Consider the following 72089-nt stretch of genomic DNA (forward strand, 5'->3'; position numbering starts at 1 on the left):
TTGTCAAAATGTTTGAGTAAGATTAAAAATGTTTGTCAGTTTCAAAACGCGAACCAGTACTGTGGCCGTTTAGTATTTGATCTGGCAAGAAGAAATGGTACAATACGCAACAAAGGGTTTGTACGTTTACTCTCTCCAATCTGTCTGCACTGCAATGGTAACAACGCTCTTGCGTTGGCATTATTTTGCCACACTACCTAAGAAAAAAACAATGCATCACTCATCATAAACGATTTCATTGGCTATACTTATTTTCTTACCGCTTTCGCTCCGAATTGACTTCAGTACCGTTTCGCACAGTGACAAGGTCGGACGTGTTTTTTTTTTTATTCTGCGGCTGGCCGTTACTCTACTTGCCCGGAATTTACAACCAAACAATGTGTTACACATTGTAAGTGACTTCATTGGTCAGTCGATATTTTCCACCGCCTTAGCTTCAAATTGGTTTCACTTGTTATTCGCACCGCGAGATGATCAGACGCGTTTTTCTGTACCTGACCATTAGTCACTTCACAAACAATAAAACTAACACACAAATGATCACGCCATGGGCGACTCATGGAAATTATGTTAGTCATGTTACGAAATATATCACGACTTGTTTGGATGTACTTTTCTGTGGTCACTCTTTAATCACATGCGTCTTCAGTTCACTCTTGTGATATTTTTTAAAGGGTGTATTTTTTCAATGGATGTGATTCTTATGTTCTATATGTTCTTTTATGTTTTCAGTGATTTTACTTTATATCTGTATTTTAATTTAGATGTATAGACTATGTAGTCTGAAATAAAGAATTCTTATCTTATCTTATGTAAGTGGAATGAGTGTTTCTTTGAAACTTTCATAAGGAAAATATACCGTAAAAAAACAAACGTACGTGTCGTGATATTTTTAAAGTAGGAATACATGCTTTCTCTCTCTCTCTCTCTCTCTCTCTCTGGTTTTGATTTATACCCTAATGAAATATGTTCCCGTTTGAAGATACCTCTCCAAAATTGTGATCAGTGGTCACCATAATTGCGCGAACTGTTCCGTTTGTCATCTTATTTTTTTTCAAAAGTTTACACTCTAAAAAATTGTAGAACGATTTTTTTTCTTCCATCAGTAAATCTTTGGATAAAATAAAAGCTTGAGTTTGCACAATTCTGGTATCTTAACTTTATCCTATTTTGGAACTGCAACATGTCACGGAATGTTTTTTCTTCTAACATTAGATTTACAGTTTTTCAGAAAAAAAGACAATCACACGGCTTTTTCAAGAATGAAGCAAGCGACATTGCACTATATAACCCTGCCTATGGTTAACTCTGAATTCTAAAGTCAAAACATGGGTTCAGGAGAAAATGCAACAATGTTCGTCTTAGGAGGATAGGACGAACATTGTTACACAATGTTTGGTTGTAAATTCAGAACAAGTAGTGTAGCGACCAGCCGCAGAATAAAAAAAAAAGCAAAAAACACGTCCGATCTTGTCACTGTGCGAAAAGGTACTGAAGTCAATTCGAAGCGAAAGCGGTAAGAAAGTATGTATAGCCAATGAAATCGTTTATGATGAGTGATGAATTGTTTTTTCTTAGGTACAGTACCAGGTGTCAGTTTTTTGTTATTTTTTTCCCTTCAAGCTAGTGATTTTGGGGTTTGTATGAAGTAAAGAAACTAAAAGTACAGTGAACCTCAAGGATGATAACCCAAGCTGTCTATCCATTGATGTATGTATTTACATCAGAAGAAATATGATCCTAAAACAAAAAGATATAAGGCAAGCATGATTAGAACGAACACAAAGACAGCAAATTGTAGTAACAAAGGTATGTTTTCCTTCACGTCCGCGTAACTTAAAGTTTCAATCCCCTTGCAAGACAAACTTGGTACCTTTTGTAGAGCTTGAAATAAGAAACTGAACAAACTTAAACACTTTGCTATAGATACATGCATTTTCTTTTTTGCAGCAACAGACTAAACAACATAAATAAATTAAATCTTCTAGCAAAAAAGAAATACATCATAAAAATAGAATTAAAGAGTAACGATGACTAACCAACAAAACCGAATTTAACAAAGGCAATGACATGTGTAGAAATGCCCCTCAGTTTGAGAAAGTATTTGGATGTCATATGCCATGTACCAACAACTTGAAAAAAAAATGTATAAACAGAGAGAAACCTTAATTCAAAATTTAATTTTGTTCCAAATTGTTTGTGTTTTTTAGGGAATATACCTAAGCACTAATAAAGGGTGGAACAGGGAAGATACACATAAAAGCTTTGATATTTCTGAAAAAAATGAGGTGATATTCCTACAAACATTGTGGATCGAAATGCCGAGGATGTTTGGCCTCTCCACCCTGTCTGAGCGAAGGGCAAAAACCATTGCATTGTCCTGCTTGTCTGCGCACGTTTGTCAGCCCTGCCTGTTACCAACAACATCTGAAGACGCAAGGTTCACAGCAGAAATGTGCTTGTCAACTCCTGAGATTGTGCCCTACGTGTGGACAAGGCATACATACCAATAGTACCAAGGCACACGTATGTTCAGGAAAAAAAAATGTCACATTTGTCATCACATCGTGGACTTGAAACACCAATGCTACGTGCAAAAATACCAACCCCAACCAGAGAAAGAGGATGGTCACAAGAAGAAAAGCAATTTCATCTTTTTCGATTTCGAATGCATGCAAGAGACTGGCATTCACATTCCTAATTTCTGCGTGGCTCATCGAGCGTGCGAGAAGTGCATTCAAGAACCTATCTTCAGTCATTGCCCTCACTGCAGCAAGATTCCTGGAGGACGTGAAAAAATCTTTCGGGGACCGAATACGCTAGCCGATTTCGCTCGATGGGTCTTAGACCCCATCGACAAGACGTGGAGCCAAGAGGACATCGAACGTTACGGAGATTGTCATCGTCATGCCACGGTGATGGCTCACAATTTCTCCGGATACGATGGACAGTTTCTTCTCAGATACTATACGGAACATGGCACCGAGCGTCCTAAAGTGACTTTGAACGGAGCCAAAATCATTTTCATGCAAGTGGGAAAAGTACAGTTTAAAGATTCGATGAGCTATTTGGCCATGCCTTTGAGTCGAATGCCTAAAACGTTTGGAATGACATAAATGGCTAAAGGGTACTTTCCACACTTTTTCAGTACGGAAGCCAATCAACATGCCGTTCTACCCCATTTACCTGAGGCTCACTATCACGACCCCGACAACATGCGTACCGAACAACGAGAAGCTTTCTACGCTTGGTACCAGGCTCATGCCACGGACCCTTTCGACTTTCAAGAAGAAATGCTAAAGTATTGTCGTTCCGACGTGGACATTTTACGGCGTTGCTGTGGAAAATTTCGAGAACTGTTCATGGAACACGGAGGGGTCGATCCTTTGAAAGAAGCTTGCACCATTGCCAAAGCGTGTTCCTTAGTGTATCGACAACGATTCATGCCTGAAAACACCGTGGCTGTCATCAGTCCTCAAACGACCCACTTTGTCAAACGTCAATATTGTGTTTTGAAAAAAAAAATGCCTTTGTGGTTTGTTTAGCTATAAGAATGTTGGATTGATGCTCTTTCATTTCTTACTACCCCTCTCATGACACTCACTGAACGTTGCGACTCGAAATCCGTGTGGGGGATGTTTTCCTTCACGTCCGCGCTTTGACTTTAAGAACCTGGGGTTGTTTCCAGTCTAACCATCCATTGTCGACTCATCCTCCTAGGAAGATGTGCTCCAAACTAGCTAAGCTCAACGAAGCCTACGTGAATTTGCATAGGGTCAGACACAGTCTGATACCGAAGCCAGAAGAAATAGAGAATGTGAGAATGTTAAAAGTCACTGAAGACCTCATAGAAGAGCTCTTCAGAGAAGAAGTGAACAGGGAGAAAGAAGAATGGACAGAGAAGTACAGACTTCAGAGACAGCAGCAGCAACAACAACAGCAACAGCAACCTGAAGCTGACAGAGGCTTTGTCGATTGTCGTATCGACACCAAAGAGTTCTTCTTCTCTTTCCGAAGAAGCAGACCTATCGCCAGAAAGTCTATCCTCAGAGGACATCGCATTCTTAGAAACTAAAAAAAGATTGCCATAGCAAACAAAAAACAAAAAACAGCCCTTTTCAGGGCTACCCCAATACTCTAGAAAAGAAATAACGATCCATTTGCCAATGTGTGTAAGTAGAGTAGTGTGAATATAAACACTAACTCTTTTTTAAAAATGTGAGGGTATGTGTTTGTGTGTTTGTGTGTTTGTGTTTGTAACTGCTCAACTAGGTTGGTGAGGATAGTAGATTAAAATAATGTCTTTTTTTTTTGGTGTTTGAGGTGTATATTTTGGGTTAGATTGGATTGCTTTGCGTATGTGAATAGTCTATTGAAGTGATTTATAAAAAATTTTAAAATAGTGATGGGTAGCATAAAAAAGTGAGTGAGTGTTTCTTTTAGGTCCGTGCGTTGTTTCTTTGGTCATGATCTAGGTAAGATCAATTTTATGTTTTTAGGGGGATGTTTTCCTTCACGTCCGCGCTTTCAGTATACAATAAAAACTAATCGTCAGTTGGGCTACCCATCGTCGACCTGTTAACAGCAAGACAATGAATACAAGGATTGTGAAGCTGCTAGAACTCCAGATGCACCTGGAATATGCCAGGCGCATAGTAAATGAACTATCAGCGGAGGCTATCGTAGAAGAAGCAAGAATAAAGAAGGAAGAGGGGGAGAGAAGAGAAAGGGAAGAAGGGGAAAAGAAAATAGGAGAGAGGATGTCGTACAATATTCCCGAGACAGAGGATTGGGGTGCTGAAGCGAATCATCCCGCCTCTGCACTCTCAAGACAAAAAGTAAAAAGAGACTGGAGTCAAAGATGTGTGTGTGGCGCCAGGCCTGGAAGGTGCAACCATTAGATAGGTGCATCTGGAGTTCAAAAAAAACCAACAGCCCTTTTCAGGGCTACCCAATACTCTAGAAAAGAAATAACGATCCATTTGCCATTGTGTGTAGGTAGAGTAGTGTGAATATAAACACTAACTCTTTATTAATAGTGTGAGTGTATGTGTTAGTAACGGCTAGCGTACGTTTGTGTGAATAGTAGATTATGGGTTTCTTTATTGTTTCTTAGCGTATGTGGAGAGTATAGTTTGGGTTTTATTATATGAAATGAGAAAGTAGGGGGGGATGTTTTCCTTCAAGTCCGCGCGTTGTTCGGTCATGATCTAGGTAAGATCAATTTTACGTTTTTAGGGGATGTTTTCCATCACGTCCGCGCTTTCACTATAAGAACCCACCACGTTCGTCATTCGAACCATTCTACGGAATAATACAAAACGAAGATGGTGGTTGCAAGTGACTTGTTCAACAATTTGGTACATATATACAACTGGATAATAGATGGTATCTATGTAGTGGAGAGACTAGAAAAAGAATGGAAGATAGCAGAGTACCTGGACTACGCTAAATGTCTAAACATAGCAAAAGAAGTGATAGCAGGAATGATTGAAGAGGAGGAAAAAAGATTGAGAGGTATGATAAATCCCACCTATGTGTCAGAGTGGGAAGCCTAAAGGAAGCACTTGACAATGCAAGCAAAGTCAGGTGCTTTCTTGAAAAAATGTCACATGGGACAGAGTGCTCTTATGTGGAGAGAGGTCAGGAAAGACTGAGGAAAGGAGAGGAGTTGATGAGAAAAGTGATGGAGGTAGAGGTAAAGAAGATTAAAGAGAGATGGTATAAAGAAAGAAAAGATCAGGAAAACAAAAAGAAACAGGCTGATTTTGAAAGGCTAAATCAAAATTGGATCAAAGTCCAGGAAAAGTTTAGAGCCTTGGGCCATCCAGACTGGTTGCCCGAAAAGGAGAAAAAGAAGACAGGAATAGTGACAAAAGTGAGAAGAAGGTTGTTTAAGAAGTGGAAGTGTTAGAAGAAAAAACCCAAAGGCCCTTTTCAGGGCCCCCCATATTTCTCGAAAAGAGAATGACTTTTCAATTGCCTACCTCTTTTTTTTAAAAAAGAAATTTAAAAAAAAAAAATCCCCTTGTCCCAAAACAAGCCCAAACTCTATTCCCCATGTTAAATTCCCCTTGTACGTATATTGACCCACAATTTTTCGCCATGTTAATTCCCCTTGTACGTAAAGTGCTATACGATTTTTCTCCATGTTAAATTTCCATTGTACGTAAATTAACCCAGGGTGTATTTTAATGCTAATTCCCATTGTACGTAAGGTGCCCCCCCCCCTTACTACTAATGGATAAGGAAAATTCCATAATCTAAATAACTTAATCACTCAGCAGAAAGCGAGAGAGAGAGAGAGAAAGAGAGAGAGAAGTTAGTTTCTTCACAGAATAATAGAAACCACTAGCCAATTCCTGACTGCAGTTGTACGATATTTGAGCAGAAAGTAACAGCTAGTTTATAATCATGCAAGAGATTTTAATGCGAGTTATAGACCCCTACGAACTATTCCTCACAGAAGACATAAGACTGGGTTTCAGAAATTGAAACCACACAAGTACCAGTTTGTTACTATGTGAAAAATGGGGTCATTATGAGAAAAAGGAGACCACCCGATGTACCCGCTAGTGACGAGTGGTCATTCAGCAAGCAAATTGTTGTTCCTAAGACGTATAGACAGGAAATTCATAGTCTAGACACTAAAACTCCATAAGCTTATAAGCTGGTCATGTTAGTGTCAGTAAGATTTATCATACTATCCTGAATCATTTGTATTTGCTGAAAATTAAAAGTTATGTTTGTAAGTATCATAGATCTTGTCACACTTGTCAAGTGGTAGGAAATCCAAACAGAAGATAACACCTGCAACCTATTCCTGCATTTGACCATTTGACAAGCCATTTAACAGAAAAATGGTAGACCATTGGTTCTTTACCAAATACCAAGCCAAGCAACCAACCAATACTTGTTGACCACAATTTATGCGTCCTCGAGATTTCTATATGCTATTCCGTTGAATCATATTAAAGCAACACCTGTTCAAAACGTTTAGGCAATGTTTTTTAACACTTGTTTGCCAGCTCAAATCTGTCCAGAAACTTTATGTTTGATTATTTCCAACAACGTAGGCATGAATTAAACACCCAACAGTTTAAATTTTCTGCCTATCACCCTGAAATGCATGGGGCTAGCACATGACTGTCCGAAAATACTCTCACCTACCCAGGATACATGTAGGCAATTAAACAAAATCAAACCAAATAAAAAGACAGTGATCAGTAACAGTCTACCCTGTAATAATTATAGAGTAAGATCGGTAGAGTTTTTTCTCTTGTTGATACTTGCTGAAGGAAAGACCTTAATACTGTTCCAAAACAAGCTCATCGACCCAGGATACATGTATACAATTATAAAAACTTAATGAGTTATGCATTTTTGGTGTTTCGGTGCTCTCTCTCTCTCTCTCTCTCTCTCTCGTTGATCATAAATAATTCACTAAACTACTTTTATATTGCAAAGAGCAGCACACTTAATAAGTCGGAATCATACGTCACTACATTCATATTTACAAAATTCTTTTCAAAGTTTTTATGTAATCTTTAATGTGACAAAGAGCAGCTGAATAATTATAACCTAAGGTGTTATATTTATATTGGTTAGATAATGGTAAGAATTAAAATAAATAAAATTAAAATCTCCAATAACATTATGTCTTTTGTCTCTGATTATTTCCACCTTTAGAGACAAATGTCTTAAAGGATGCCGACCAGTTTTAAGGCTGTTTGTTTGTTTTGTATTTTTGTATATAAAAATGCATTTAAAGGTTGGGGTTCTGTACATTAACAATGCAAATTAAGTATTGGAAAACAATCGTACACTCAAGATAATACTTCTAATCGCAAGCAAACATTCTTATCATGATATGAACATGATTTTCCACAGTTTGATTATTTCGGTTTTTGGGGCAAAATTTGTTCCCAAATGAAAATTGTGATAAGAATAAGAAAACCTTTAGGAATGTTTAATTTTTTGAATGTCATTTTACCTGTAAACGCTATTTTAAATGTGCTATTGATGTTGCTCTGAAATAGATTATTTTCGTCGTATGTACAGTAGTTTCACAGAAAAAGTTAGACGTCTGTGAGGTACGTCAAAATGGATGACGTCCAATACGAGCCTTACAACCAGGGCTCGTCTGGTGAAAGATTGTTAAGAAGAGTACGAGGGAATATATCACTGTCATTTCTGATTCTTACTTTGCTAAAATAACTAATGTTTACAAAGTAATGAGATATATCACTAAGAAGCAGATTTCTTAAACGATGAAAGTAAATACTTAAGTGCGTCAAAACTTGGGTTGAAGAAGAGGGACCACCCTGCTGCAGTGTGTTCGTTTTTGTTTTCGTATGATGCTATAAATCACCAGATCTTCGAGAAAGCATGTGGTTTTAGAGAACGATTAAAACTTCGTTGATAACGTACACCTTAAAAAGGGGTACTGAAAGAGTTACAATGTTTATCGACACAAAATGAATGTCGTAAAGCTTCCGTGGGGAGCATTAATTATTTCTGGTAAAGGAAAAACTTTAGAAATTTAGAACGCCGTCTGTGTCATAATGCCATGCCAATCTCTAGTATGACATTATGACAACAGATGGCGACACGAGTTGGACAACAAAGACAATACTGATAAAGCTTAGTATTTACATTGTTGAAAGGCCAAATCTGTATGAAAACAGCAGTTGGAATGATGTAATTGTAATATGGCAAGTTTATAAACAGAATATACAAAACTTGTAACAACTGACACAGCGTTTGCCACACGACAAACAACAAAATCGATTCAGTAGGTGGGATACTGTAAGATACAATAAAGCAGAAGGAAAGTAGATCTAAATACTCGCAAGCAGCCATTTACCGCTTACACTAATGAAGAACAGAAAATTCTTGACTAGAATTATGAATGTAGCACTTGCGAGCAGCCATTTACAATAATGCAGGCGGAAAGTAGCACTTGCAAACTGCCAAGTACAATTTGCATCAATGAGAATGCAAAATACATGGATAGAATTATGAAAGTAGCACTTGCAAGCAGCCATTTTCAATAATGCATCAAGGAAGATTATTAAATACACCCACAGAATTATGGCGGTAATCCCCCTCTGTATAACACAGCATCATTGGACAAAGTCTTTCTCCATGAAGTCAACGTTCAGGGCAGAATTGCTCCAAGAAGAGCTCAGCGACCATGTGCTCTGGGCCAGGGCGTGTCACACTATATGAGCGGATTTCGGCTGTGATCATTCAGTCTGGAGAGGGATGGGCTCCGGCAGGCTGTATCTTGTCCTTGACACACCACATGAAGACAACTAACAATTCTGCCATACCGGATCGGTCGCAGCCCGAGTTCACAATGACCGCGTCTTCCGCGGCACACCAGGACGGAGGAGACAAGTATACTACTGGTGCCCCCACTACCAAGATCCGTGAGAGAGACAACATCATCATCGATACATGGAACGTTAGAGCACTGAGGGCTGTGGGAAAGTTGAAAGAACTTACACGTGCGTTGGAGGTGTACAACTGGAACATTATTGGTCTCTGCGAAGTGCGCAGGAAAAATTTGGCGAAATAATAACAGTGAAGGGCATAAGCTCTACTTCATCGGAAGAGAAGACAACACAATCATGGCTTTGGATTTCTTGTCCGCAAGGGCATTGTGATCAGCATTATGGGTTGCTGCCCAATCTCAAGCAGGCTCACTACCATCCGCCGGAGAGCGACTCCCTTCAACATCACAATCACACAGGCTATGCACCCATATATAACTACAGTGACAACAAACTGGAGAATTTCTACAACTAACTGCAATATGTCATTGACAACTCACCCAAGAAGGACATTCTGTTTGTACAAGGAGACTGGAATGCAAGGGTGGGAGTTGATTCACACACAAACTGGCAAAGCACATTTGGACCCTTCTGCAATGCAGAAACAAATGAAAGAGGACTCAGACTCTTGGAGTTTTGAATTGAAGAATACATATGGGGTGGGAATAAATGAGTCCATATATCTTGATGTCTTCCATTGCTATTTATTATTATTATTATTATTATTATTATTATTATTATTATTATCATTAGTAGTAGTAGTAGTAGTAGTAGTAGAGTAGTAGTAGTATTAAACGAGTATTTTCAGTACTGTATCCCTAGATGTTAAACGTTACTTAATAAAAAGAGTCGCTTAGTGTAGTTTTTTTTTAGACATTTGTAAAACATAATGAAAAGGTTACGAAAAAAACAAGATAGAGAGGAAAAATTACGTAACATATGGATAGACAGTATTGTCCTTTACACACACACACACACACACACACACACACACACCATAATGGATTTTAACGGTTATTATAAATAGAATATCAAGTTAAAGAATTATAATTGAAAAATTAGCCCTGCATTATTTTGTATCACTAGAGCGTCTTTTACAAGTCACTATTAGTCACATACATAATACTCACGCATTGCAATGTGAAAGCATTTCTTTTCTTCAGGACTGTACTGTACATTTACTGTTCGCTTTTTTCTCAGTGAATTAGATAATATTATAACAAACCAAGGGTATATGTTCTTTACCTTTCCGTTCATAACTTCGTTAGATTTTAGTGACTGTTTATTTGGTAAAGGGGAGTCAGTGTGTGTGTGTGTGTGTGTGTGTGTGTGTGAATTGGATTTTTAACGTAGTTTTAACACTTGTTCAGTCATATCGCTACGATGTCTACAGTGTGGCAATTTAAAATGATGTCTAGCACTGGGGCATCATGCCGCGGACATGTATCATGATGCCCCACCCAGTCACATTATCCTGACACCAGGCCGACCAATCCTAACACTAACCTCTTAATGCTGAGCGCTTAGCGAGGCAGCTGTTAGTACCATTTTTAGAAGTCTTTGGTATGACTCGGCCGGGGTTCGAACCCACGACCTCCCGCATCTGGGGCGGATGCTCTAACCACTAGGCCACCGGAGCGGTCTGGGAGTTGGAGTTAGGAGGATATTACAAGGATCAGACGACATATAAAATGGACCATCCTTAATTTATTATCATAAAGAATTCTAGGGATATTTTCAGGAAGATGTGTTTAGTAATTTGAAATAGATATAACTGTTTCTGTTTAAGTGTTTAGGTCGCTGATTATAAATAATTAAAAATTGGTGCCATATCAATGAGTTTACTTACTTAATTGAAATGTTTATCAAACATGAGATCTTATTTTTATACGTGCTGATTAAAGTAAAAATCTTACTCTTGACAGATAGTATTCTTGCCAGACGTTAACAATGAAGATCATGGCATAAGCTCAGAAAGTAACAGGTTTCTTTAGTTTCGAACTTAAAGAATGTTTAAGCACACTCTTAAGACATTTAATTCATCTTTTCTCTTCTTTTACCTCTTCCTTTATTCGTCATTTTATCAATCAACCAATCCTTCGAGCAAAATCCCTCTCAATCTTTTATACATACATACATACATACATACATACATACATACATACATACATGCATGCATGCATACAGACAGACAGACATGCATGCATGCATACGCACGCACTCACGCACGCACGCACACACACACACAGACACATACATACATACATACATACATACATACATACATACATACATACATACATACATACATGACCGCTCCGGGAGGTCGCGGGTTCGAACCCCGGCCGAGTCATACCAAAGACTTCTAAAAATGGCACTGACAGCTGCCTCGCTAGGCGCTCAGCGTTAAGAGGTTAGTGTTATAACTGGTTAGCCTGGTGTTACGATAATGTGACTAGACGGGACATCATGCTACATGTCTGCGGGATGATGCCCCAGTGCTAGACATCACTATAAACTGACACAGTGCAGACATAGTAGCGATATGACAGAGAAATTGTTAAAACTACACAAAAATTCAAATCCAGAAACATACATACATACATACATACATACATACATACATACATACATACATACATAGATGGCGCTCGACAGTTCGTATTTTGCACAGGTTAGAATTTTAAAGAAAAAGAATTTCCCCGAGTTTCCTCACTGGTTATACTGGCTATTTAAAAGGACCTTGTATATCTTAGGTATTGTTCAAAGAGCCTTTAATTCCCTTTATTTAGGTGTATGATTGATGGGTGTAATATGGGTTTATAGAGCATACAGTTTGGCCTTACTCCAGATGTGCATCTTTCAAAAAACTGCTAGCTGCACTTGGTCATTTTCATTTCCTGGACTTCAGACGTAAATTGTAAAAAAAAAAAAGAGGCGATAACTTTTTATTATGTATATTTCTGATAATTCATCCACTTCACTTTCAGAAGCTGGTATTTAGTTGGGTAAAATTCATTTGTTGTATAAGTGTTCAAGATAGTGTACTTTAGACTAATTGAGGCCGATTTGTTTTAGCATACGGGACCAGTCATTTTAGTTAGCAGTGTGCTTATATCGTGTATAATTTCCGTAAGTACAATATCTAAAAAAATCTCAGCCACATTACATCGAAGTAGCATAGAGGAATGCCAACATTCTCTCCACTGTGCATGTTTAAAATGCAAGCAACTTCACTTACATACATCAGTCTCTCAAAAGTACATACTAACTGGCGAGCGCCACCATATTTCGTAGACAAAATATCGAATTTCAATTTAAATTAGTGAAGTTGTTTCGGAGAATATGTCCCCATCTCCGGATGCGTGGAAATGTCACATTATCAGCCCGCTACCAACGCCGAGACAGTTAAGATGCCTGAAGAGATAAACGTAATTGCCTTTAAGTTGGTAAAGTCATAAACTGAAAGATTCATACGCATCTAGCTTGGTACACAATTGTGTTTAGGCAAACAAGATCGCTGATAGAGCGTCAACCTGAATAACGTAGCACATCTATTGATGAAAACATCCCCCACCCCCGATGTTAATCAAACATGTTCTAGTTTCTAAATAGATGTAAATGACGAATCTGATTTTTGGTGTAAGTGTTGCTGGGATAGGGTCGGGATGATCCGTCATCGGTCTATTCCCACCTACGAATTGTTTATTGCATATATGTGTCCATCTTGTGATTTTGTCAATAGTAAAAGTTCCCTTTCCACAAGCACGCAACTAACGCCCGCACTTCTCGAGATTTTTTCGGTTTTGGAAATGGAATCCAAAATACACACGTCATATGTTCACGATCTGAATATCTACTATCGCTGTTACAAAGTCCAAAGTAACAATGCCTTGAAGCACCGCGATTTTTTTCGCTTTTCAGAGATAGATGCAATCTCTTCAGTGTGTTCCGCCATTTAGATTGTAGTACAAAAGCCGGTTTATTTGTCCCACATTCTGCAGCTGAGTCTGCGAGCTATAAATAGGCGTGCTATTTTTAGCAATTAACAGTGTCGGTCGATCTCTGCTATACGAGCGTTTAGCGACCTTTCCAGGAAAAGCTTGCGGGCAAAAGGGATAAATTTAGTCGTGAAAGATATTTATAGAAATACAAATGGTTGTTCATATTTGGTAATATAGTGAAATACAAGCTTGAGGAAAGTGATCAAATAAGATAACAGTAATTTTATTCACCTGGAGCTTTGTTTAATTCACTGGAATGTATGATTATGATAGTCGCCATCATATAATCAATAGGACAGAAATAACTTCAAACACTATCAGCAAGAAGATATTATATTTATATAAAAATATGTTTATATGTTCAAATATTTCTTTTTTAAAGTTGTTACATCAAGGATAGGCCCATAATGATATACTTCCTACTATTTATGGTGGCAATTGATACAATATATCAGTACAGTAACTTGTTTTGGGGGCCTGCATCGTGACGAGTTGTATGTACATCGGATCTTGCAAGACTCTAGCACCCATATGAAGTTATTGTATTTATTATGTTTTAATCATATACTCTAGTCAATTATTTCATGAAAATATACAATGTTTATGTTACTGTTTTACTTTGATTCTATCAGTTTATTCACATTGTACATTGCGTCTAAATATAGTGTCACAGTAATAGTTCATTCACGTCACTGTTGTCATTTGTCGTCATCCATTACATCAAAGGATCTAAATCTGGATCAGATGCCCATCTAATACAAGTTTCAGATCGGCATTGGACATGGTAGCCATTGCCGTGAATTGTGTAATGGTTAACACACACACACACACACACACACACACACACACACAGAGGGAGAGAGGGAGAAAGATTGAGAACGATAGAGAGAAAGAAAGATAATTCTAAAATTAAACAGCTTATCAAAATTTGTTCAGTTATTTATAAATGATTGTCTTCATTATGTCTTGCTTTCCTCTACCGTAACAAAATTAAGACGAGTTTGCTGTTGATTTGTTCTATTATTTTTTTTATTGATGTCCTCGTATACCCTTCTAGTGACAGGAGACCAGTCACAATCATGGTGTAGAAATTTTAATAGATTGCGACGATGCAAAACAAAAAAATAATAATAATAAACTTGACAAATTTTCGCTTGAGTCCACATTACTGACAATAGAATTCACATATTAAGAATTTTAAGATATAACACCCTTTGCCGAATCCTATTAAAAGCGATCGCTGACTGATAATATAACAGGAATAAAGGAAGTAAAGTGATGAATTCATAAAACGGCTCAGAAATAGAAAGAAAAAAAAAATACAATATTTTTGTTAGGGTCGGAAGTGCTAACCACATAACTTTTTCAAAAATGTAAGAAATGACTAAGCTCATACTGGAATCCTTAAACACTAATATGTCTTACGGGGGGGGGGGAGGCTAATGGCAAAATCTATGCGGGAACGACTAATTACAATTCTATATAAAGTGAAAGGAGACACGGATGACTTCGAAATATGGGAGACCGGTTTCATTATTAAATGTGGACTACCTATTACTAAGTAGGACTCTATCAAAATGAGTTAAAAATATCTGTCTAGAATAATACAATTCGCTCAGAGTTATGTCTAGAATAATAAAAGTCATTCAGATTTGCGGGGAAAAATAGAGGATATATAAAACAACATTCCACTGGCAAAAATGCAGCAGTAGAAAAAAAATTAAGGTAATGAAGAAGAATAAAATACGTGAGAATATAGCCTTCTAGGTATTCACACCACTCAGCGTAATGACGCGAGCCCAAGTGGTGAACACACACACACTATATATATATATATATATATATATATATATATATATATATATATATATATATATATATATATATATATATATATATATATATATATATATATATATGTATGTATAATCGTAAGCGGATTCTTTAGTTTGAAAGTTTAAACAAATGTAGAGAACTCACTAATGTTAATTAATGTTAATACCTCGCTGAGAATTGACGTACTGACCGAATATCGGCCAAAGTTTTCGAGCGACCGGTGATTTATAGCGATGCATGTTATTCGAACGATTAACAGTTATTGAAGTTAACGAATAAGAAGACATTGGAGATTTTAATTCGGACCAAGTATATAGTTCACAAAATAGGTATCTAAGTGATTGATGTTCGAGTTATAGAAGGTTGTTATTTTTTCGTAGGCACGTAATGGAAATCTCATATTTCTTGAAAATGAATTGACAATTGAGAGTGCATAGCTTTCTCCGAAGTCTAGAAATCTAAAGGAATATGATACTTTGGTAGGATTCGAACCCACAACCTTTCGGTTGCGAGTCCGGCACGCTGCCAGCTGAGCCACTGAAGCTCCTTTGTAACTTGCCTTTTACAACTTGCAGGATTATTAGACGCAGTTGAATGTTTAGGATACATCATTAAAACTTAATACTATTTTTTTTTAAAGTTCACAGATACGTCGACAGCAACAAAAACGTTCACAATTATAGTACTCGCTTTGACAATAATCTCCAAACTGCAAGCAAAATGTCCTCTTCAGTATTCAAAAATATTGCCAGGACAAGTGTTATTTTAATTTGCCTTATTTCGGATCAACTGGACTATGACATCTTTGAGCATACAGGCACTAGAAGGAATGTAGTAATTATACGCCAATTAACCTGACCTTGAATACTTCTGAAAGTTGAAAGTGTGGATACTTTGTCTTGTCTGTATCGTACTAACAACGGCTTTATTCTCATAACCCAAATACGTGCATCAAAAATTGCATATGATGTCTTATCATCCAATTTCCTTTTTTTCTTTCTTAAACGTTTTATGTAGTGTACAACGTATTATATTTGTGATCAAGCAAAGGCATGACACATTAACAAAGATATGTTCAATGTGTTTAAGTCTCACTTACAATCAGAAACAGTATATATCTAAATCCTAATATCACCAAGTGCACAATGGCCTTAATCACTCAAGTATAAGTTTATCTCAAGGATCTTCTACGACGTAAACAACTCCTTATTGCTGTGTACCAGCTGTCCTTTGTCAACTAATGAATAATAATAATAATAATAATAATAATAATAATAATCTCTCTCTCTCTCTCTCTCTCTCTCTCTCTCTCTCTCGTCAAAATATATTTTCTGTACGGGAATCATTTGATTATCACTGCAGATTTGAGACATAAAACCTTGTAAAAGTGCAAGCAGTTTAAAGCCGGTGTTCTCGAGTATTGGGGTCGGATTTCCGATAAAACTAAAACCTTTACTGATTTAGAAGGTACTACTATGCACTTGGCCACCTTTATGTACTTTCGGAATCATGCCGGATGTTATGCTTTTTGTTGTTGTTTTCGCAAATATTACTTTATTAAAGATCTATTTCATCTAGTCCGGTATTTTTAGATATAAACTATATTAATGGATATCGATTAGGCAGTATGTTTTTGAGAGGATATATACAACTACTATTCACTCTCTCTCTCTCTCTCTCTCTCCTATCAATAATGTGATGTAACTGTGATCTTTTTCATATTCAGTTTTGTTTTGTATTTTGCATGCTACGATATGCGTATTTCCGCTACAATGAGTCATTTGAAACGAATCGTACCAACAAAGAATCTACAAATCCCAGATTCCTTACATAAATTCACGAATTTCATTATTGTTCCCAGCAGGAGCGCTCAGTTTGAATTCCAGAGATGTCGAACATAGCTAAAAAGAAGAAGAAGAAAAAAGGGACGAACATCTGATTTGATACACTGGTACATATCACTATGGCACTTCCTCGATCCACATTTTCTAATGCATCTTGTTAACGGACGTTTAATAGGTGCCGATTATCCTTAAACCTGTATATTCATGTTAGAAGACGACTGTATTATACTCGTGTTAGTAGACGACTGCAGATTCATGTTGGAAGACGAATGTATTATACTCGTGTTAGTAGACGACTGTAGATTCATGTTTGAAGACGACTGTGTAATACTCGTGTTAGTAGACGATTGTATATTCATGAGGCATATGCTAGAATAATCACATAGGCAGACGACTGTATAATCATGTTAGCAGACGACTATTTAATCATGTTAGCAGACGACTTGTGATCGACCGATTTGCTGTTTTAGAAGCATCATTATAAAAAGGACCAGGTCGACCCTTTAAAAGCGCTATTATTAAAGGAACCTAACTGCCCCTTTAGATGCGTCATTATAAAAGGGAATTGGTTGCCCCTTCTTTTGAACCAGAATACGGTTGTCGACGTGAGACCTACCATTGATATCGGTTTGATCGTGATATGGTGTCGTACACTCAAAACTCACTTACTGACCACATAGCCATGTTAATTGACTATGGGGGCGCTCACCAGTTATTGTGTACTTTTCAGAGAGTGATGTATGTAAGGTGAAGTTGTTTGCATTTTAAACATGTACTGTGGAGATAATGTTGGCATACCTCTATGCTACTTTGATGTAATGTGGCTGAGATTTCTTTGGATGTTGTACTTACGGAAATAGTACATGATCTAAGCACATGGTAGCTGAAATGACCGCTCCCTTGTGCCAAAAAATCACCCTCAATTAGTCTAAAGTACACTATCTTTAGCACCTATTAAACTTGGGAAAATGAAATTTGCCCAACTAGATAATACCAGCTTCTGAAAGTATGATGGATGAATTACCAAATATATAAAATGTAAAACAAGTTATCGGCTCATTTATATAAAAAAATTACATATTAAGTCAAGGAAGTGAAAATGACCAAGTGGAGCTAGCAATCATACACCAAAATAAAGGGAATTAAAAGTTCTTTGAACAATACTTAAGCTATACAAAGTCTTTTTTAAACAGCCAGTCCCAATCGATTACGTATGTATAAATATCGATTCATAATTGTAAAATCATGTCTTTTCTTTCCATTCTTTAAATTCTGGCAGAGTGCGCGTATGGCCAAGTGAATAAGGTGGTTGGTTCCCGTAAAACTTGGCAATATGTGCTGAAATTCGCAGCAAGGGTTCGAATTACGTTTGGAACTATTTGAAATCTAGCCGTGCACAGGGAGAGAGAGAGAGAGAGAGAGAGAGAGAGAGAGAGAGAGAGAGAGAGTTTATTTAATTTGTCTCCTACTGAGAATGTAACACTGGTCCACGGGTTATAGTAATCACCGCCTTGCCTCACGGCACCAACGTCCGTGCCCTCTCGACAAAGCGCACATTTCCCCCGAAATATGGAATGGACCATAGTCGTAAATCTCGACATGTTACCTAGCAAACACCCACGTGGCGACCCAGTAATTAACTCGCATCAAATTTGAATCGTCAATATATTCGTTGAAAGATTATCGACAATTTTTAAAAAGTAACAGTTTCATCGTAAATTAATTCTTAATTTTGTTGAGCATAGATCGTAAACGTATGCAGATAATACAATACAACACAAAATGGGAGTTTATTAAATTAACTTTTTCACATATTTGAATAACTTGATTTACATATGTATAGTAAAGGCTCTATTTAGCTATGCTATAGCTGAAGCTCCTATTTTTCACAACTTCCGCACTCTACACAACCCATTCCGCCTGGAGTCTATCAAAGTACCAAGATCTGTTTTGCACAGATAAATACCATCTCGTGAAGTGATATTGTGTTTTGGGGCACTTACAAACAGGTGTCCAAAATCACGTACGCACGAGCAGGCAGGAGGTATCAAATCTCCATATTTTTATTCTCCAAAAGCGAAATTTCATCCAAAGCGGATCTGATCTGATCTGTGTATAACGATAATACATTGGTATCGCATGAAGTTCACGTACCGTATATAGTCGCCTATATATCCTGTTCAACTGCAGACAATAGAGATCCTGATATGCTATAGCATAATGCACCGACAAATCAGGGTTTATATTGTCTGTTCTACTATTTCCTCTTAAGAAACCGCACATACACAGATAGCCGGCGCATTATGGGCTCGACTTCCATGCAAGTACACGATAAACAATTATTTGGTTTTGTAAACATGATGAGTTCATGAAGGACACCAATCGATTGAACTCTATGGTTTATCTTTATTTTGTTTATACCATTCGTTTATTGAATCACCGTCAAATCCTGCAAATCAATAGGATGTAGCTTCGTACTGTAAGATTTAATCTGAGACTTTGGACTCAAAGTAGAATGTAAAGTAACAGTCATTACACTATGTTCCTGTCATAAATGAAAATAACCTGCCAGTTTAAAATGCTTTCATTTTCGTCTTTTGTCTGGTTTGTTGATAACGAACTACTAAAAGCTGAGCTTAGTACAGTGGTTGGGTTCATGAAAACAATGTCTGCTGACTTCAAATGAACACGATAATTAGTACATCATGCAGAGCCCGACCGATGTTGATCTGGTAAGAACACATTTGATTGATTTATTGATCGAAGTAGTAACGCCATGTCGGCCAATTCTGCGCGTCGGGTAATTCTGCGCAATGATACATCATTTCTGTAAACATTGGATCACGTATTATTTTGGTACAAAAAACCATTTTGTATCAAGAAAGAACGATCGTACTTTAATTAAGGAAAGTGATATTCATAAAGTGTACAAAAATATCCCAGGATCACGTATTATTTTGGTACAAAAAACCATTTTGTATCAAGAAAGAACGATCGTACTTTAATTAAGGAAAGTGATATTCATAAAGTGTACAAAAATATCCCAGGATCACGTATTATTTTGGTACAAAAAACCATTTTGTATCAAGAAAGAACGATCGTACTTTAATTAAGGAAAGTGATATTCATAAAGTGTACAAAAATATCCCACATTCAGAATCGAAATTCACATAAAAATGTCATTTCTAAATGGCAACGTGAAGACCCACTCCATGACCTTCTTGAACCTGTAACCCAGAAAATTCGATTTAGTATGCATCTTTTAGAATCATACAAATAAATATGTTATATAAAAGATGGAAATGTATACCTTAAAACAAAGCTGTAATTTAATCCAAGTTTCCAATTTTGCAAGAAGTTGTCCCACACGTAAAAAATCGTCTGCTACCCAACGTGTCTACTTGCCGCTAGAACATAAATTCTCAACAAATTAACCGGCGTATAGTCTGTTTCTAAATTCTGTAGTAATTTTTCTGTTTCTCTTCCACGTAATAGCTTATTTTTCATAAAATGTTGAACTTTCCTAACATTTTTACAAGATAGGTTTAGTTACCTTAATATCTATTGCCATTTATTGGTATTTGTACGTTGAATTTTGAAAAACTAGCTATAAACCTGACCTAATTACTCGACTGAACTGCTGACAAAGACAGGCCAAAGTAATACATTTCATTTCTATAGCACGATATATAAATATTACATATTTTCATAGCTGTGCGCAGAATAGGCCGACATATCGCGAGTCAGGAAAACAGGCGGGTGGTATCCTCTGTGTCCAAAATTAATATCATTTTGAACAGAATATTCTGGTGACAACTGCATCTTTTCAAATGGTAAGCATTGCTGTATTTTATTTTTGTCAATCGCTCGAATTCGGTATGCGCTTTGCTTCAATATTGGAAACGGAAACCTTAGGTGCGCAGAAATGCCCGACGTCAGTGTAGTAGTTGTTATTACTGTTGCGGTAACAGCAGCAGTATTATCAGCAGCAAAAGTAGCGTCAGTAGATGTAATAGTAGTAGTAGTAGTAGCTGTTGTTGTAGTTCCACGTTATTCGCCGTGTCTGCTCCCGATATGCTATACATGGTGGCCAGTATAACTAGCGGAGGAAGAACACGGGAAACTCCCGGTACCAATCACCAAACCATGGGAAGAAATGAGGTCTGAATATGGAATCACAGTTATTAGTTCTGGTTCAGTACTCAGAATGTAGTCCCAGTCTATTTTTAGAGCATTTTCTTCCCTGTCTCCTCTTGGTAGTGATACAAGAGTTAGATTTGGGCATTCTTAGTATTGACATTAAAGGTAATTGTTTATTCTTTAGAACGTAAACTTATGGTGTAGTTGTTCTGTGTGTGTTTCGGCGACAGTGCACAGTGAGTAATAAGGCCTTGGTGATGACCCGGAAGTGAAATCTCTGTTCCATTGCACACTGCTTTGTTTTCCAGTCCAGCGTCTCAAAGAAATGCAGGTGAACCTTTGACAAGAACTTCACCGTGAAGTCATATTTGAAGGTAATGCTACGCCGCTACTTCATGTATCTCCGAATCAGCTGATTTTAGCCACAACACGTTGTTGTAGTCGAGAGTGGCCATTTTGAGATGTCCCCTCGCACATCGCAATGCTCGTTACCCGTTCGCGTATTTTGTACAACAATACAAGATTTTAAAACTATTACCTGCACAAACATTCGAAGATGAGAATAATATATTTGGGTAGGTTTGTCACGACTTATCATATTGTCTAATACTATGTTAAATTAGAAGAATTGAAACACATCGTTGTGTGTATTACTATCGTGAGGTTATGTTCCGTCAGCATGGTTGATTTGGATTGGCCGATCGATTGCAATACCCACCAATCCATGGTTTGTTTACCAGAATGCTTACACGTGCCAAACTTGTATATAAAGAGCGTCGTTGTCTCAAGTCGGAGACAGATGGGAAGATAAGGCAGCAGACGGATAGAGGAAAGGGCTGGCGAAGATTAAGATCTAGAACAAAGATTGATTAAGTCAAGAAAAATGAGAGAGGTAATTTTTGGAGAAGGAAAATTTAATGTATGAAATTTTGAAGAATAATTTGGAACTTAGACTTTAAACTACAAGTTCCCATAAGCAGACGAATTTTCTACACACGAATTTCGGAACCCAAATTATGATTCCGAAATTCAAAACTTATTGCCCACATTATATATGTTTAACACTCAGGCTTAGTTTGTAGTAAATTAGGTTGGTTTTTAGCTAATCGAAATATATCCATTACAGTTGTATCTACTGGTATAATTCTATAAGTAAAAGTTGAATCTGTAAACTGGTCAAAAGGGTGTAGTTCTGTTTTACAGATGAGAAATGTTTGAATAAATCTGCCCTGGATTTTTAATCTGTCTTTATTGTTGTTTTTATCTCCATTGCTAAAGTCAGACGAACCCTTGTAGCTTCAAGGTCTGAAAAAGAAAGCTAAAATCCTGAGTAATTTTCCAGACCCTTGAGGTTACAGATTTGGTAGTCAGACGTGGGATCATAATGAGCTAATCAAAGAAAAGAGAATAACACCATAACACAGTTCTTAAATATTATTAATAAAATCTTATCTTCTCTCTTAAAAATCTGGTAGAGATGATCATCCTGAAAAAAGAAAAGAAACAATGAAATAAAAACTCCAGCAATAGTAGATAAAATTTATAAAAGTGACTGATCAGGTTTGGAAGTGGAGCAAAATGCACATTTATTACGTTTAGAAGACATGTATATGAAATCTGAAGCAGGAAATGAAATTGAAAGTGTGACAACTGAAATTGATGATAACAATGATGGAATAAGATCATGGGGTTCAAGTCCCTATGGTAAACTGGAGAGTAATCTAGAAAAACAAATGACACGTTTAGCAACAGAAGTTAAAGATACAGTACTCACCCAGGCAGATCACATGAAATCTACATTTAAGGATTTTTAGTCAAAATTGCATCATCTACATAAAAAGTTACATTTGATTGAAAATAGAAATGAAAATTCCAGAGCTAGAGAAATAGAAAACCCCAGCCTTCAAAGAAACTGTGGAATCAGAAGTAGCAGAGAGAACACACGCATACTCATGAGATAATGGAAACAATAAACAGTCTAGAATTAAATCTCAGCTATATGACGGTCAGACTGACATAGATGAATATCTAACTCAGTTCAGTATGATTGCATAACTTAATGACTGGGATTATCATTCAAAATCATTGTATTTATCTAGCAGTCTCACTAGTACTGCTCGCTCTTTGCTTAATGAAATTGAACCAGAACAAAGGAAAGATTACTACAATCTGGTAAAAGTGTTAAAATCCAGATTTGGAATTCTAAAAAAAAGCTGAAATATACAGGACTGAACTTAAATCTAGAGTTAGAAAAAAGGGAGAATGAAATTCTGAATTTGCATGAAACATCAAGAAACTGACCAGACAGGCATATCCTGATGCAACTGGTGAAATCATTGAAATTTTAGCCCTGGACTACTTTATTGATGCCTTGCTGGACTCTGAAACCAGACTAAGACTAAGAGAAGGTGGTCCTAAAACACTAAACGAGGCTGAAACAATAGCTGTTAAAATGGAAGCTCACAAACTAGCTGATAAACAGGTACAGAAAAATGTGAACTCCCTGTCTGAAAGAGAAACTGTACCTAATGAGGACAAGCTAGATAAAATTGTACAAAGGCTAGAACATTTGTCTGAAACAGTAGAAAAATTGCAGTCAGAAACAGAAAAAAAAGAATACAAAAACTGGAACAGAAAACAAGTAGATAGTAGATAGGAATGACAATGTCAGAAGAAATGTTTGCCAAAGAGATTACAGTGGAAAATGGTTTCAAAACTTTTCAAACAGTACTAACAGAAAACAAATTCTTGAACAAAGAGATAGAAATCAAAATCAAAAGTACAAGCTAAACCATAGTTTTAGAAACAAATGGGATAATACTGACAGACAGACCAGAGGTCAGGGAAACCGAAATGGGTCAAACTTGGGGATCAGAGCGCGACTGTAAAGAAAGGTCCAAATTGATAAAACTAAACAATCTAGGGACTGATACAGGATATTTTGTAAATGTTAAAGTAAATGGAAATTGCATTTCGTTGTTGTGTGACACTGGAGCAAATGTTACAATTCTAAGTAGTAAAGTAGTAATGCCCTGCTCAAATCTCACTGAGTCATATTTGCAAGTTTTTCAAGTTTTAACACAGACATGGGGAAGAGGAGAAGAAAGGTCGAAGTGACATTACATAGCTAGTATTTGTCTGTCATTGACGGTTACGTATTATGTTAATTATCAATTGTAAACATGTTTACTCAAGCTGGAATCCTATATATAGCCTTGATTATGAGCTTAGAACTTCCCAGAAACGAATTTTGCTTGCAATTTGCAGTAATGGTCCATTAAGATGACAGTATTTTTGACGTAAGTCAAATGGGGAAGAATATAAAGTTTGTTACGCCGGATATTACTCATTCCTATCTTGACATCGAATTTCGAGTCAGTCTTATTGATGTGTTCAGTTTTAATTTGAAGATTTATTTATTTACAGTATTCACTTCAGTTACAAAGTTTTCATTGATTTATAACTAAACCACTATTTTTAAATTATTGTGAAGCCATTAAAGGACATTTTAGATTATATCATTGTGATACATCAAGACTGTTGGCACCTTAGTACATATCACAATGAATAGGAATAGGAATGAACAACTGTTTACTTTGTCTTCCTTACATACAGGCTGTCACCTGTCTTATGACACAACATAATGCCCTGGACCTAAATCATTTCCAATGAAAATTCCATCAAATTCATAAGTAATGTGAAGTCCATTTACTTAACGCTTAGTAAATAACCTGACAAAAATCAGGCAGCCATGTCTTTTTCCGATGGAAAAACAATCTCCTGAACTCAAATCCAAGTAAACATTTTGTTTAAAATAATCATTATCTTAAAGTATACCCAACAATAATGAACAAAAATTTAGCTACCTAATATGATGCTTACAAATCACTTTTGCAATCTACAATCTGGACAAAAGTTAAAAACACAAAGATATACATAACATGATATATCATTAGTCTTGGTATATCAAAATCATTTTATCCAGAATGTCTTTGAATAAATTCACAATACTCCTAATGTAGTGGTTTAGTACAAAAATTATATGAGCACTTTGTAATTCCAATGATATAATTTAAATAAATAATTCCCCTCAAATGATATGAGCACTTTATAATTCCAATGATATATTCAAATAAATGATTCCCCTCAAATTATATGAGCACTTTGTAATTCCAATGATATAATTTAAATAAATGATTCCCCTCAAATAATATCAAACTCTGATCACAGATTCCCAAAACGACTGAAATTAAAACGGGATTGAATATTTGTTTACAAAAACCTCTTCATATAAAGTCCCCTGACCAATGACGCAATATAACGCCATGGATGTCGGTCATTTGAAATGAAAAATTCCATAACAATCGAAAACAATGTCAGGTCTTTAGCTTAAAGTCAAGTAAAGAACACGACAAAAATCAGGTAGACACGGGATTTGGCTATAACAATAGTCAGGTAGATCAAAACTGCACTCTCAATCACCGACAATGGTCAAGTACATATATAATGTAATGTAATGTAATGTAATGTAATGTAATATAATATAATGTAATCAGAAAAATGTCATAATTATTTATTTGTTTTTCTGAATTTTCACTTCATATAGTTTACATTTATAATAATGAATTTTTATATTTATTTGCAATGAGCCCATGGATAAAATGCAATGAAAATTGATTTATTCTTTCAGAATAATTATTACAATTCTTATGAACTTGAATGAAGAATTACTGTGGATACAATTCGTTTGTAATTCTTAAATTTCTCAGATATATTACTCAAGATTCATAGCGACTGGCATTTGGGCAATCCATCTGACTGCTCACAAAAAAGTTGAGCCTCTCCGAGGACAGACATCCTCAAGGTTTGTGTATCCATTTTGATCATTAATCTATCAACTAGTATTTGGGTCATTACTTCATCTGCTAGTATGTGGGTCATACGACTTGAATTGAGCATAACATAAACAATAAATTGTAAGCAATTCTAACAAACTGGAGGAACTAGATTACATTATGATGATAAGTAGGAATTAATTACTGTACCCATCTGACGTTACATTGCCCAGATGCATTGTGTAATGACCACAATGGATACATCCAGGAGCACTGAGATCGATTACGGGGCCTTTGGGTAAGAAACACCCGGGCCTCTCCTATTTCTAGTTCAGACTATATTTTCTTGTATAAAATTAAAGAGTGTTGTTCGGTCCAGATCCCCGATATATCTCTGGTTGCCCCCCCCCCCCCTCTTGCCGGCCCTGGATACATTAACCTCAATGTAAGAAAATAAACATCATTGACAAGTGATGAAGTGATGAATAAGTAGATATGTGGACTTAAGAACTACTACAGATGGACTTCCACATCTTCAAATAGACAGAATATGTACAAACAAACATGCAAATAGTTTTTACAGATTTGATTTTGGATCTTATTTATTTGAAAAAATAGTATACTCGGATTACAGACTTGCAAAATCATCAATGTAGGGGGAACATGGTAACTGTTACTGCGTCTTATACATCTGGAGAAAATAATCAAGCAATTGCCATGAAAATAACAGTTTTGCTAAGTAGGTTAATAATAAATAATTTGTATAAAGTTCAAACATAATAATTGAGTCACAATACTAATATTTCACTATTTCACATCGACAAAATGACTTTTTATGAATGAATAAAAAGAATCCCCACAGTGGGATAATAAGGTGTTATATAGCTTAGTGTGAGACATACATACATACATACATACATACATACATACATACATACATACATACATACATGCATGCATGCATGCATGCATGCATACAGACAGACAGACAGACAGACAGAATGAAGTAAATATGTGGACTGTACACGTAATAGGAAAGATTATTAAAAATAACAGCAGACTGAACGGCTATGCCAAACATTTTTCTTTTATCAACCAGACTCTCTTGGATGTTAAAATCTTTTGTTTTTTTCAGCCAATGACAAAATTGTAATAAATCGACTTATTACATAATAGCAAGGTTATGTCTTCAGTAAATCTCTGTTATGGCAAGTACATTATAGTATTCCTTTATGTACATTAGGATAAGGATCTATTGACTGGGACACAATTTCTTGAAGTACACCAGATCAGGGAATGCTAATCTTCATAATGTATGATAATGTAAACGAGTTTGCCAGAAACGCTTTCGGCCAAACAGATAAACTTACTATTAGAAGATATTTATAGATAGATTTAAATATGTCGGGAGTGGCTGTAGTTTAGTTGAAATAGCGTTAGTCGTGTAATCCAAGGATCGCGGGTTTTATTTTCTCTCATGACAGCCCGGGGCTGATGTCTATGTGTCGCGTAAAGCCATTATCGTCTTGAAGGTGCTGTTAAAAACCAATCCCAAAAATAGCTTTAATTTTATTTGTAATTGCAATAATGTATAAACTCGCATTAAATAAGGTAATGGAATAGTGGGAAGGTTATATCGTTGATATGGTCTTTAATTTATAAAGGTTATACAGGCTATACGAGTTTGAACGCATCAACCAAATTTTGAGCACTTAATACTACGCTATGGAACTGCAAATGCCACCTTATTTCTATAGCAAATAAAAGTCTGACGAAATGGTTCATTTAACTAGTATTGTAGGTACTTGAGAAAAAACAACCAAATTACACGAGTAATTGGTCAAGTTACAAATACCGCAAATTTAATTTTAGACACCAAAATTTCCTAATAATACCAAGAGATAACGGCCACTGCAGGGTACGGTAAGCATTCTTTAAAATTTCATTCTCACTTAGTCTGGAACAACCTTCTCAATGAACTGAGAATGATCCTTGATTTTAAAAACATCAGCAAACTGATATGGATATAAACATAGCCTCACTCTGGTTTTCCTCTCCAATAATGCTTATTTTACTTTCTTGCTTATATCTTTATTTAAGCTTAGTTTTAACTTTTAGCACCATCATTTCCATATATCTTAATAGGTATTATCTTTCTGTATGTCTTCAGTAATAAAACTGCCATATATCGTATTAAATTTTAAAGCCATGCCTTTCTGTGATGTACATATGTGTACATACTTTTAATAATGTATATTGGCACCTTATATACCGTTGCATTGCCTTTTAGCCTGTTGTTACTGTATTCTAAAGTTTCTCACGAGTAGTGTTTTATTGTAAATATATACTGTGTACCAGTCTTCTAAAACATAAAGTATTTATTTTTGGTGGGGCTCTACAGTTTCGTATTTTGTACAGGTTAGAATTTTAAAGAAAAATAATTTCCCCGGCTTTAGTCACTGGGTATACTAGCTATTTAAAAAGGACCTTGTTTATCTTAGGTATAATTCAAAGAACCTTTAATTCCCTTTATTTTGGTGTATGATTGATGGATGTAATATGGGTTATATAGTATACAGCTTGGCCTTACTCCAGATGTGCATCTTTCAAAACAGTGCTAGCTCCACTTGGTCATTTTCACTTCCTGAGCTTCAGAGGTAAATTGTATAAAAAAGAGCCGATAACTTTTTTTAAATTTTATATATGTGGTAATTCATTCATTGCGCTTTCAGAAGCTGGTATTGTCTAGTCTGGCAAAATTCATTTTCCCTATTTTAATAGCTGCTATGTAAGTTGTACTTTAGACTAATTCAGGCTGATTTTTTAGCACAAGAGAACAGTCATTTTAGTTATCAGTGTGCTTAGATCATGTCCAATTTCCAAAAGTACAATATCCAAAGGAATACCATCCACATTACATTAAGGTAGCATAGAGGCATTCTCTCCATTGTCCATGTTTAAAATGCAAACAACTTCACCTTACATATGTCACTCTCTCAAAAGTACATAATAACTGGTGAGCGCCCCCTTTGTCATGTTGGCATACTAGATCGTTCAGAGTTAGTGTTACCCAGTCTACTGACAATACTAACATTTTCTTGTATCATGTATATTGTATCGTGTATTATGTATCTTGCATCATGCATCTTTAATCTTGTACTATGCATCATGTATCTTCTATCATGTATATTGAATCGTTCATCTCGTATCTTGAACCATGTATCTTCTTTTAATCGTGTATCTCGTAGCATGCATCTTGTATCATACATCTTGTAATGTATCTTGTAGCATGCGTCTTGTATCATACATCTTGTAATGTATCTCGTAGCATGCGTCTTGCATCATACATCTTGTAATGTATCTCGTAGCATGCGTCTTGCATCATACATCTTGTAATGTATCTCGTAGCATGCGTCTTGCGTCATACATCTTGTAATGTATCTCGTAGCATGCGTCTTGCATCATACATCTTGTAATGTATCTCGTAGCATGCGTCTTGCGTCATACATCTTGTAATGTATCTCGTAGCATGCGTCTTGCGTCATACATCTTATAATGTATCTCGTAGCATGCGTCTTGCGTCATACATCTTGTAATGTATCTCGTAGCATGCGTCTTGCATCATACATCTTGTAATGTATCTCGTAGCATGCGTCTTGCATCATACATCTTGTAATGTATCTCGTAGCATGCGTCTTGTATCATACATCTTGTAATGTAAAGATACTTCCATTCCAGTTCCAAAAGAACACAAAAAATGCACGTTTCCTAGTACGGGTATAAATGAAACGCCATCGACGAATGATTTATTTGTCGTATCACCTCGATCAAGATAAGCGACAGCAGCATAATATATTTTTGGGGTGGATGACGGCAAGCATTTAGTGGTCTGCTATTAAGTTTTAAGGATGTAGGCGAAGGGTGGGGGTGGGGCCTTGCCCCTATGTGCGGGCGCCCATGATTAAATTCAGGATCGATTGGTTGAGGCAATTTCTGTACGTAAGCCAGGTTAGTAGCATATATATTCCATTGTTGAATTTCATTGAAAGCTCTTACCATGCCATGTTTTAGGCACAGTAGATACATTCGTGAATGATATTGGTAGATATAAACAAGCTTTTATATTTTAGCGCAGAAAACCATCAAGGATAAACACACTGAAAAAGATACTGTACGGATAATAACAATGGTATTTCATATGGTTTTTTCAGTTAACATGGTCATGCGGATTTTGATCAATTTTGTACTCGAACCTGATGGAACGAAAATTTAATGATTTTGGGAACCTGGTACATACAAAATACACCCAGTATAAAATTCCTCTAGGACATAACCCCCCCGTAAAAATGAAATATGTCATAACCCCCTCATCCAGTAAAAGTTAATCTCTTTAAAAATAATTTAAACGAACACAAATATACATCTTTGTATGTCGGCTTGGACCCTTGGAAGATTTGTGTCGGCTTCCCTTGCGTAGATAAATGACGTAACGTGTGCGGATAAGATGTTAGATCTTACAGAGAAGGAGATTAAGATGTCCAGTGATCCTTTTTTTTTTCTAAAAGACCGACAGCACGCGCATGTGTTTTGTCACCTCACTTAGATAAGAATCACTACGCACGCTTTAATCCATTGCAACTCGTTCCGCGATGTTTTTTAAAACTTACATCTTTTTTCGTATATCGTATCCATAAGAATTAGAGCAGTACTATCGTAAAGATGAGATAAGTACTGAGTTCGTTTGACCATTATTGTTATATTTTGCGAAGTACTTAAAAACATGAAATTCCAAAATCAAATTAAATATTGATGATATATATAAGATTTCTTTTCTTTTTATCCCCTATCCCATTTCAAAATAGACCAGTAAATATACCGGTCCAAAAGGTTTAAAAACATGCCACTGGGATAGGGATTATGTTCTATCTTTCACCTTTGTGAGGGAGGGGGATTTTGTCATTGGGGAGGCTACACCTTGAAGGGAGTACACACACACACACACACACACACACACACACTGGCCGGATCGGGGTGTGTGGGTCCGGGGTTTCCTGCTTCCGCCCTCTAAAATAAGCACACACACTCAAATGTACAGTCACTTGTCTCTTGAAACTGGACCATCTCTTTAATCTTGCGCACTTTTGTTGCGTAGTATACACACTCTGAGCAAAGAGGATGTCGGGACCGGTACGGAAAATGCCCGGGTTAAAAAAAAAAGGTCCGGTTCAGAAATGCCGGTAACGGGCCAGAAAGGTGTTATACAGGTAAACTTCTGATACCAGATATCGTTTTAAAAACCAGTCTCTCCAGCGGCAGATATATTTAAAAAATAGCACCCAACATTTTTTTAAATATATAATTCTAATAACAGGAAATCTGATTCTAATAAGCAGCGAAAACATAACACCTTTCTTCCTCACTCGAATGTGTTCTCTGAAATTTGATCAAATAATGCGGCTGATTTTGTTTTATAACCAGTTAACACGATAACCAATGTCTGTGGAGAGAGAGAGTGAGAGAGAGTTCTATGAAATATGTGGTAATGCCACTTCCCCGTGTGACTTATTATTTTATTATTTGCTATCAGTAATCGCAAAAGACAAAATAATATATGGTTCACAAGTAAAAAATTATGAGAATTCCATTTTTTTTACATAAAAATTTCTGCTCGTGACCACCAACACTACTTTTGATATCCTCTCTTTGTTTGCCTTCTTCTGTTGACAGTTCTATAAGTGTTTTATTTCTTGGAAAATTCCCTATGTGTCGTTGACTTAGATGTCGTTCTGGTTTTTTTTCCCCATCTCTTATCATTATCCATTTTCTCGTCTACTGTATCCTCAGTATCAGTTCAATATATTAGATATAGCTTTTGCTCACGTTTGAAAAGTGGCTTGTGCTCAACCCTTGGAACTATTGGCATCTGTATACTTGTGCGTTGTCTATGCATACCTTTGTTTTTCTTTTCATACTTACCTGATTACAAGGTTCTTGTAGACTGCATTATTTAGCTTCTACCTGTTCTGGTTCTTTTTTCTCGCGTTTTACTAAACGACCTTCTTTTGTTACACGCATTTCCTTGTTTTAAAATATCCTCTAGTGTGTTTAGCCTTATGTAGCGGTGCTACTGGTGGTGGTGTTGTGAGGTTGTACCGTCTTACGAGGTGTCCGCTTTATTTGGTTCTCGTTATCTAGGAGATGATCGCCCTCGGTGTTATTGGCCGGATCGAGTAAATATTAATATAAAGTATGAAACTTATAGGTGGAATAAATAGAGATCTGAGCAGATATATATAACAGAATGACACGACCCCCATGTAGAAACGACAATTTAATTAATTGCACGAAACAAGTGTGTTAATACATTACATTAGGGAGATACACTACTGCTTGAAATAAATCTTTCACCGAATTCCAAACACAAATATATTTATATAAATAGCCGATCTGTTTTAAATTATAGAATTGGTTCATCATAGAATCGAGTGAACAAGCGAAGTCATTGCCTTGTACAACTTCATAACCTGTCGATTTTCAGTCCACTCCAACTTCACTGTGGTTTTTCCTCTAGGTCCTTTCGCTTTTTCCCCTCACCAACCTCCCTACTGTCTCGCTTCTTTTAGGCCCTCAAACTTCGTGTGGGTAGGTGGATACGTAAGTACGTATATATGTAGATACTTGGATCAGTAGGTGCGTGGATACGTCAGAGGAGCTACTTCCCCTTGTGCTTTCATGCTTGGTTGGCTTCTACCGCCGGAATTGTGTCCGTCGACTTTCCAGACATCAGGTCCCTTTGACAAATGTTTTACGAGAGAATTCCTTCCAAATTTACTCTAGAAGTCCCTTATATTTTCACTATTGCAGGAAAAATGCAGACTGACTAGATTTTTTTATGAGGGCAATTTTAAAGACCAAGAAATTACATGTGGGAACTACGCCCATTATTTAGCGTAAACAATCAGGATTAAATATATCTACCGCCTTTTATAACAAGGCGCCAAAATTACGGTAGCTTGACTTCTAGATTTCCAAACCTGATTCTGGAAAACTTAACACTGACAGTTCCGATATAAAATTAAACTTAACCTTCCCTTTTCTAGTCTGTCTGACGGTAAAGAATCACTTCTCCTGAGTGTTACCCAGTGATCACAAACAGACACAAGGCAATATTACCCAACGACCACAAGCAGACACAAGGCAATATTACCTGACGACCATATACAGACACAAGGCAATATTACCCAACGATCACAAACAGACCCAAGGCAATATTACCGAGTGATCACAAACATATACAAGGCAATATTACCCAACGATCACAGACACAATGCAATATTACCAACGAACACAAACAAACATTATAAATCTTTGCAGTATAGCAATTTAACTAGCATCTGTCCCCATAAATCTACTTAATTGTTCTCAGGCCCAAGTTAATGTGCTGTTCGTAATGTTTTTGCGTCTTCCCCTTTAACTTTTAAGATTCTTACTTCTGCTTAACATCCCTCGTATCCATCAAGGACATTTGCAATGGTGTTAGTCAGTTCGGTTATAGGTTTCCTTTTCAGTTTTTAAGCTAATGTTTGTGCTTTTATTTCAGATGGCAAATTCTCTTCATCGATGTCCTTGCATCTCAGAACCATTTTTAAAAACACGTGGTGGATATTGTATCAAACATTCCTTGCCATTAACAGAGTCCGTGATACAATATACCAACCACTTTTGTTATTTATGATATAGAAAAAATTATAATACCCTAATTTTGCTCATAACGTGTCCTCCGTCATGATTTATGCTTATTTCATTTCGTAGATTTTGTGGTGATGTGTCATTTTCCATTTTCTGATATTTTCAATGTCTCCTTTCTAGATAATTTATATATCCTTCCAATTACTTTTTTATCCTTCCAGTGACCGAGTGGTCTAAAGCGCTCTCCGTTACGGATCACTGCCATCTTACCTGTCTGCGCCGGTTCGAGTCTCGGATGCAGCCAGTGTGGGTATGTGAGAAAGCTTGCCGGTAGCTTCTCATGGGTCGGTGGTTCTTTCCAGGGTTTTCCCGGATTCTTCCTATCGTGTGCGGAAAAATGGCGTTAAACCCCACAACAACAACAACAACTTTTCGTATTTAAGTTTTATTCAGTGTTCCATAAAAGTGTCTGTTCTTATGAGACTTTCTGATAGCTACACATTTAATGACTAGTTGTAACTGTGTGTTTCAACGTTTCTTTCTACCCAGCTTTTGTACGTCTTGAAATGTACCGTAGGAAAACAAAGTCGTGGACGTTATGAAGAAATGTGTACAGAATAATAGTAACGTATATAATGTACTAAAAAATAAACATATTTTAGATCTATTACTGCGATATTATTTAAGTAGAATTTAATCTTCCGGTATTATCATTTATTGACGTTACTATAAATAGATTTATTGACCTGATATTGTGTTATAATTTCTTTTTCTTTTGTTGCTAATGCTAGTTAAACACTGGATAGTAAAATCACACCTTTTCTTCTTGCCTTTCTATCCCACCGAAACAAATTTATTGAGTAGCCCTTTAGTCCACAACGCAATAAAGGTGCCTACAACACACACAACAAAAATTATATCAATGAAAATAAACTACGCAAATACATTTATTAACAATACTGTATGCATCTGAAACATGAAAAGAGTCAATAGTCTTCGCTCATGAAAAATATTTGTCAATCATAAATGGAATCATCGTTGATTAATTAAGGCATTACTATAACAAAGTTGGCATGCACAAGCCACACTTGGGTTACACTAACTCGTAATCAATATTGTATATGTTCTAACAAAGGTATTACTGCTTCGCTTTGATTTTAATGTTTTCCTTCACAATTAGTAATTTGAGATATTTTAACTTTCTCACATTCTGTAACTTGCGATATGTTCTTCCTTATTCGTGTTTGCGTAGAAAAAGTAGTAGCATGTATCAATTAAGAACATGATGTCTCACGTACGGATGAAAAATATGACGCAATGACAAGTAAATGCACACTATTTTTAGATATTTTATGATACCAAGTATGGATTTATATTTATCTAATATTTATTTTTATTAGAATACATGATAGTAGCCATTAGTAATGCATATAGAAATGGTCCTTTTTGTACTGGGCCTTTTTGGATTAGGCCTTTTAAACACTAGTCCGTTTTGACCATAGGCCTTTTTCGTACGGGTCCGTTTCGACCCTGAACTGAAAAGAGTCACATAAACTTTTACTTTCGTGCCCCATCGAGAAAAGTCAGGGCCCCTCGAAATTTTTGGAGTCCCCCCCCCCCGCAATACATGACTTGATCCGGTCTGAGTACACACACACACACACACACACACACACACACACACACACATCAGGGGCGACCGCAGATTTATTTGGGGTGGGGCAACAACATGTAGTGGTCAGCAATTAAGATTTACGGATGAAGGCCAAATAGTGTGTGTGTGTGTGTGTGTGTGTGTGTGTGTGTGTGTGTGTGATTTGGATTTTTAAGGTAGCTTTAAAAACATTCTTTCATATCGCTACGATGTCTGCAGTGTGGCATTTTATAGGGATGTCTAGCACTGGGGTATCATGCTGCATACATGTAGCATGATGTATCACCCAGTACCTATTTTTATAAGTCTTTGATATGAATCAGCTGGTGATCGAACCCACGACCTCCCGCATCCGAGGCGGACACTCTAACCACTAGGCCATCGGAGCGTTCCCAAATAATGTTTAGAGGTGAAATAATCCGGAGATGGGGAAGTGCCCCCCCCCCCCCCCCCGCATATAGTTGCAAGCGCCCAACAGTGTCGGGTAAACAGTGTTTCCATAGGTACTAAGAATCCGAAATAGAGATAGCATGCTAAGATGGAGTAATCGTTTGATACACATTTCGTCCATGTAGGCAAAATCTCCCATAGAGTGTTACTCATCGATACACTCCTTCAAGAGAACATAGAAGAAAAGGTGGACATTTTTTAAAATTTACTCCTGGAAGATATTTATACACAGGGTTGAATAGGTCCCTTTTTAAAAAAAGTAAATAAACATAAGGAGGTCGAGACTATTCGAATGAGGTAATGTTAAGGCCATTCAGAGAAAACATTTCTCTATTTGACAGGGTATGTACTTAGGATAAATTGATAGTATGCCACATTTAAGGATATGAGTGCACATTATGTGTCAGTGTCAAACAGTTATTTGACAAAAAGGAAATAACAAAGATATATAAACGTAAGCTTCCTCATCAAAATTTATGAGAGAATTAAGAGATACAGTGTCATCGCTCTTGCGTATGTAATGGACACGAGTAATATTCCACACTATATAACGAAACAACGGCGAGTTTAACTGAAAACGAAATCATAATACAGGATGTGTCACTTGTACGTTTAATTGAACAGGAAACGTGCATTTAAAATTCCCTTTCAGGAACCAAATTCTTACGCATATAAGCCCAGACATGCACAAACGCTCAAAAAAAATACCCCAAAGTCTAAGTGGTGATGCGTGCCTTAAAAAGATAAAATAACATTTTATTGAGAACTCGGGGAGGGTGGGCCCTATCTTCTAAGGCGCTAGCCTTGACAGATCACTCATAGAACTATTACAGGTATCATAAATGTACACACTTACTTCAAATAAACACGACTATTGACGGTATGTTAATATTAACAGTTCGTGATACCTAAACATTTACATAACATTGTGTAAACAGGACAAGTTTGTTTTTGCTCAAAATGGATCAATGTAGTTGTAGAAAATATTTATAGAAATGTATACGGTTTCATTTATTTGGGAGAGACCGGTTAGCATATAGAATAAATAGAAAAATGTCAATAAAATAACTCTTGTTGTATTTATTTTAAAAACATTTATTAGAAATAAATTCATTGAATACTGGTGCCCTACCGCTGTGTCTAAAACGGCCAGATGAAAAATTTAAATATAATGTGACGGTCGTAAGTATAAGCGTACGTATCCATGACAATGGTAACGCTCTATGTACCCACCAACATCGTGGTTGGGCATAACAATTTTAAAATATGTCTTGTTTTTAATTGGTTGCTTAAGATATACCACGGGCCCCCTCAGAATTAGCTTTTTTGATATGGGGGCAATCATGTAGTGGTCAACTATGACATTTTACATTGTAGGTCAAAATACGTTTAGAGCTTAAATCGGCTTACCCCTATGCCCGGGCGCTTATGAGATATATCCTTCTGAAACAATTACAAATGTCGACAGAAAAAGATCTTATAAATACATGAGCGTGTCTCTACGTTTTTTCTTTATTTGTCCTCCCTGCTTCTGGTTATTTTTTGTTCGCAGGTACATGTTAAAACTATAGCATTGCTTTTGTTATCCTTGTATACTCTTCCTATGTGTGGACAAGAACAAAAAATAGTATAAGAATTTTAATATTTCTGCGATGCTGTAAACAACATGATCAGTTAAAATTATCGCTCGAATCCGCGCTTTTTAAGGTCACTTTCAAATAAATTTGGGATATAGTAAATATTCACTGAAAACGAAAGTCCCGTGAAGGCCCATACGACTGTTATCCTATGTGATCCAGTAAATTGTGCATGATTTCAAATACTAATTAAGTCTCCACACGCAAATTAACAGAACGCATGCTCGATCACTACTTACAAACCAAACAAATGTCCTAAATAAGAGAACAATATCTGTTAAAACATGGATTTAACATACTCAATGGGTGTTATTAGCATAATCAATGGGTGTTATTGGCAGAATAAATGGGTGTTATTGGCAGAATCAATGGGTGTTAATGGCAGAATCAATGGGTGTTATTAAAGGAAACAATGGGTGTTATTAGCATTATCAATGGATGTTATTAGCATAATCAGTGGGTGTTATTAGTATAATGAATGGGTGTTATTAGCATAATGAATGGGTATTATTAGCATAATCAATGGGTGTTATTGGCAGAATCAATGGGTGTTATTTGCAGAATCAATGGGTTTTATTAGCATAATCAATGGGTGTTATTGGCATAATCAGTGGGTGTTATTAGCAGAATTAATGAATGTTATTGGCAAAATCAATGGGTGTTATTAGCAGAATCAATGAATGTTATTGGCAAAATCAATGGGTGTTATTAGCAGAATCAATGAGTGTTATTGGCAAAATCAATGGGTTTTGTTAGCAGAATCAGTGAGTGTTATTGGCATAATCAATGGGTTTTGTTAGCAGAATCAGTGAGTGTTATATGCATAATCAATGGGTTTTGTTAGCAGAATCAGTGAGTGTTATTGGCATAATCAATGGGTTTTGTTATCAGAATCAGTGAGTGTTATTAGCATAATCAATGGGTTTTGTTAGCAGAATCAGTGAGTGTTATAGGCATAATCAATGGGTTTTGTTAGCAGAATCAGTGAGTGTTATTGGCATAATCAATGGGTTTTGTTAGCAGAATCAGTGAGTGTTATAGGCATAATCAATGGGTTTTGTTAGCAGAATCAGTGAGTGTTATTGGCATAATCAATGGGTTATACCAATGATTTAAGAGAACTCTGAAGAATAGAATATGGAAGTATAGCATTCAAAATTAAATATGAACGTAAGTGAACATCTTACCAAAGTGAATTGATGTTTACAATAAAACTAATCATTGATCAACAGACATGACTTCTGTCGAAGAAAGAAAGGGAAAAATATATACCAAAAGTATGGAACGACCCAATGTTTTGCCTGACAATGGTACATTTGAATCTCTATAATTTAAGCTCCGCGAAACAATAATTTCTAGTTACAAAACAGTTTTAGAAAAGTGGTATCTTCCTAACTTTAGCGAGGAAATAAATAATATTAACAAGTAATTTTAAGTGATCCAGTCATTTACTGTGTGCCTTGAGTGGTGAGGGCATGTATTCGCAGAAAGAATTATCTTTGTACCATATTACATATATATATACTGGTTAGACACCGTACTTTTGTTTCCTGTTAAGAAGATATGAAATGTGGTTGAAGCTGACAAGTCCGAGCGAAAATAAATATTAGGTAAGTTGACTAAGTAAGGATAATAACAAAAATCCCCATTTCAGCTCCTTACGCCTCCATTTACTGATGCGAGGAGTCACGTGGTACAATTAGCATACATGGGTCGACAAAAACTACAGAACCATACCTTGATGTAGGGCCCCCGCTTTTATAGTAGACGCTGTAAATTAGAATTCCACTATTTCCAAAATAAAGCATCCTCAAATACGCGTTTTCCTTTTTCACACTTAACACAACGTACACCCAACAGCATGGCCCCAGCAATCATCTTCAATTTATTATCCGAGCTTGTTAACACAATCCCTCTAGCATTCCCGGCGTCTCCCAGCTCCATATTTTACTTGCAAGGAAAGGTTATGGGGCAATAGTCAGGGAGCATTGATTATTTATTTCTCCCGAAATGGGGGAAACAACTCTTTTAGACACTTTTACACTGAAAAGTGTTAGCCGTCTATGGAACCGTGTACACCATTACTACTGACACGAAAGTAACTACCAATTATTCAAGGCCATATGAACTTAATTCTAAATTAGTAAATACTTACTATTTTGGGACAATTAAAAAATAACCAAACTCCTAACTGGAATTTAATATGTTTTATGCATTCTTCCTTTGGTTATCAAAAATGCATAAGAAACAGCTACGAAAAAGCTAGTCAGCTGAAAAATATTCCTAAGTCCACATCTTAAGGAGTCTTGAAGATGTTTTTCACTGTACATTATTTAACTGGATTTTACTGGATGTATTAGACTTGTGTGCATTATTATACTTCATAGTCAAAATGTTTATAATTCAGGGGAAACAGAAATTATGATGGTTTTTCTTCTTCAAATAAATCAACACAAGCAGAATGAAAACTGTCAAGAAGAAGAAAATCTTTCCGGTGAATGTTACCTACAACAGTAAAGACAACATAAAAAATAACAGACTCCTTTTTTTTTCTTAACAATGTCAAAGAGGTATAGAACGGAAGATCTTCAGTCCGCCGTGTCATCTGTAAAGCTGAAAAGGCTCACAATTTCACAAGCCTCAAGAGAAATTCAGATTCCTCTAAAAACTGTAGATGATCATTCAAGGGGAAGGTACAAGAAAAGTACCCTGGAAGATGTTCCATGTTAACAACAAATGAAGAGTCGTCCATGGTCAATTAGATGAAGTATTCGGCACAACAAGGTTTTTCTTTGGCCAGAAAAATTACCCAGCAATTGTAATTACCACCATGAAGCAAAATAGGAGTCCTTCTCTATTCAACATGAATAAAATTCCAAATGACAAATGATTCCGGACATTTTTTAAGAGACATCTTGAACTATCAGAGAAACATGCTGAGCAACAGGACCGAATCAGGCACAGGATGGTAAACGTGAATGTAATGAATAAATACTTCACTCTTCTTGAAGACACACTAGATAGATTGGGATTAGTCAACAAACCAGATCAGATGTTCAATTGGGATGACACAGGATTTAGTGGGGAAAGGTAAGCAGAAAGTTATTGGTATCAAAGGCCAAAACATTTACCAACAATCTGTCACAATATCCGGTCACATCATTTCACATTTATGTATATCTGCCAGTGTAAAAGTTCTTCCATCCTTTTTGATTTTTTAAAGATGTTAACCACATATGGCTGATTAGGAAGGTGCTCCAGGTTCCTGGTTATTTGGAAACTCTGCTATTGGGCATATGGATGGAACACTCTTCACTCATCAGTTAAAGGATATTTTTTTACGTCATTGTGGATCAGCAAGACCGGTACTACTTATCATGGATAACCATGACAGACACATAAGCCTAGATGTCATCAAGCTTGCACGAGATAATCAAATTGAATTATTGTGGTTTCCGCCACAAATAACCCACATTCTACAACCATTGGATGTGCAAATCAATTTTTGGTCCACTGAAAGCAAAATTCACCTCAATTGCAGTTAACCTTGGCTACATCAACAAGAATCATATGTTAAATAAAGCGAAGTTTCAATTAGTGCTGTAGTATGCCCTTGATCAGTTTTCCACTTATCGGGTCAAAGAAGCATTCAGAAAAACTGGTCTTCACCCGTGGAATCCTGACGCAATCGACAAGACACGACTTGTCAATAGCCATTTGAAAATGGTGAATTGTCAGCCCATTCCATCATGCGTCCCATCCACATCAGCAAACTCATCATCTAATGAAGAATTACGGGCATAGAAATCAGTGTGTGGTTGTCATCTTGGAATAAATCCCTTGGTAGCAGAGATCCTTATACTTCAACACGTATCTAACATCTTCACTGCAGTGCCTGTTAAACCACAAGCTAGAAGACCAAAACTGGTGTTACATACAAGAGTACTAACATGTAACGATTTTTACAGGACGTTAGAGGAGAAGACAACAGAGGAGAAGAAAAGGCAAGAACTAAAAGAAAAACGGAAAATGGTACAAAACACGAATAAAGAGGAAAATAAAACTGGAAAGAAAGAAAGAAAAAGAAATATAGCTCTGATTTTGATATATGTGGTGTGAGTAAGTCTTCTGATCTACCATTGGAAGAGTCTGATGATGAGAATTTCGAAGATGAGGCTAAAAATATATTCTGGGTTCAGTGTGGCACTTGTTCACAGTGGTACCACCAATCCTGTGTTGGAATATATGTTCATGAAGAGGGAAACATTGGCATAGATGACACGAATTTCATCTGCAGGCTCTGCATGAACAATGGAGAATGGGTCTATTAAAGTCAATAAATACATCAGTAATACATTTTTTATGCTACAATAATGACTATATATAATAATTTATTTACAGTGATGTGTGGCTTCTATCTGTTTTATCCAAAATAAGATGACACAGAATTTATCAGCATCCTGTGCCAAATAGAAATAGTCTTTTGGTTGTGCTCATTTGTTATTATTAAAAAAGGTGCTTTGAAAAGCAGCACATGGAACCAATATATGCTTTTGTTTTCGAAATCTTTTGTTGTTTTTTTTACAAATTATAAAACAATATTCATATCGAAGCTTTTCTGAAACATTCTTCGGGTAGTATATTTTTTGCCGTGATTGTGTTGTAAAGTAGCTGAAAACACATATTTGACCATACAATAAATAAACTAATGATAAGAATTAGGTAGTTCTCATGAAAATACTTTTGATGCTGGTAGGTAATTGTCTACATCGAAATTGGATTGATCAAGTGAAAATTTAAAGTAAAAGTACACATAATAAAACAAATAGTTTAAAAAATATTTCCAGACAATAATTGAAAACAAATACTTGCACGTAACATAATCATTATTATTTCTATTTTTCAAACCAATAGAGAAAGAAAAGTGACATTAAATGACATTAAAAACGTACAAGCCATGAATCTACAGTGTTCTTTTCAAAACCAATCTTTGAAAAGTTGCAAATTGTTTGCTGTTAAAGCCTTTACCCAAATTTTACGGATGGTACGGTTTATATTTTATGAGGCTTATCGTAAAATCGGGTTCGTTTCGAGAGTTCAGAGATGCTCTGGTCGGGCAATATAAATCCTTTCATGTTTGCCGCGTTTCTATTCCCTACGATATATAGTTCACTGTTGTGGTTAACTTACATATTAATAATTAACTAATTGGTTATGAGTACTCGATGGTTTTACTATTTATTTCATCTTTAGCTACCTAATTGGTCTAGCAGGGTCTTGAACGTGCGCATATTCAATTAGCTTTGCAAATCAAGGTTCATTACGGACTAAAACAAAGATAGTATTTCTTCTCTGACCGATCATTCGCCGATTCGTACCAAGTGCCCCTTGGCAGGTGATAAGACCGAAACCTTTTATAAGTAACGAGGCGGTTTTTGTACTGAAATATCTCGTTTCACCTATTGCCCACATATTGTTACACTTTGGAATTATATTGAACTAAAATTTGATTAAACCTCAGCAAGGGGGTACGGCTTAAAATGTTACAATCAAAATAGATTCTAGTTGTATGTCTAAATTTTTTAGACTTCGCTGGGTTAATGGACACATTTATTTTTCATTTATTATTTGTAGTATGCTATGGAATATCTTGTGCCTCAGCTTGATCATATGTATGTATGTATGTATGTGTGTATGTACGTACGTACGTGTGTGTGTGTGTGTTATTTCGATCTATGTACATATATGTAAACAGACGAACAGAAAATATTCAATCCAATGGACAGACGACGTTAGAACAAATAACCTTTTCCAAACTATATTTGAATGGATCTTCAGTTGATCTCTGGGCTCTCTACCCACGTGTCAATCGTCTGCAAGGAATTAATCAAAGAATGGGATCAGATACAGCTAACGCTAATTAGCCTCACTTTGGTTGGACAGATGAGGAATTTCAGTGGTTCTTTGCTGAAATATATAGTAAATGTACTTTACATATCTTGCAAGTTGCTGGTTTAAATTGTCTTATGTTATATTTTGGGGGTGGATGGGCGTTGTGTTGAATTAGCTTGATATTACGCAAGCTTAAACTTTACTGCTATCTATATTGACAGAAAACATAGAAAATGTAAAATGGATTTGCAGATAAAATATATTTTATTTCAAATATCAGATATATTTGTAAATTATCATCATTACGGTTCTTATTGATAATCATGATCTGTAATAGGGACTGTAGCCCTTATCCAGATATACAGTAGGAAGAGAAATGGCGTGAACCTTGACATTTGATTAGACGATATGACCTAAGTATTGAGTACCTTGACGCATACAGGTATTGTGGATCTTTTCAACTCGGTGTTCAAGTACTTTACCATTAAAGTACTCGGTGAACCGCAAGAATAAGATATCCAAAAAATTAATTATCTCCCATTATCGAAGTAAACTGTGGGTTGATCGTTGTCATTGATTCATTATTTATACATCGATTTTAAAACCAACACAGTGCAAGAGGGGAAATGTTAGGAAAGGTGGTATGTTTGTTAGTTTTTAATGCGTCTTTTGGCTGTGTCATGCCACGGAAATAGGAACAAAGTTTCATTCCTAAACATCCGCATAGACAGCCAATATCACTACTAGACGAGCTGCTACGGTTGTATTGAAGAGGATACTAAGGAATCTGTGATCATTATTTTCATAGTAAATGAACTAACGTATGTTGGTGCGTTGTTATTGTTGTTTTTGTTGTTGTTGTTGTTGTTGTTGTTGTGTGTGTGTGTGTGTGTGTGTATGTGTGTGTTTGTTTGCGTGTGTGTATAGATAGATAGATAGGTAGATAGATAGATAGATAGATAGATAGATAGATAGATAGATAGATAGATAGATAGATACTGGTTTAAACCGAATCTCAAAACATTTACATTCAAGGTTTTACAGAGGTAAATTCATCTTAATTCGTCATTAATTTATTCATGTTATAATTTCGTGTTTAATAACTTGCAACACAGGCTAGAATCTGTCGCAAAGTAGGATGTCCCCGCAATGTTCTTAGTTATTAACTGCACAGCATTACTCCCCACCCCACCCAATTTTCGCTGGGGTTGAGGTGGGTAAAAAGCATTTAAGAACGTGAAACAAGATCGCAATTCATTTATGTAAACCACCATTCACACATCAAAAATCAAGAGTTACGCGACATTACCAATTCACGCAGTGAAACAACGCATTGAAGGACAACAAAGTCAGAAGGACAACGATCAACTGACATATACTGTAACGCCGCCCTCTTAGTAAAAGGGGTGGTTAACTGGATTTGGCTGGTGTTATCTAGGGGATGACCTCCCTTGATCTTATAGCCCCGGGGGGAGTGGATAGATAGAATATCAACAGCGAACTGAGCAAGACTATTGGGAAGAAATAATGCAAAAAGAGCCCTTTAGACAAGAAAAATAACAAAATGTAATCAATAACAATTAATAGCGGCGACTCCAATTCAGTCTGTCAACATAATTTAATAGCAGTGTCTAATTTGGCTTTATTTCATCATAATAACAAGTGGTGAAAAGAACGCAATGTCCACGACTGATTACATCACCTTCCTCTCGTAATCCGTGTATCACGTCTTCCTGTTCTCTAGTCTTCCTATTTGGAAGGCTTCATCTGTTTCTGGACCTACAAGTCCTTTATTCTGAACAAGTCTTCTATTTCCAGACTTCCGACTTCCGTCTTCGGGCTGTCCTGTTTCTCCCAGAAAGATGTTTCCTTAACGGACAAAATGACCCCTAAATGTGCATATTATCACTTTCTATACACACATAAAATTCCCTCACTTACGTTACTCAGAAGCATAACTACTATCCGAACACTGCATATATTCTGAACTAATCTGATAGATCATCATTCTCGCTTCACAGCGACCGACAATAAATTAAAAAGTGAGCGGTGTATCTAATAGTACCGTATCTCTTTACCTACGCTACCACATGCTCGATTACTATTGCATGAAATTCACAAACTTCTAGCTCACAGCAATCCCTAACTTACAAGATTATTTAAACATTACAAAATCAGATATAAATATGAGATTATCGATAAGTCACAATAATCAGTATCGTCCTAACATACAAAGGAAATTAATTCATATAACCCTGTAAAATCCCACACATATTATATCAATGAACTTGTAAATATAAAATTAAAGAGATAAATTGCATAACAATTCTAGCATCAACAGATTTCCATGAAACTGAATAAACGATACATAATATGGATCATAGTCTTGTCAAACACATTTGCACAAAATAAACAATCAAAAAGAGAAAATTACGTGAAAAATTAAACTTGCGTACCTTAATGCTGTCCTCTTTCAGAGATTGTATGTCCTAGCACTAAAATTTGTCTTTTCTTACAAGACAGCCTCCTGGTCCCTTTTGTTGGTTTTTACGCTTCCTCGGAGACAGATTTTTATCTCAGGAATTTCGGACTAAAGAATTTCAATCAAGGTCGTCACTTTAAATTCACATTACTTTGAAAATGTATGCCTTAATTTACCCTGACCAATCGAATGCAGCGGTTCCTAAATTATCCCAAGATAATCATTTCTTTCGACAGATTTTGGATAGCCTATAATCTTTGAACTACGTTAAATATCAATTTCCCTTTCAAAATGATAATTTGACATGGGTTCCTATCAAGCGGTTATGGTTGGTAGCTCAAATGTTTACTTTCTCAGGACAGTGTTTCGATGCGCTGGTCAAATCTCAATAAGTCGTAGATTCTAGCCTTTCAAGTTTAACACTGACATGGTGGGGGAAGAAGAAAGGTCGCAGTGACCATTCACAAAAACTGTTCTGGCTTAAATGTGATAAAATTTTAATGCTCAGTGCATTCAGCTTTAAGGTTCACTACTTCTTCAAAATTCGACACTTTACAGATACTATGACTGACACGTGACTTATGTCAACCCTCAGTACCTAAAATACATGGATGAGCCAGCAACAAGCTGCACGAACTACTTAATTAGTTAATCATCACTTTGATAGTATTTATTCTCACATTTATTTCTCACAGGTACATACAATGTCTTTTCGTTTTGCTTATTATAAATTCAATGGTGTTTCTCATGCAAAGATTTGATATATATTTTGCTGCATTGATTCTTTCTAAGTACAGCAATAGAACCAGATATCATACTTTTAAAAATGCTGACATGTTCTTTATCTCTACAAAACCATTTGCCATTTTTAGTGGCATGGGTATATATAGAATTATTTTAAAATGGGATATTTCCTAGACACATAAATTAAAAGACTAATAAATGTATTTTATAATTCTTTGGGTTCGTCAATATGTATGTCTGTCTGCCTGTCCGTCTGTCAGTTTATTTACTGACAGAAAGGTGGAGCAATTGCCAGACAATCAGGTTAGATAAATGAGGCAAAAATGTGTAAATGGATAAAACAGTGATCAATGCGTTTTCTACAGCATCTTTGGAACTAATAAAAGGATTTACCAGTGATCAATGCATTTTGCTACAGCGTCTACTCGAATATATAAATGACATAGATCAGTGATCAATTGCAATTTTGTTAAGCATCATATATAATATGCAAATAGTATTCACCACACACAGAAAAGGATAAAGCTCGTGCACACACACACACACACACACACACGGTTATAATGCATATTCTACATTAAGGTGGTATAAATCCTGTTATTATTGTATCAGTAGAAAGTACCTACAATTTCTAATAAACTTGTGTACATAATATTTAACGCTGTTCGTTGAACATGGCTCAGCTTTGATTAAGACTAATTTATGGTTTACCATCCCAAAAATCTTGCATTTTTCAAAACTAACGTGGTTTATATAACACATTCTAAGCTTATATCATAAGGATTTTACATATTTTACTTATACATTTTAGTCCATATAAATCTGTACCTTTTAAATTCTACATTATATGTAGGTTACTTTAATTAGGCTGGATATCTTCAAGAGTATTTGATTTTTTAAATTTCTCATTTTTATTACGTATGTGTTTCTGATCGTCATGAAATGATATTAAACCCTATACATGTGGGCAAAAATAAACACTTGCAAGAATACTTACATATACACCTCTATAGGTAGTAAAGTAAAACTAGTAAACAAGATTAATGGGACTTGCCTTTCATCAAAAATCTGTCATTAGGCAGTGGCGGATTTACCTGGGTGGATGAAAGGTAGGGTTGGCGCTTGTACAAGTTCTTGCATTACATTATTTCGGATGACTTGGTTCCATAAAGGATGCATAGACATCCCAAACCAATTACAGCCCTTACTGTATCCACCCCTAGTTGGAGACAATTATAAATTGTATAGTTGATTTCAGTATATCATTATCTTGTTGTTGCTGTTATTGTTGTTGTTTTGATTTTAACTCCATTTCTCAGCGCAATCCGGGAAAACCCCTACAAGAACAACAAAATCACGAAAACCGGCTATCGTTAAGTAATACAAAGACATTATATCATTCTAATGATGAATCCGAACAGGTAGTAAAGAGGAAGTTTCATTCAAAACTTCAGTCCCTGTTACAAAGTAACTTATTACTCCCCACCCACCTCAATCTATTGATTTCCAAATGCCTTTTAACTGTCTTCGAGTGCTAAAGTTTGTACGTGGTGTCTTGCAGCTTTCTCCTCCGCCGTTTGAGATGGAGTCTTCATACATTTTGACATGATTAGACATCTCGTGTAAATATGTAGAGAAAGGATACAGCAAAGTGCTACACCCTTCCTATTCGCCTAAAACAGCAACAACAATAATCACAAAATAGTGGGAGGCAGAGAAGTAGAACTAATAATTTGTACATTGTGAGCTGATCGTAAAAATGTAGTATTGTAGGCAATAATTTCGTTGGTCTATGTCATATGGGTCCCCTAATGTGGGATCATGTAGCGTTAAGTTCATGACGAGAGAGGGAGGGAGTGAGAGGAATAGAAGGTTAGATTGGGGGGACCTCATATTATGATATTGACTGCATTTTCTTGCCATCATCAATCATCGTCATCAGCTGCATTAAAATCCCACCCCGAAAAAAAAAACAGTGAAAAGAGAGAAGAGGAGGAATATAACAACGAAATGTTACACTATTGCTGACAAATATCAAAATGTTGTGTAATCGGCAATATGTACGTCTGTATGTGTCCAGAAAAGTTATTGCTCAGCTATACTGGTCCTCAAAAGAGGCGTAACATGTAAGGTGTGTGTGTGAGAGAGAGAGAGAGAGAGACTAGTGGATACTGTCGTAGGGTTTCAAAGACAAATGACACGATGCAATGTCTTCTCTGCAAACCACCCAGCAATATCAATCAATTAAGTTTTATAGCACAATAGACTCAACTACCTTGTCATGAGAGTTACCGGAACTACCGAGAAGACACGGAAAAATCACCGCCTATACAGGTCACGAAGTAATGTTTGTTGTACGATCTTCTCTTTGTGAACAAGGACAATCAAACTGAGTTAAGTTATATAATATACCCTGTTTTCCTGCTCTTATAGGGAAATGCCCAGGGGCAAAGATATAAATTTAATCCTGAAAGTTATATTTAGACAGACGTAATTACGATTCTATTTATTTGGGTGTTTAATAGGATATAATAATCATCAGGAATAATGAAGACATATAGTGATTAACAAAATGTGTTTTGGTTTGGAAGTTCCCATAGTTCACGGCAAGATTAATTAGGATATGGAGAAAAAATCAAATTCAGACAAGAAGAAATTAGTGTATATCATCCCATTCCAAAACGTACGGAGCATTTAAGGTGGTGGTGGTGGTGGGGCTGTTTTTCTTCTTTTCTTATAACCTAATTTTTTTAAAGAAAAAAGTGCTGCTCCCTCCCCCCAATAAAATGGTTCGGTCCCGTACAACACAACCTGTCAAAATTGTGGATGCTGCTTCTTATTAGTATTTTTGATAGTTATCGCATTTTATTTGTTAGTTATAATATTTAGTGGGTTTTTTTTGTTATAATATTTGCATTTTTGTTAGTTATAATAATTTTTTGTGTTAGTTATACTAAGTTCGTTGAGATGTGAGACATCGAATGAATTGCTAACATCAAGAAAATTACATAGGACATACATATTTTACCAAAGCGATATCCAATAATGTAATAGTAATATAACGCACATTTCGTAATTAACTAAAAATCATCCAAGGTCTTAAAAATTCCGTAATACTTCGTTTAAGCTGCTCCTTTTTAGAAAAAAAAATGCGATAAATTAACAAATCCTCCAATAAGCTGTCACCTTTCAAATGAATACCGAAACACTGCTTGATTTGAATATGTTACGAGGCTTCCTTGAATAAATATTGTTTAAATGTATTATACCTAATTTAACCGTTAATTTCATTTTGGATAAATATGCATGGAATGTAAATTCAATACTGAATACATTTATTTTCATTTGACTTCATTTATATGCAAGCAAATATGTGGGGTATTTCTTTATCAGTCTGCGGAGTTTATCAGTTCTAAAAGAGATGCTGATCGTAGCTATTATATCCACAAATTAACCCATTTATATCCACCAAACCACTTTTGTAAAGCACAAAAAATCAAAATTCAACAATGGAATTCTACACGATATATAGAATTTTTAATTCGTACTCTACGGAGATTCGAACACAGGTCCGCGGGTAAACGACACCCATCGCCTAGACTGCATACATGAGCCCATATTCCCTTACGACTAAGCACACATCATCTAAAAATGATGTTACTCAGTCGGTGTTATATGCACTCGTGTGTGGCAGACACACTCGCATGACGACCTAGAAATTAATTCTCATGTATCTACACAGTCATTCCGGATTCCCATGAAAGAAATCAAGGCATATATAATTAACTATAGAAAATTATAAATATACACAAGACAGAAAGGAAAGTACTATCACTGGATCCCTATAGAAGAATGCTTGATAACAGTATGCAGAATTAATATTTTAATACAATTAATACTATCATAAAGGTTAGAGAATTTTAAATTCGTATTCGAATTAAAAATTCTCTAACCTGTATGATAGTATTATTTGTATTAAAATATTAATTCTGCATACTGTTATCAAGCATTCTGCACACACGTGAGGGAATATGGGCTTGTGTGTGCATGCAAGGCGATGGATGCCGTTCACCCGTGGACTTGGGTTCGAATCTCCGAAGAGTACGAATTAAAAATTCTCTAGCCTGTATGCTAGTATTATTTGTATAAAATATTAGGTCTGCCTACTATTATCAAACATTCTTCTATAGAAATCCAGGGATAGCAATTCCCGTTCTGTATGTTGTATATATTTCTCTCTCTCTCTCTTTCTCTTTATATATATATATATATATATATATATATATATATATATATATATATATATATATTCTTTTCCTCCGTTAAAACCGGATATGTTTCAGCGTGAGGTACCAAAAACATTATATTTTAAAGAATGGCGAAGTCACGAGTTAAAATATATAGTTTCTGGTATCTGTTGTGAAATTATGTTTAAATAAATCAACAGTAAACATGTCATTATCGTTTGTTAAGGAGGATTAAAACGAAAATGTTGTGAACAGTGTCCCACTTCATGCGATTTCATACTCTGACGATACAGTATAGTATAATAAAACACGCTGCAGTTACTTTTGATAGGAAAAATCCCTCTGACCGTAGTAATTTTGCTTTGTAGTACCCCATATTACCGTGGTGTTGTAAGACATGGAATGCTTACTAGAGCCGGATAACAACGTTTATTTGCTGTTACAACTGAGATGCCCGAGAGCGCTTCAATTGGCTGTCCTACTTTCACATGACATCATCGTCTGGTTAGCCACGTGACAAGGTTATGTACTTGGTGGCTATATAAGCCACCACGCGGCCCAGTTACTGTAAATAAATTGTGGACTTGGCGAAAGCTGGTATAATGCTTATTGTGGAAAATCTGTAACACGGCACAACTGTTCAGCTGCCGCGGAAGTTAATACAGTGATAAGTTGACTGTTTCTCTGCTTTGAAGTATTTACACAGATTTAAAAGCTGTATGGTTCAAAATTCGCTTTACATTTTATAGTGACCGTAAAACTGACCACAATCATGAAGACAATGGTTGGAATGGCTAGAGTACCCTGCGGCAATGTGAACACTTTTAACAAACCGTGGGAAAGTTCAGAAGTTAAATCTGGTAGTTTATGTTTGTTACAGCAGTGTGGAGGAAAAACTAGAAAGGCACATGTGTTCGTCCGTGTGTACAGAAGCTCTTTTGAGCGCTACGCTGTAATTTATAAAGACCAGAAATTCTCTGTTCAATCAGGATATATAAGTCTAAAGAACTGCACAGTGTGTAAATGTGAACATAAAGACAACCAACTGAGAGTGACACTAAATAATTTTGAGGGCAACGGTTTGATATTTGAATGTAGAACAAAATTAGAAGTACAAGACTGGATAGATGCACTGCAACCAAACAGTATCCCAACACCTCACCCAAATCGATCAATTTCGCCATCACCGTTACCCACAATTCCAAGGACTTTATTGATGCCTTCATTAGCAGAAGAATCTGAATCAGAGGAAGGACAATGAAGTGTTCAGGATGACAAGTTCAGCACCATATCATGGTAGAATTCACATTCCATTTTGTTACCACGAGTTTTTGCCGATTTGGTGATTCAGTAGCGGTCCACTCCACTGCGATTAAACTGGTAGGAGGCAGTGCGACTGGTAAAACATTCAGATAAACTCGAAATATTGCAAACACACAGGTACTCAGTGAACTTCACTATGTATACAACTTTTGTGTGATAACACTGTAAATAGAGGGCAGGACATGTGTTATATTTATCAGTAATTAACAGTCAGAAGATTACCAACTTGTTAACAGACTTTAGTTCATTTTAGACAATGTTTAAATGTTGGACAAGTCTAACTTTGCACGATACTGGGTACTTTACAAAGTTGAACATTTGACATTTTATGCATACCTGCATAAAATTGATTTTGTTACTTATATAGTATATTCATACACAGCATGAATAAAACTCATTTATTGTGAGATATCGACTAACAAGTAATCTCCGCTCTTTTCCGCTACAAGTAATGTCGGGGAGAAAAACAACGGAGATCAACTTGTTGGACTATTGTCAGATCCCGTTATATACCCATGCATCATCAAAGTTAATTATGGAGGGTGGCAGTTAGGGCTGCGGTTTACTTTCAAGAAGGATATTTTTTCCTTTCACCTCCAGATAATTTATTTTTCTCAGCTTAAAAGTTTTCCTTCATATCGGACCAAAAATATTTCTTTCTTCATATTTAGGGTCTAGATATGTTGATATTTCAACAGATATCTCCAGCCACCTCTCACCCCCGTTAAATGGTCTGCCCCTAACAGCCTTAGACGTTATTTATATTAATTTGAGAAAATGAACTTAAGTAATCGATGATTCCACAGCAGAGGTTCCAGCTGTCCTGTTCTCGTTACGTGGAGATAAAATGTACTGTGCGAAGGAGATGGGGGGACATAGTTTCCGGAAACAAAATACTACGATGTTTTGTGTGTGTGTGTGTATGTGTGTATGTATATATATATATATATATATATATATATATATATATATATATATATATATATATATAACTGTCGGGGTACACGATCACTCACTACGATGTTATTCAAAATTCGATCCGGATACACAATCACTCACTGCGATGTTATTCAAACTCGTGTATGGGGAGGTAAATAGTATGAGATACACAATTACTCACTACTAGTTACTCACTACGATGTTATTCAGACTCGTCTATGGACCAGCACGCCTGCTAGCAAATCGATGCACTAGAAAACTGTAATGTTTGTGTCTGTATGTGTAGTCGATAAAACGGGCCTTATCAATTAGAAAAATGTGTGCATATGCAATTCCGGGGTCAGGTTTTAAGTAGGCTTGACTGTTACTTTCATGCACTAAAACAAGATCAGGTTCGTGATGATCTTCACAAAGCGACACAAACATTTTTTGTTTTGTTTTTGTGGTTGTTGTTGATAGACTAAAGTATTTTATTAAAAGGACACAAAACACCACAGTTACTGTGGTCTGTAATTGTATTGGTTGTGATACAGTAAACTTACTTGCCACGTGTTGCAGATGTTTACTTAATTTATTGATCATATCATAATTGGAGTACTTGATACATGAATTATATTTATATAAAATATTGCAAACTATTTATAATTCTTGTTGTATATTACATACTGCCTCATTCTTTCTTGTCTTTGTTATTTCCTCTCAGCCTACTGTCTATATATACACCTGTTACAATGTGTGTTTTTTCTGGAGAAAATTCTCAGTTGTGCAAAACATAACAGTAGTATCGTCTAGCGTGTGTATTCAACCATGACATTTTGATACCTCAAGCAAGCATCTCTCATTATCACCAACAGGAAACGCGCAAAAATATGCAAACGCATATTTATTGCTCAGACACACTGACATGCAATATATACATTTAGATAACATTTTATACAGAATAAAAATATCGCTTGTCCTGACCGACCGCTCCAGTAGCCTAAGTGGCTGGAGTCTGCCTCGGTCATTTTTAACCCGGACCTAGTCATACCAAAGACTTGTAAAAATGGTACTAGCAGCTGCCTCGCTTGGCTCTCAGAGTTTAGTGTAAGGACGAGTCGGCTTGGTGTCAGGATAATGTGACTGTCTGCGGTATGATGTTCCAGTACTCAACATCACCATGAACTGTCACTTGAGACATGACGGAAAATTTAAAAAAATTATAAAAAAGTTAAAAATCCAAAAATCTCTCTCTCTCTCTCTCTCTCTCTCTCTCTCTCTCACACACACACACACACACACACTTATCCGGTCTCATTGAGGGCATAGATTTCGTAGAAATAATCGGATCATCAGATGACGAACTTTTAGTGAAAACTGAAAATACGGGTATCTGGAGTATACGGTCGGATACTAATGTTTGACTGTATAAGTATCAGCAACTAAGAATGTACTAACATTACATTTTACATATTTAAGACTCTGTCTGCGGCGGTTCGAGTCTAAGATTCAGCCAATGTGGATATGTGAGAAAACTTGCCAGTAGCTTCTCCTAATCACACACACACACACACACATTTTGTACAAGCATACGAATTATTCCGATGTTGATAGAAGACACTCATGGGTAAATCGATAAAGCTGAACGCAAGCTTTGATGACGTCGCCGTTGCAATCAGATTAAGCCAAATATATGCTGTGTCGGATACTATAGGTGATCCTTATCTGATACGATATTCTCGTTTTGCGTTTGATACTGTGCTGTATTCGACCAAGCATTTATGAACATTTTTTTCTTTAAAGGCACAACTGACGTAAATTGTTTTTTTTTACAAGTCCGTACCGTACATTTATCCATTTAGGAAATCCTTCACAACTGGGCTTGTCTTCAGCACTTGTTCGCCAAATTCCATCGCGCCAACTGATCACCAATATTCACCCGAGTCTAATTTTTATCTAATGCACGCTTGTTTCTTCTCAGATCTTCCTTAAAAAGCGGACATACATCTGTTCATTCCCTCTCTAATCGAGTGTCCGACACGTGCAAATTTTGTTATCATTAGATAAGTTACTAACGGAATTTGACGAATGTATGATCTCACTACTTTTGGAGCACTTCCGAAAAAGAACGGTATTACGAGCAACATGGTGAAATAAGAGGTGGCAAGAGTAAATCATTTAATTTCTTCCAAACGTTAGTTAGTTTTGGAAGATTAATGAAATTTATGAAAAACGGCACCATTATGGCGGTAACAGATTTCACTTTTCACCACCTTTGAGAGATCGAATAGTCCCTTTCTGCGTTAATGAAATCGAACATTAAGTATTGTAACCATTTGGAAAGGAAGAAGCTACCTGAAACATTTTGGGTAATTTTACCCCGAGGTGGAAGAGATCATCCTGTAATAAAATAGGTTTCCATTCTTTTCGTCGACAATCATATCGTCGCATTCATTTTGTTCAAAATTGCTTCGTCGACTGTTCATTTTGTTCAGTCATGAGATTGATTTTCTTTTCTTCAAACACATTCTGGCGCCGCCGTTTGTCAGAATTCAGTATATCCATAAGTTTTATAATTTGTAATTTATCGTCTCTGCTTCAAATATTAGTTTATGTATTGCTACAGCTCCTTCTGAGCTCATATTGCATCAACAATGATGACTGGTTGAGCACACGTTTTCGTTTCATAATCCGCATAACTTTAATTTGTATCATGGCTGAATAAATTTAAAACTGGTTTCAATTAATTAAGTAGACAAGAATGAAATATGAATCAGTAATGAAATATGAATCAAATGTTTGGTTGTTAAGTAATCGAACCAGGGTACCCATAATCGTTGCTGATTATTTTGTCACCTCTACTTATTGTATTAGTTTCATTTATCATTCAGCTAATACTGGGCACATATTATAATAATAATTATGCATTGCGCAGCACACTTCCGATGCAATCTAGGTATTTAAACCCATCATTTATTCCGAAAAGTAAGACGCTGTTATTCGAGTATGACAGCGATGGAGAAAGTTAATTTTAGTCACAGGAATCGTTATGTGTTGGTGCTTCAAATTCTGTGTGATCTGAGTCCTGATAGTGATTCGAAACCAGGTCCATCTCCGTCGACTTCGAGCTTGCAGCCATCGCAGCAATGAAAGAAAAATTTGCAGATACTACAATTCATGGTGTCTTTTTCCTTCTAAGTCAAAACTTATGGAGACGTAATCAGTAATCAGATCTTCAGTTTCGGTATGGCTCAGTTCCAGAATTCGCTCAAGAAGTTTGGCTTCCGTCGCATTTCTACCACCAGAAGACGTTGTCAGAGACTTTTAACAACTTAGTTACAATAAATGAAATTTGATTAGATGAAATAGATCCAGTCGTTGATTATTTTGAATCAATTTACGTCAGCAATATCGGCAGAGGATCTCGTCGACGTCTTCCAACGTCCGCACATCGATGTGGTTGCAGTATCACCGTATCAGGAAATCTGCAGAGAACGACCTATTTATCAGAAGGATGTTATAACACTTTTAATGGTGGCATCAACAAAAACACAATGCCAGCATTAGTCACAAAGTTAATTTGGAGGAATCAACGGTCGCAAATAAAGGAGAGGTAGTAGAGGGAATGCAGGTCATCCAACTCAACAGAAGAAGAAATATTAAGCAGCAAATTCTTGGATCAAGCCATTGTGTTGAATGGATACTACTCGGGGAATATTGTGCAGTATCTATGAAGCAACAAAGACAATATTTCATTCTAAACATTACTATGTTGCTTACATATCTTAGGCCAATTCACTTTAAAATTATAGTTTTTAATATTGGTATTAGTTGAAATAAGTGACTTTGATTTTGTAAGCTGTATCTCTACTACGAATGGTGAATATTATTGAATTACATTTCTGCATTTTTTATTTTTTTATTTTTACATTAAGGAATATCATTCTATGACGTTCAAAGTAAATGTAGACCAAAATAAATGGACGAAATTACCGCAACTAAATGACTGTCCACCAAAACAATGTCAGCTACAGGAGTTCGACGAAATGAACAGCCGATGAAATAATTGGGGTTAAAAAAAATCGACGATAAGATTGTCGACAAAATGATCGGTCACTATAAAACCAGTCAAACATTTCAGAAAATGGATGTAATTTATGGAAACAAAATCAGGAAAAAATATCATAAATTAATTTACATTTTACAGAAGCATGAAGAAGTAAAAATTAACATACAGTCATCATGCAACTTCGTGTATTGGTGCTATTTTGTCAGATGAGGTTTGACAAAATAGCAATGAATGCAATATTTGTATGCAGACTTCAGTATTAAAAAAAAACTGTTTACATTTTTTCGTATCTAACCATTAATAATCCCCATCGTTGAATTCTAACTTTGAAAGCCCATACTCTTATGGGCTCGAATTTACATAATTTTTAAAGCTATTTCAGGAGACTTGCTTTTTAAAATCCAGTTTAACTAACAATTGGTACAGTAAGTAAAACTTGTACAACTTGAAAAACTGATAGATTACTCATCAAAAAGTAAGGACAAATGTACCCAGATAAATTATTCATCAAATTAAGGACGAATGTACCCTGATAAATTATTCATAAAACTCCAAACACATTTACCCAGATAAATTATTCATCAAGTTGCAATCAAATGTAAACAGTTACATTATTCATCAAATTACAAGCAAATTCACCCTAACTGGGTGATAAAACGGATGAGAAAAGTGCTGGGCATAATTTATCCAGGTAGTTTTCTACTGGATGTATCAGATGCTAAAATGAAGAGACAGCTTGCATCGTCGTTTATAGGTTGAATGAATCAGAAGATAAGAGTTTTATGGGCACAAATTTTAACGGTGTAACGTATCTGAAAATATGTCACCGTATTATGTGTTTAGAGAAAATCGTCAACGATGTAACAAAAATTCCTCAGTTTTCTAATACACACTTTTCAAGATAAACAACACTTTTCGCCTCCGCCTAGTTACGACCCACAAACCTTTCGACCTGTAATCCCATGAGTTGCGTCTTGACCGAGCGGCCTCAATTGTTAAGACCGTCAAAAAATATTATATCATTCTCAATGTACGCTATGCGACATTAGTTTATCTGTATACTAGAAGAAGACATAATCGCGTACTGTGTAGCTTGCACCACCAAGTATGAGGTGCCCCGAAATAGCCAAGTGGAATCACGCCACAATTAATAGCTCCGGTTCAGTACCCACGAATGTAGTTCTAGTCTATTTTTATAACATTTTTTCCTCTCTCATTTTGTTGGTGATTGACGAGTTAGATTTATGCATTTTTTGGTAGGGATTTAAAGGTAAATGTTTATTCTTGAAAATATGAGCTCAAGCTGTGGTTGTCCTTGTGTATTTCGGCGACTGTGCACAGTGAGCAATAAGGCCTTGGTGATGATCCGGAAGTGAAATCTGTGTTCTGTTTACATGCTGCTCTTTTTACAGTGCATCCTCTCAAAATATGCAGGTCAACCATTAACAAGAACTTCACCGTGAAGTCATCTTTGAAGGTATATTAGATTAACATATGATTTGTATTGATTGTCACACAGTGGAAAGGTCAGTACTGAGAACCAAATGTAGAGAATATATAGTAAAATTCATTGTTTTCTATGTCCAAGTGGTATAAAGCGCGCGCTTGCTATGACCATTCTGTTGCGTGTGGGTTCCAATCTCGGGTTCGGCTAATGTAAGGTATATATGAAGCGCCGTAGCGGACAGAAGCTGGTCCAATCAGAACGTTGCCGTTGAAATTGTAATGTCATATGTCCATAATTCCAATTTCATGTGTTGTATCAGAAATGCCTATCCTTACAGTTCCATTTTCTAGGTCGAGATTTTAGATTGTATCTGCTGAATTAAACAGTAGTGGTTGAAAGTTATATTTATATGTCGAGGTTTTAGATTGTGTTGTTTTGAATTACTGGACGTATTGTTTCGAATAGTTTATGTTGAAAGTTCCATTTCATATGTTGAGAATTTAGATTTCATCTGTTGAATTCAACAGTGCTGGTTGAAAATTCTGTGTCGTATGTCGAGTTTTTAGATTGTATCTTCTGAATTACACGAAGGTTGTTGAACTATTAATGACGTATGCCTAGAGTTTCAATTTAACATTTTGAATCACATTGATCGTTGTGAAAGGACCATTTCGTATGTTCAGTTTTGGACAATTTATTGTGCTTGTCAGAATTGTTATTTTTATATGGTGAAATGACGTCTTGATGTTAAAATTAACGTTACACAATATCAACTTTAACAACTCAAAATAATATCGAGTATTGAGATACATCATTCGTGTATTCAATTATGAGGCGCCATTACATTTGATGCATTTACAGTTTGAAGGTTACCATTCGCGGGTCGAGAATTACAGTGATTTTCTTCGCTGGGGGTCGCACTCGTGAACGGACCGCGTTATTTTTAAAGGTCACCGGCCACCTATATTGTACAAACGTGTGATATTATTATAGTTATAAACAAAACGCATTGGTTATGTATGCACACCATAAAATGTTTAATTAGACTTAAAACTCCGCTTTATAAAATGAAAAAAATATTCAGCAATCTCCGTAAACAATCGGTAGTTTCCACGTGCCAAAACCGGATATGACGTACATTTATCCCTTCTATTCAACCTAGCCATTCAAGTGTTTAATCTCCCCACGTAAATGTCTATGTGGTATAGCGTACGATCATGGTTTTGTACAGCAAATATGGTGCACTGTGTTGCATACGGATGTAACCAAAAGAGCGCTGATGGGAAAAAACCGTTCTTTCTTTTTCCGAAAAACCATGTTTACCAGAAAAAAGTGTATTTAATCTGTGGGATCGAATAGGGTAGGGATGGGAAAGTTATATCATTTATGCCGGATTATAGTGAATTTGGCCCAAAGACAATTCGGCCCAACTCGAAATACAATTCGGCCAAACTTAACAATAGTTTGTACGTTCTTTTTCTTCAACAAAAAAGTAGATGCTATGTAAGATAGGTTTTAGGAAGAAAAAAAAAACTAAATTTAAACAAACTATTTTGATATTTTTTGAAAGAAAATAATCATACTTCGTAACGTACTTATTTATGGTGTACATGAGATATTATAACAAATATACTTAATTTTAGGCTTCACGTTGTAACACAGCTGCATACAATACATACTAGATTACACATGAGAGAGAGAGAGAGAGAGAGAGAGAGAGAGAGAGAGAGAATAATGTTGAGTATTTTATCAGTATTTAGTTGCTGCAATATGAAGCTCTTAATTTTATTGTTTGTTTTTATTTTTCAAGTTTTCTTTGCGCACATAAATTGAAAGCTTGTCATTACTGGTCAATATCGTCAATCATATTTGCTCCATTATTCCGTACAAATTAGAAAGGAAATAATTTTGTGTTTAAATTGTGCCCCCCCCCCCACACACACACTCACGGTACAAAATAAATTTATAAACATACACTTGTTTGAAAATAAAATGAAAGAAATTAACCTTGCAGTATTATCATATATTCCTTCTCTTTTTTCATCATGCGAAAATTATTAAAAAATATATATATCCACGAACTCCTATATGTAGCAGATGCCGCCTTGCGTATGCATCCTAAGTGTAGTGTGTATCGCTTATGTCAAATAACAAAATCGCAAATGAGACGAAAGTATCACCCGATTGCTTGAAGGCACCTGCCATTTACGCATGATAAGTTACTTATTGCAAACTGACCCAGACTGTATTGTATCCAGGTTAACTATAAATCGGTATCTCGCAAATAAAAAAATAATTATTTTAAAATACATTCAACGTGAGTGCAAATGATAATCTTTTTGCTAGCATGGGTTACAAAAGTATTATTAAAGCAAGTTATTATTTTGTATAATATTTGCCCTGCAAACATCAATTTTGATTACATATGGCTCACCAGTTATTATGTACTTTTGAGAGAGTGACGTATGTAAGGTGAAACTGTTTGCATTTAAAACATGCACAATGGAGAGAATGGTGGCATACCTCTATGCTACATTAATGTAATGTGGATGATATTACTTTGGATATTGTACTTTTGGAAATTGTACATGATTTAAACACACTGCTAACTAAAATGAATGCTCAGTTGTGCTAAAAAAAACCATCCTGAATCAGTCTAAAGTACACTATCCATAGCAGCTATTAAAACAGGGAAAATGAATTTTGCCAGACTAGACAATACCAGCTTCAGAAAGTGCAATGAATGAATTACCAAATATATAAAATTTTAAAAAAAAGTTATCGGCTCTTTTTTTAATACAATTTACCTCTGAAGTTCAGGAAGTGAAAATGACGAAGTGGAGCTAGCACTTTTTTGAAAGGTGCACATCTGGAGTAAGGCCAAGCTGTATACTCTATAACCCATATTACACATATCAATCATATACCAAACTAAAGGGAATTAAAGTTTCTTTGAATTATACCTAAGATATACAAGGTCTTTTTTTAAACAGCCAGTATAACCAGTGAGGAAAGCCGGGGAAATTCTTTTTCATTAAAACCCTAACCCTATGCAAAATACAAAACTGTAGAGCGCCACCATAAGCCCGGGTTGTTGTTGTTGAATTTAATTATAGTAGCTTGCGCACCATTGTGCATGTGTCACTTTTTCTGACTGCACCGCAGCCTGCTAGTTCTTCCTGGGGAAAGGAATGGTGCCACCTCATCCCAGGCTTTTATGGGTTCAAAGAACCCTGATAGTTTGGCCTCAATCTGTGGGTCCATAAAGGTCCCTTACAGTTGAATGGTTGGCTGTCATTAGTGGGAAGGTGAGATCGGGAACAGTCCTGGTTGCTTCACATCGCTGTTTTCTTGTTGCATTTGCCTGGTGTTTCTTGTTTTTTGTTTTCTTTTTTTTCTCGTTTTTTTTTCTTCTTTAAAATGTTCTAAGGGGGGGGGGGTGTTATATGCTATTTATTAAGGTTGTTAGTTGAAAGCATGTATGAAGAGAGATTTTCAAGGTTATTATGATATTACTAGTCGAGGTGTTTAGGGTGTGCTTCCTATGTTATGTTATTTATAAGCTTTTAGATGTTGCCTCTTTAAGCTATTTATTTATTAATGTTTTTAGAGATTGAATGTTATCCGATTACACGGTTCGTTAAGGACATCTAGGACATCCGATTTTGCGGTTTCCATAAGCCCGGGTGATAAACACAACTGGCATGGAGCAATAAACTCATTGTTTAAACTTACCGACAGGATATCAAATACATAGGTTATTTTGTTACAATGCAAACCAACCCCGGAAACCTGATTTGGTATCTTTTTAGTGTGCCGATTTTTTTTCTTCTGAAGTCGGCCGACAAAAGGAAGTCAAATTTTGGTTCCTTTGGATTCTTTAAGTGTGCCGATTTCTTTCATCTTTTTTTATTATAAAGTCTGCCGACACAGGGAAGCCAGCATTGCTTCTTTTTACCCGTATTAACGGGAATTTTCAAAATAAATTGAAATAATGGAACATTTTTGAAAGCGACACAATCTAGTGCGTCGTGGACGCATACCGATATATGGCTGAACAGTAAAGTAGTTTTCATTAGTTTCATCTAAAATATTCCCTATCTATAGTTTATAGTGTTTTATTTTTCGACAACATGAAGCATGTACTTCGTCTTGTAGGGATAAATTGACGCCATTTCCGGTTGCGTCCTCTATAGGTGGGAAATCGTAACTAAGGGGAAGTAACAGCGTTGTATACTTCTATTTCGAGTAATTAAATTATTATTTCTTCCTTACACTTGATAATTTTTTATTTTATTTGTGTGCGAGTTTAACTATTTTTAATCATGTAATGCAAATCTGATATAAATAGGAAAATGTTGGAGTATGGCCGGTGACCTTTAAACAAGGAGGCTGCTTCTCTTTGCTGTATAATTCAACAAATATAAATACTCGCCATATGAAATGGAACTTTCAACACAAACAGTTGTATACAGCGTATGAGTTAGGGATTTTGAACATATGATATGATTTCAACCACTGATGCGTAATTCAAAATATACACTGTAAAACATCGACATAGGAAATGGAACTTTAAACCACCACTATATAATTCAACATATAAAATCTAAAATCTTGATCTAGGAAATGGAACTTTTAGGACTTGCAATTTGATCCAACACGTGATTGCTGCAACTTTCTCATTGGACCAGCTTATGTCCGTTAGGGCGCATCATAGGTATGCGAGAAAGCTTGCCCTAGGCGGCGGTTCTTGACCGGGGTGTTTCCGGGTTTTGTTCCACCAGTCAATGTGGCTGCCATGCAGAGAAATGGCGATAAACTGAAAACCACCACCACCAATTACGACTTGGACAGTAATTTTAGAGCAGTCAATATACATGGTACTTTATTTAGTAAGTCATTGTTTCCATGTATTCAAGACAAAGATTGGGCAAGGCCGCATGTTTACCTGTTATTACAGATAGTAGTTAACTAATTTATAGGGGCCTCGAGTGGCCGAGTGGTCTAAAGCGCTCTCCGTTACGGATCACTGCCATCTCACCTCTGTCTGCTTGGGTTCGAGTCTCGGATGTGGGTATGTGAGAAAGCTTGCCAGTAGCTTCTAAGTGTTTCTTTCAGGGGTTTTCCGGGGTTCTTCCTCCACCATTAATACTGGCCGCCATGTATAGCCTATCGTGTGCTGAAAAATAGCGTTAAACCTTACAACAACAACTAATTTATTATTTGTCATAGAGTGCTCAATATCTTTACTTCTGATTTAAAATATCTTCTTCGTCTGGGGGATTGAAAGGGGATATGCTTGCTGCTCGTGCTACTGCATAAGGATGTCAAATTATTGCTATTTACGACCATAACAAAGCCACTAACGTTTCTCTTGCCAACCTCTTCCTGTTGCGTACCAAGTGCTCCTTGGTAGGCGACGAGTTCAAAACAGTTTATCGGTAACAAGGCGGTTTTGTTTTGATATATTTCGTTCCACCTCTCGCCCACACGTTGTTTACGCTTTGGTATTGTATTCAATTTAAATGTAGATAAAAACTCAACAAGGGGCACACCAAGTGGTTCCAACTATCTGGATGTATATCTAATTTCATTTAACCTCTGCAGGCTAAATAGGCCTACCCTCTTACTTTATTTTTTTTTCTTGACATGGGGGCACCGGGTGGTCTAAAACGCTCTCCTATGCTGATCACTGCCATCTCACTTCTGTCTGCGCGGGGTCGAGTCGCGGACTTTGTGAGAAGGCTTAGGGGGCAGGGGCCAGTTTTTATGTACAAATTTAATGCCGCAATCAGCGACCTAGTATAAAAAAAGTCATAAAAAAGTCAAATACACAAGTGTGGTCAAAAGGTCCATATTGTTAGATACCTTTATTAAAACAAAGCATAACAATATTATATATTTGACCAAAGAAGTCAATGGCAGTTCATAGCAGAAGAAATTTATGCATCCCAACCCCAAATTTCTACCGGCAATTTTCGAAGGCCAGTTTTGACACCATCTGATGCTCACGGTACAAACACAAGCAAACACGGTGCAAAACTGTGTGTACTAAACAGACTGATGTAACTGAAAATGTTGTCATCCAAGCCGTTTTTGAGATATTCTACTTGCCCCAAGCCCATGTGTTTACTGTTATGGGAGGTTAGCTCTTCTTCCTAGCCGACTATTGGTATTTCAGTATCAACATACTGTAGAGTAGCTATGGAAGGCGTACATGCCTGACATCAATTTCAGGAACAACACAAGCCCGAAACACCTAGTTCACAAATATATCCATATCTTTAAATAGTATACAATAATACCTGAAAAAGTCACACCATAGCCTTAAGTTAAGAAATTTGAGAGGGACCAATTTACGAAACTGGCCCCTGCCACCTTACCAGTAGCTTCCCGTGGATAGCTGGGCGATTGCTCGCATGCGAAATTGTTGGAACCATTAGTATACTATTATTTAGTAAAATAAGTTTAAGATTCACTCTGATTGGTCGTTTCTCGAAATGCTGCGGGATGCTGAATCTTTAGTATTGAAAAGTACAAAATGTACAAAAGTCATGGCGGGCATGATGTTTAATATTTTTTGTAGACCTAGTAATTGGCCTAGACAGCGTTGTTTTATAGCTTAAACTGTTATACAAAAGACTTTAAAGGAGACTAGAAATCAAAATTTTCCTTTTACATATGTAATTATCTACAGATTTTAATTCGACTGCAATGTTTATAAATTAAATATCGTCAGCGGGTAGTGATTATATTGCGTGGAAGATAACACGATTCCGTAAATTGCTGAGTTTTTCCGAGTTTTGATGAGACGACAGATCACGTGGTACCGTGACGCTATACTAGCCAGTCCTCGAATACAAACATAAACATTGGCGAGCAAGGCAGAGAGGAGACCACATTTGGGTTGCACATTCAAAAGTTGAATCTGCAGTCTGATATAATAGTTTATATACTGTACTGGTAAGTGCTAAAAGAAATTTGTTAGGCACAGGTCCCGGGCTGGTGACTTAAATAAACTAAAAGTCATGAATGAAATCCCACAAGCCGGGACAGTTCATACCTGTCAACTCTCAAGCCGGGAGAAAAACCTCCCGATTTTGAGGGTATTTCCTCATCTACCTCCCGATCTCGTAATACCTCTCAATTTTGCGCAGCGAAGTCACGATTATTACATTATGTCTGTCAATTTTCATTTGTCAGAAGAAAAAAACCCAACCCCAAACCATTTATAAATAGATATAACGTATGCAATCCACAGTCTAAACTGCCAGACTGCAGACATCGTAGCGATATGACTGAAAAATTGTTAAAGCTACGTTAAAAATTCAAATCACACGCACACACGTCTAAATCCGGCACTGGACGAAATAATTAATATACAACAGTTTTTTTCTTTTTTTTTTCTTCTTCAGATAATAGAACGTGAAGATTAAACATTATTCAAGTAAGTTTCAGATATTTTTAAACAACTACAACAGTACTAACGTAAAAAAATATAAATGAATAAAATTGTCACCAATTAGCTTAAATGAATGATCACTTTGAAATTTTCTCTGCAAAGAAAATCGCATCTCCATTTCCGCCAAAGAAACTCGGCCAGTTAACACCTGACATTCCTCTACCGTATATGAAAAGTTTAATTACCATGATTAAATTACAAGGAATAAAACAAAATATACCATGCAGTATATGTGGCTCTAAAGAACTAATTCTGAATAAATATTTTATTCAGCAAACAGTGTTACATGCATTAAGACCTAAACCTAAGGAAATAAGGTGGGGCATAAAACTTGAGAAAAACAGTTGCCACATGTACGGTAACTTGTGACTGCAGATTTGAACTGTTAAAATGAAGTCCATGGCATCGTAAGTAACAACAAAATAGGCATCGTTTATTTGGTAATCAATTGCTGGTGCTTACACATACACACATTGTCGAACATGGTTTCTTTGAATTATGTCCGAAGGGCAGTCCTTTTCACAAGATCAATGCAAGGATAAGGATTATGTTCATTAGTCACACCGGCTTTATTGTTTGCGTCGTTAAATCAAAACTTTAGCTATTTTGCAATTTAGCCAGAACTGACCAGAATATGCAAAAGAAGGGGCTTGTCGTGGGGGAATAATAAGGCGTATCACAGGGAGAAAAGGTACGTCAGATGGGCGGTCGCACAATGGGGCAAGGGGGGGGGTCAATAGCCCCCCCCCCCCGTTCTATTGTCAGACAGTTAATGTGAAACTTTGACCTCTTTTTTATTAATCGCTGCTTTTTAAACTGCCCAAGGAATAGTCTTATATCAGTTCCAATTATTACAGATTACCGTTTATGCATACTACATGTATACAATGCATTTTTTAAATTAAATTTTTAATTTTTATAAGATTACTGAAAATTGTGTTTTCTCAAAACACGACAGGTTTAGAATCTTATTTTTAGCAAAGCTTCCATTTGATTAAAATCAGATCTAAATTTCACCTAGGACAGTGGTGATTTGATTTAGATTGTGTCGTGTTAAGGCATGTATGTCAACATCTTGAAAATACATTTACTCATTTCACCAGCGCGATCAAAAGTTTTCTCAGGCAAACAATTTTTGTTTCGACAAGCCTGACGGGCACCTCACTTTGAATACAGGATGGGCCGGAACTAAAACCAGAAGGGGCCCAGGGTGTCGGGCTATCAGATTTGTTTTTAGCACTGCTGGTGTAGATAAAAGATATGTGGATTGATTGTTACATTTTGTGGTCACTTACTCGTCCTTCTGCCTATTTTCGTAACTCACACGTTTAACACTTTTCCCAGGATTTAAAATGTCCAAAGGTATTTCTGGAACAGTGCCAACTTTTAGTCTAGGCCTAGCATTTGCGTATCTTTGAGCTGCCATTTTTTCATGATCCCTCTCGTAACATTCCTTTGAGAAATGTAACGAGCACATAGTGCTGTATGGTGTTGCTTTGAAATTAACTCGTTTGTAATAATGTACCCATTCTTTCATTATGCCTTTATCTTTCGGAAAAGTTTTTTTTTTTTTTATGTCCACAGGCTTTTCTTAATGTTCTATTACACCCGTAAGTAACGCAAAACGGTATTGTCTTTTACTCTGGCAACACCCACTTGGGCTGCTGGAGTCGCTACTATGACGTCACATCCCGAAAGTAACCGAATAGGCGCGGAAATTTTGCATTCGAGGTCACGGAAATTCAGCTCCTAGAAGATAGACCAATATTTAAATATTGGCATTACGGTCGCAGATGATACTTCAGAATAAGGTTTTCTGCTATAGTACTTTTATTATTATTCTATATTTCCATTGGTTTCTGGTCTCCTTTAAATGCATCAAGGTAGGTAGTAGATTTATATTATATTTATAGTGTTCGCAAACCCTCCCGTTTGTTTGTAAGCCCTCTTCCATTTGTGATTTCTAGAATAATCTATTTCAGTAGAAGCTGTGTCATCTGCCTCCAATATTTGCAATGTTTTGTTTTAATATTTCTAAAACAATTTGAACAAATAAATGGAAGGAATTCTTGTATACACGTGTTCAAAGAGATGTAAATCCAAAACGTATGGAATTACTGAGATTTCAAAGACAGTAATTTAAATCACATATGTGCTTTCAAACAGAGACTGGCCCAAGCAAATATGGCGACATGTTGCTAAAGAAGCTCCCTTTTGATTAAAAATGTCAGTAGTGTTTGGGACCCCCTGGTGGGAATCAGTTTAGGACTCATAAATCAAAGAATGCAATGTCTAAGTTTTGTGCATTTTTTTATATATCTTTGATTCTGTCTGTTTTTCAAATCAGTAGGTTGGTACAAACAAAGGGTATGGTTAGTCCTACAATGTAAGACATAGCACATGTTTTTGTTTTAGTGCTATGTCTTACTATCCAAAAAATGGCCTTGTATAGTGTGTTTCGATGTCGTTGACATCGGAATGAGTAATCAAAGTTTCAGGAACATCTAACACACTTGGCAGCCTATATCGACACTCTTCCACTTATTTATGTGTAATTAATATACTTACTGTGCTGTCTTTATCCCGGCGGAATGAAAATATGATACCAGCAAATGGACGTATTTTCACGTTCCGTTGACATACATTTGAATTTATTGCAATGCGACGGTAGTCGAGGTATGCCGAAGTAAGTTCAAGTAGGTTCATATTGGGGTTATGTTCCTTGAACGAAACGAACCGTTGCTTACAATTCCAATAGGCAATATATACTTTTAATCGTTTCGTTAAAGAATAATATTTCTACTTAACCCGACTTCGATATTCCCGGATTTTATCGCTTTCCACCCAACTGAAATGTAGGCCAACGAAACTTGAAAACAGGTTCGTTCTTCTGAAGTTATTTTAGTTGTCAGTCGTGTGAAATATTCCTGAAAATTTGACTTTCGTAACGATGTTAGTCGACATCAAAACACGCTACACAGCGTCGTTAGTTAGGCTGTAAGACCTTGACGTCCACAACGTAACTATCAGCGTCGAGGTCTTACATGTAGGCCTAAGGGTATACCGTGAGAATACTTTAGTAGTTCATAACCAATCAACAGCATAACAGGCAGTCACTTGTATAATGTAATGCACAGGTCAGGTGCTCGTATTGTTGCTTGCGATTTACTCTTTAAGTCATTTATTTATTATTATTTAAATACATAATATTTACAGGAAACTTTAGCCTCAGGCTCTGCCCCATTTGAGAGAGCTTGCCACTAGCTGCCCGTGAGTCCGCGGTTCTTCCAATTGCTTTTCCCAGGTTCTTCCTCCACCAGATATATTTGCTGTCATGTAGCAGGTGATGAAAATGGTCTTAAGCTAATCCTAACAGTGTAAGACATCAACCCTGATATTTATATTTTGGGGATTTAGGTCTTACTGACTAAATAACGGCACTGTATAGTGTGTTCCAATATTGACTAACATCGGAACAAGAAGTCACATTTTCAGGAATATCTCACTCTTGGCAGCCCATCTCCACACTTTTCTACAAATTAAAGTAATAAAGTTTTAGTCAGACTTTACTTACTCTGATATCTTGTTTCTAATTAATTCAAATTCCCACACAAGCATGTGGACATGTTTTAAAGTTCGTTGGCCTACATTTCAGTTGGCTGGAATGCAATGTAAGCCAGGAATGCCAAAATTGGTTAAAAGAATGAAAAGTATCTTGAATGAAACGAAGCTGTCTAAGCACTTTCTTCAGTATTAATATATTATTATTCATTTCATGGAACAGGGTGCCCGTCTAGAAGGTACAGGTGCGCAACACATGCATCTTTGACATTAAATAATTATGTAAGGCACTGTCCTACTTTACTGATGGTTGTATATGTTGTAAATAGTTACATTTGCATTAAAATGTTAAAAATCAGTATTATTGTACTCAGTGATTGGCAGTAATAATATTACAACATTTCTAAACATGCTACAAAATGCAAAAGAATAGTATCTAGTCCAAGAAATACATATTATTGGGAAAAAATTTGTTACTATCTCATCATGAAAACTTCCTTTAAATTTCTACTCTCTATGCAAATGGAGCTATATTTTTTTAGACAAAACTGCAGTCTACATTATTTATTAATTATGAAAACGTTCTACAACACAACAACAGTCCAACAAAACCAGACAAGCATTTATGAGGTAAACTCGACAATTGAAAGACCATGAAACTCATTGTGTATTTTTGTATTCAGCAGACACCTATAAAATAGAATCCCTAATAATCCTCAGTGTCCTATTACAAGTCCAAATATATATGTTCCAAATGAATTCCAATAGTCTTTCTTTAACGTCCTGATGTAACACAATGCGTCCAGAATGTTTTTGTGCCAGTAGCTTCTCGTGGGTCGGTGGTTCTTCCTTGGGTTTTCCAGGGTTCTTCCTCCACCAGTTATACTGGCCGCCATGTATAACCTATCTTGTGCTGAAAAATGGCGTTAAATCCTACAACAACAACAACAACCAGAATGTTTTTGATGAGCTCACAATAATTCAAATTAGTGGGCGTGAATACGAAAGTCGTTACGCACTATTGTAATTCCAATTACTATTTTAACTTAATAACTTTTTTAATATCAGCAACACAACTGTAAGCTAAATGGGTTCCCATTGATAGCTCTGAACATGAATGAATCGTTTGCTTATCAAATCCATCTTTATACACATTTTCACTTGATCAGCATCGTAACCGATTGTGGAGATTTCCAACGGATAAACCTAGTCTAGCTGTAAACAAGATTGGACTTGAACTCAAATAATACGTAAATATTCTGTTTACAACTTACAATCATAGACGAAAGTTATATACGGCTGTTACTAAATACCCGTAAGTACTTAACTGTATGGTTGTGTGCGTAGCCATGAAAACATTATGTTTACAACTCTTAGTCATGGCTAAAATGTACGTTCACAGTATTATTTAAATATACACAATGCGCGTGCGCGTGTGATTCAGATTTTTAACGTAGCTTTAACAATTTTTTCAGTCATATCGCTACGATGTCTGCAGTGTGACAGTTTATAGTGATGTCTAGCACTGGGGCATCATGCCGCAGACACATAGCATGATGTCCCACCCAGTCACATTATCCTGACACCAGGCTGACCAGTCATAACACTAACCTCTTAATGCTGAGCGCCTAGCTTGACAGCTGTTAGTACCATTTATATATGTTTTCTATGGCAGGGCCAGGGTTTGAATCCGCGACCTCTTGCATCCAAGGAGGACTCTCTAACCACTACGCCACTGGAGCGATTTATACACAATGCTACTATCACAAAAATGTATGAGGTTTCCGGAAGTATTTTTATCCGATTATGTTCAGTTATTTATAGGCTAATAAGGTACACTAGCTGTCATAAAGTTTAAGGCAACGTGTGAATGGTGAGGTTTGATCATTAGTGCAACAATTAGTACATACCTGCATATATGGAAATTAAGTGACAATGCACTGAATTAAAAAATATTACCATAAGTAAGCTAATTCATGATGGAAATAACACTTATGGATATTGCAAACGAATATAACCAAATGTGTGCTTCAAATATCAACTATAGATACCAATACATGATATATCATCAACTAAATGTGAAATTCTGGTCCACAAAACTGGTTAACACGGATATGTGTGTGTGTGTGTGTGTGTGTGTGTGTGTGTGAGAGAGAGAGAGAGAGAGAGAGAGAGAGAGAGAGAGAGAGAGAGAGAGAATGACTTGACTAGATTGGGGGCGGGTCGACATAAGACCTCGATTTCTATTTTGTCTGTAGTAGGTAAACATTTTGTGATTTAACGCCAGAAGACAGGTTACAATTTATTTTGATAACTTCTATCTCTTCCTGTGAGCAAATCCTTTCAGGTAATTATTTACTCATGGAATGACAACACCGCCTACACAGCTGAAAAGACCATTGTTTGATATACTTTTCATCATTGTAAATGTTGCTCATTATGTTACGTCAATTTAAATAATTTACCTTACTTTTAATCTGTCATCGGGAACTGCTCAAGGCGATACAGATAAATTTA

At 36.2% G+C, this 72089-nt stretch overlaps 1 long non-coding RNA gene across 1 annotated transcript; it reads right to left on the reverse strand.

The window, feature by feature from the left end:
• Positions 1–22581: 22581 nt before the first annotated feature.
• Positions 22582–39372, reverse strand: LOC149797447 (uncharacterized). Its single transcript, XR_016421521.1, has 2 exons — positions 39165–39372; positions 22582–22648 (listed from the first exon to the last, which is right to left on the reverse strand). It is a non-coding gene; the product is annotated as an uncharacterized LOC149797447 (long non-coding RNA).
• Positions 39373–72089: the final 32717 nt, after the last annotated feature.

Source organism: Sinohyriopsis cumingii, chromosome 6 (assembly GCF_028554795.1).
Source record: "Sinohyriopsis cumingii isolate HCF-2022 chromosome 6, ASM2855479v2, whole genome shotgun sequence".
NCBI classification, from domain to species: Eukaryota; Metazoa; Mollusca; class Bivalvia; order Unionida; family Unionidae; genus Sinohyriopsis; species Sinohyriopsis cumingii.